This window comes from Phaseolus vulgaris, chromosome 6 (genome assembly GCF_051622355.1).
Source record: "Phaseolus vulgaris cultivar YP4 chromosome 6, ASM5162235v1, whole genome shotgun sequence".
Taxonomy (NCBI): Eukaryota; Viridiplantae; Streptophyta; class Magnoliopsida; order Fabales; family Fabaceae; genus Phaseolus; species Phaseolus vulgaris.
Genome location: NC_143503.1, coordinates 33166499 through 33229052, shown reverse-complemented (window position 1 = coordinate 33229052; position 62554 = coordinate 33166499). Strand labels below are relative to the sequence as shown.

The 62554-nt window shown below is 32.0% G+C and overlaps 6 protein-coding genes and 1 non-coding gene across 9 annotated transcripts; 4 read left to right on the top strand and 3 right to left on the bottom strand.

Annotated features, from left to right (window-relative positions):
• Window positions 1-22242: 22242 nt before the first annotated feature.
• LOC137832368 (large ribosomal subunit protein eL20z) lies at window positions 22243-26570 on the bottom strand. The gene is made up of 4 exons (XM_068640505.2): window positions 26384-26570; window positions 26045-26120; window positions 24522-24636; window positions 22243-22389 (listed from the first exon to the last, which is right to left on the bottom strand). Exons 1-4 carry the CDS (start codon window positions 26568-26570, stop codon window positions 22324-22326), a joined length of 444 nt encoding a protein of 147 aa, XP_068496606.2. The 3' UTR covers window positions 22243-22323.
• A 968-nt stretch (window positions 26571-27538) lies between these two features.
• Window positions 27539-29223, top strand: LOC137832367 (small ribosomal subunit protein uS11). Its single transcript, XM_068640504.2, has 6 exons — window positions 27539-27666; window positions 27786-27905; window positions 27989-28034; window positions 28384-28469; window positions 28616-28745; window positions 28958-29223. Exons 1-6 carry the CDS (start codon window positions 27664-27666, stop codon window positions 29023-29025), a joined length of 453 nt encoding a protein of 150 aa, XP_068496605.1. The 5' UTR covers window positions 27539-27663; the 3' UTR covers window positions 29026-29223.
• A 1676-nt stretch (window positions 29224-30899) lies between these two features.
• Window positions 30900-33008, bottom strand: LOC137832366 (small ribosomal subunit protein uS11). The gene is made up of 6 exons (XM_068640503.2): window positions 32805-33008; window positions 32546-32665; window positions 32417-32462; window positions 31749-31834; window positions 31440-31569; window positions 30900-31252 (listed from the first exon to the last, which is right to left on the bottom strand). Exons 1-6 carry the CDS (start codon window positions 32805-32807, stop codon window positions 31185-31187), a joined length of 453 nt encoding a protein of 150 aa, XP_068496604.1. The 5' UTR covers window positions 32808-33008; the 3' UTR covers window positions 30900-31184.
• Window positions 33009-34594: 1586 nt separating this feature from the next.
• LOC137832365 (large ribosomal subunit protein eL20) lies at window positions 34595-36725 on the top strand. Its single transcript, XM_068640502.1, has 4 exons — window positions 34595-34754; window positions 34843-34958; window positions 35093-35156; window positions 36216-36725. Exons 1-4 carry the CDS (start codon window positions 34740-34742, stop codon window positions 36555-36557), a joined length of 537 nt encoding a protein of 178 aa, XP_068496603.1. The 5' UTR covers window positions 34595-34739; the 3' UTR covers window positions 36558-36725.
• A 2333-nt stretch (window positions 36726-39058) lies between these two features.
• Window positions 39059-39131, top strand: TRNAF-GAA (transfer RNA phenylalanine (anticodon GAA)). Its single transcript has one exon. It is a non-coding gene; the product is annotated as a tRNA-Phe (tRNA).
• A 5253-nt stretch (window positions 39132-44384) lies between these two features.
• Window positions 44385-55229, top strand: LOC137832359 (zinc finger CCCH domain-containing protein 58). Of its 3 annotated transcripts, XR_016521524.1 has the most exons (8): window positions 44428-44800; window positions 44952-45097; window positions 45309-45371; window positions 45537-45656; window positions 45775-46089; window positions 46175-46492; window positions 47931-48019; window positions 54181-55229. XR_016521524.1 is itself a non-coding variant. In XM_068640497.1 (7 exons), the coding sequence occupies exons 1-7, from the start codon at window positions 44713-44715 to the stop codon at window positions 54580-54582; spliced, it is 1452 nt and encodes a 483-aa protein (XP_068496598.1). In that variant the 5' UTR covers window positions 44385-44712; the 3' UTR covers window positions 54583-55229. The 3 variants fall into 3 exon arrangements, 2 of the variants coding, with proteins under 2 accessions (XP_068496598.1, XP_090159570.1); XM_068640497.1 differs by lacking the exon at window positions 47931-48019 and having other exon boundaries at window positions 44385-44800; XM_090303444.1 differs by lacking the exons at window positions 47931-48019; window positions 54181-55229 and adding an exon at window positions 49194-49336 and having other exon boundaries at window positions 44429-44800.
• A 1749-nt stretch (window positions 55230-56978) lies between these two features.
• LOC137833163 (ethylene-responsive transcription factor FZP) lies at window positions 56979-58358 on the bottom strand. Its single transcript, XM_068641522.2, has one exon. The coding sequence runs from the start codon at window positions 58286-58288 to the stop codon at window positions 57338-57340; it is 951 nt and encodes a 316-aa protein (XP_068497623.2). The 5' UTR covers window positions 58289-58358; the 3' UTR covers window positions 56979-57337.
• Between the last annotated feature and the right edge of the window lie 4196 nt (window positions 58359-62554).

Genomic DNA, 62554 nt, shown 5'->3' with positions numbered 1-62554 from the left:
CATAATCGATTACTTGTTTAAGTGTGAGCCTATCTTTTAATGTGCATCATTAGTTGTTGAACTTGCATCTTCGTCTTCACACCAGCTCCACCGAAAAGCTTTGTTAACGTGAGTGGACATCCACCACCAACTTTTTTCAAAGACAACACCACTAAACTCAACTCTAATTAAAGATAACTCACACAAATGCACAAGCACCATAAACATAGAAGATAAATACAAAAGAAACTACTTTATTCATGTGTTTAATGGCATATTCAATGTATCAAACTACCATAGTCAATAAAGTAAAGGAATACATACTATGTAGCGTACATGTCCAAGAATCTTTGCATGGACACGAATCTTTATCATGCATAATGAAAAAAAGAGGAACACTTATGTAATTGAACATATGTCCAATTGACTTTCTTTACTGATAAAAAAAATGCCAATTAACTTTCTAGGCAATCCATTATTAAATTCACACTCTCAAATCATTGCACAATAATTTAAATAAACAACAACAAATACTCTATTTTTTCTTTTACATATGAAGAGTACTAGATCGGAAAAAAAACAACATAAGTAACTAACCCTACAAAAATAAAACATTTTTTCATGTTAAAAGTTCACTCTTTTTTTTATAAAAGTTTTAATGTTAAGCATGACTATGCAACTTGACATCTCAACTAGGCTGACACTTCAAGTAACAACAATCATCTGTCATCACATGAAAAAAGTATTAAAAGTTCACTCCTTACCGTAAATTAACTTTCATTTTTTTTTAAGTTTGGAAAACTAGTTCTCACATATTTAAATAAAAATAAAAATTATATATGGTTAATAGTATATTTTTTCATAATTGTTCATAAAAAAATTCTGTCATTCTATATAGAATTCTGGTTTTATCAAAAAAGTGATTTTAATCTCTCTATTAAACAATTTGTCTATTTAATTTGTATACTTTCAAATATTTTAGATAGTAGTTTTTACTGATAGATCTGTTAGTATTTGGTTTACACGATTAACACGTTTCACTCTAGACCTGTACATACACATGTTGAAAATAGAATATCATAAACAAATAACAACATCTTCATAAAAAAAATCTTATAATTATCTAAAAGTATATAGACGAAATAAATAAATTGTTTAACATAAAAATGGAAACTAATTTTTTTAACATCTTTTCCTGGTGTTTCTGTCTGTCTCTGAACCAGCATCTCCTACATAGAGATTGAAAAGTACTGCAGCAATGTGATGCAGTTCTAATCTAAACATTTTAACTTATTATGTAATATATGATGTAATTTAATTATTGAGTCTGTAGAGGTTAGTCACTGTATGTACACGTGTCTTTTGTTGTAAAACTTTCGGTTCTTCTTGTTTTTAATTGTCGTTGGACCATTCTTTTGTAACTACCCCTATTCAAATATACAATACAACAAACGACTTACACAAACTTTATTGTACTCATCACTCATATAATTTCTATTTTTTTTTATTTTCGAACTTTTCAAAAATAGATTTCTTTATACTGGAGATCAATTGTCAAAAGTAAAATTTAAACTTAAATTATTTTCAATAAAATAATATATAAATATTTTATTTTTTAATTTTTTAATTTTTTAATTTATAAATATAAAATTTTAATTATTTAAACTTTATTTTACAAAAATTAACTTATTTTAATAATATTTTTTTAATTTTTTAAATAATAATTTATTCTTACACGTATTTTAATTCAACTTAAATATTTAAGTGAGGAAGTATATCACTTATATATCAAAAGTCGTTTTTATTAAGTTTTTCTTTATTTTTTTTCTATTGTTAATTTTAAGGGGAAGGGTTGCATGTTTAAGGTAGGTTTTTTGCATTTATGATTTTTTGTATAAGATGAATTTCTCTTAATCTATCCAATATCATAATATTTTATACAGAAGTTTTAATTTTTTTTGTGAGAGAAGTAAAGTTTAGAAGTTAAATTTAATTAAACAACGTTTAAAAAATAAGGAAAGTTAGTTTAATTATGATAGAATATTATAATAAAATATTTTTATTGTTTAGATATAACCTGGTCCCTTTGATATTTTTGAAATAGAAATGTTATTTTGATGGGAATTGTTGAAATTGTAAAAACATTTGACTTTGTTGGTTTTGATTTATTAGCTATTTGTATTGTAAATTTGTTATAAATAGAATAACTATTAAATTATTGATAAAATTGGTTTTATTTGATTTGAAAACTATTTTGAAATTTAGTTTAATTTCTGATATATGTTGATTTGAAACGTATAATAAGTTTCAATGTAGATAAGTTTGATTTGATTAGATTGGATTGAAATTATTAGATAGAAATTTGTTTTCTTTTGAAACTTGTTTAACGTCTTGTCATATAAGTGAATGTGTTAATGTTTAGTTTGTGTTGAATTATAAGTCATTTAATTATAGTAAATGGTACATTTTTTTGGATGTTACTTAGTTGAGTTAATGTTGTTACCGTATGAAACACTTTTAAAGATATATTTAAATTTTTCTAAATGTTTTTAAAAAAAAATTGTCCTAAAATTCATTTTAAATCTAGATAAACGTTAAATCAACCCTGACTATAAAAAAACACTCTCTGTAAAACAGTGTTTAATACGTTGTAACATAGAAATAAAAAGAAAATTAATTAAAATAAAATGTATGTTTTAACGTTGCAGAAGTAACAATGCTAAGAATCACATTAAAAAGGGCAACTTCATTCGTTTTAACTTTTAAATCTGTCACCAAAAACTATAATATGTGTTGATATGAAATCTAATCAAGAAAATGAATATGATTTTAACAAAATAATATATTTGTCAACGTAATACAATGTTAAAAAAATAATTGTTGCAAAAAATCTTTTAAAAAAAACAAATTGTACTTGCCTGCCGCCTATAAATTGAAAATGGCCAATAAAACAGGTGATTATTTGACTTTTATCGGATTGTTACTCTTCATTTAATGATCCAGATGGTTTAATCAACGAGTTTTTTAAATAATGAGTGACTATTTATGAAACAATGAATAAGAGTTATATGATTAACCCAAATGACTCGTAATCCCGTTCTCTCAAAGAATACCACCTGATCAATCTATAAATATTAATTATCTAGGAATAAGTACAATCTATCTAATCTCATACTCTCAACTCTCATACTACTAAGAACGTGCTATTTTCGTGCTCCTACTAACTTAAGCATCAAATAGTCTTTTTTGGGTGGATCCTCCTTTTACATTAGAGACCAGCCTAGAGCTCACTCCCAAATAATATTCGATTTTAATTGAGTTACACTCCCAAACTCATTTTCATTAGGAACACGTATTAATAACGTATTTATAGAAAGGAGTATAAATGATATGCAATTCACATTTCATCTAAAATAACAAATTTTAACACTTTATTTCTAGAAAAAAATGTTTATAAAACATTTTAATTATATATATACATATATAAGTCGTTTTGGCCAAGTGAATAAAAAACTCAACATGAAATTTAATAAACAAGAGTATATGAAAATAAAAATCAAATAATTGAATATCATATATTTCTTTTTTATTTTAAAAGAATGCACGCAATTAACGATTGTTTAAAACAAGTGCTCCAATATCTTATTCAATTGTCCGATTCTTGTAACTTCATCTTCTTCATTAATTTTTTTTTCAATCAAATGTCATTTTAAAGTCTCTCTACTATTAATAATGAGCAAAGCCTGTTAAGCATGTCTTAGTTTTCAAGCTACATTTATTCAAATTTTCATAACTTTCAAGTCAAACTTTTAGTTAGATTGGTAGTTTGACAAGAATAAAGAATGATAAAAAAAACTCAATAAAGCTAGACATCAAAATCATGACAAGGTGATAAAAAAAAAAGACAAGAGAAGGTCAACATCCTGCTAAAGCAATTTAAGAGATTGAAAAATAACTTATTTAATTTAACGTATTTCCATATACACTAATTTCAATTAAAAGCATGTATTTAAAATAATTAAACTTAATATTTTTTAATTAATTGAATATATATATATATATATATATATATATCAATATAAAAAGGAGATCATATAAGATCACAGAAAAGAAAAGCGTATTTTACTTGTATTTTAAAAATATATAAATAAATTATACTCTATCCCAATAAAAGAGGACAATAATTAATAGATGCAGCAGCATTTAATTTATTATAACTTTACTTGTAAATAAAAAATTGTCGTTGATGTTTTATAACTATGAATTAGGTTTGAATGTGTGAAAGTTTAAAATTTTAAGTATGCTTATGACGTGCATTTATTTATCTTGTACGCATTAATTGGTTGAATCTCATTATAAACAGTTATGGGGTGTGTTTTGGTAATTACATCCACAACTTCAAATAATTATTCAAATAATCGAGTTCATGGTTCTTTATCCTATGTATTTCTCTCCTACTCAACTACGTTTACTCTTGAATTTTACATAAAACACAGTTTTAGAACGGTTGTAATTGTGAACCCTAAATGATAAAGATTATTCGATCTTTTTATATAGTGTATTACTTATAAGATCGATTTATAAAAAAATAGTTTATATTTATTTAAAAATTATATAAAATATTTTTATCTCTGATAGTGGAATGCTCTTTTAATATTGCTTCAGCCCACCATGATCGATTCCCATGTCTGAAATTTCCAAATTGAAACACCGTTTCATGTTCCACAAGTTTTAATGCCAAGTTAAAAAGCATCGGAGAAATTTTTTTCCTGCAATATTAATGATATAAGCTATACCTCATCTATCCCAAAACAGCTAATGCTTAAAGTTTTTTATATGAATAAAATAAATAATTATTGAAGAATTTTACACATCCAAACAGTCGACACATTATTCCAATAGTGTGAATTCAAATTCATTCCATTTTTATCATACAATATTTTTCAAATTCATTCCATTTTTATAATACAATATCATTAAAAAATTAATCCACAATATTCAAAATCCTATTTAACATAAAAAAAAAAACCTAAATATTAAATCATCAAAATTTAATATTTCTACAAGTTTAAATAATATATAAACAAATAACACAATATATAAACACACAATATCCCTACAATAGAAATTGAATATGGGGATCACGTCCCCTCCACATCCAGATCTTCTAACCTATGATGCTATTAAAAAAATAAATTTAGCTTCTCTTACTTTAATTGTTTGCTTTCCAAACAACTTCTAGAATTTTATTCCCACCGTCCGGATAAGCTTTAAGATTTACGAGTCTAATGCAACTGAGCAATAAGTTGAGAGGATTAATCTTCTCAATTGATCCCACCAAGATTGATGACTAAATTCTAAGAAAAAACAGATAACAAAATATTTTTAGAGCAAAAATGAACTTACTCTCTTTGAAAATATGATCGGGTAAAAATGTTCCTTAACTCGTCATGGTCCGATCAAATTCTAAAATAGATAAAAATTGGGAGAAAATTAAAAGAGAAGGAAGAATATGGAGAGAGAAGATAAAGAAAAACTGGGGTTCTGTGACTTTAATTTAATTAGTAATTTTTAGGGAAAAAATACACCAATTTTGCTAAAAAAAACTAATATTAAAAGTTATTTTCTTCAAGGTAAAAACTATATTGTGTAATTCCAAAGCCCAAGTTTTGATTGCCTGAAAAGTTTATTGATCATGATAGAGTATTTTGCTTTGTAAAGCTGCTCAGTATTTAAGTGTGTTTTAAATAAATATATCTTATAAATGTTAATAATATTTTATAAAATATTTTTAATGTGAAATTAAGTAAATTAATGATTATTTTAAATATATACAATTTTTAATTTTATTATATATTCAAATACACTGATTGTGATATTTTAAATATATTAATTTTGTAACATATTAAAATTAGTATGTTTTATTTGAAAAAAATCTAAACTCTAATTTCAGATAAAGGTTGTCCAACACCACAATACCAATGTGACTACTAAAAATGAAGGGAAATTGTATTTTTATTAGAATCATTGGGTAGAGGTTTTGCACATGTGGAATTAGTAAGACCATTTATGGGCCGGTCGTGTATACAGACTGGAATTGTGTGGCATGACATCCTATTCACACAAAACAAGAATTCAATTACTTAAATGCCAACATATATAAGGTTTTTTTCCCTATTCTTAACATGTTCATAATCAATAGTTATATAATCAATTCATAACTATCTGTTCAATTATTTATCAAATATCATGGATTAACGTAGATATTATTCCATAAATAACAAGACTTGGAGTAAAGATCTTAGATTATAAGAATAATTTGAAAGGTTAAAATAGTACAATTGAGATTAAAAGTTTTTTTTTATTTATAAAAACTCTCATGTTAAACATCACGAAACTTGACATCTCGGCTAACACTTTAAATAATAATAATCATCTGTCATCTCATAAAAAAAGTATTATTAAAAAAATATATATAAAAAAAAATATAAGAAGACTAAACCAAAATTCATATATTAACAAAAACGATACATAGGTAATTTATACCTATTAATAAAAAATTTAAGAAAATACTAGATGGAAGCCTATTAATGAAAGTAGTTTAGGGATTATGATTTAGGATTTAAGGTATAGGATTTAGGGTTTGTGATTTGTGGTTTAGGATTGTTTGATTGCATATATAACTCCATCAAACTCAGCAATCAGAACATTCTGAATACTAAGGAAAACAGAAAAATCACCAATAAACTCCCTCATACTCCCACGAAAAATACTACCATAAGTAGTAAGCTCATGAGAACCCCTAACAACACCATCAGTGTTTATTTTAACCTAATATGAAGAAAAAAAACTTTAAAAATGAGATAGAACTTTATCACTACTAGTATTAATAAAAAAAACTTTACCAAATTCTTCTATAAGCTATTTTTCTCAAAACAAACAGTATTCCATGTATGATACAAATGGAAGTAAAAGTGTAATTGAAATAAAAATTGTGTTATCTTGAAATTTAAAAATAAGAAATAAAAAAAAATGTTGAAAAACGATTACTATAGAGAAACCGAATGAGTAAGCAATATGATAGTGCATACATTCAAACAAGCAAAGAAACAAATATATATAATAACGTGTTTGGTGAACTTAAAATTTAATTTTCTAACTCGTGTTCAATTCGACCATTTAAAAAACATCATTATCAATCATCATTTTTAATAAATATAATTTAAGGTAATTTATCAATGGTGTTATTGTATGAAAACAAGGATATTAAATGAGTGTAACTATAATTAATGTGGAAATACTTAATTTTATTTTCAATTAAATATAAAATTGAAATAAATCTTAAATGGGTGAGACGTGATATCCAAAATTTACTTGACTTTATGACTATTTTTTAACAAAATTAATGGGAAAATAGTTAATATAATTAAGCACAAAATTGAAATTTCGTGAAAACCATTGATTTTTTATTCTTAAGATGTCAAACAGGTTTAGAGATGATTAAATTTTAACACTTGTTATCATTTACTTGATGATATTGTCCATTTATTTTGGTTAAAGCACAATGTTATCTATCTGTATAGAGATGACAGAATATACTAACCATATGACTTGTTAATAATTGTGATGATTTTTAATTGAGTTCATAATTGTTGTGGTTCTTAATTAAGTGAGGTGTGAGATAACTTTTCGATTGATTTCTAACAAAATTAAACAATAATAATAAAGTCTTATTTAATCCTTTAACCAATATTTAGAGAAAAATCAAAAGTTTTCTTTAAAAAAAACGTGATAATAAGTACTCTTAATATTTTTAAAACTAAATCAACTCATTCATAAACAAAGTCACATCTTTCAAAGAAGTTAATATACGACAACTTATCTCTTTAATAAAAGTTTACTGTATAAACTTACAATAATTTGTAAAATTATGTTATCTCGATTAGAGATTAAGAAATTTAATAATATGAAATATATATACGTTTTAAAGTTAAGTTAGGGTAACGTTAGTCATTTTATAAAGTTAAGTTAATTTTAAAGTTTATTTATTTTTAATAAATTATATTTATATAAATTTTTTAAATTATTATTTTTTAATTTATACATGAGTTAATTTTGATTTTTAAGAAAATTTTCTTCATTTTTTATTTTAAAAATCATTATGCAAAAGTTCGTCCAAATATATATACGTAGAAAAAGTTCTTTTATTTTTATTTTTTTCTATTTTTCGTTTTTAGAGGAATTTAGGAAAAGAGTTGGTCATTTAATTTGCCACCATCATTTTTACAATTCAAGTTACACGGTGAAGTTGATGAAACGTTAAAGCCTAATGGAAATAGTTGCAAGTAGTTTTATTTTTTTTCTTCAAAACTTGAAAGTATTGATTAAACAGTGAAGAAGCTGGACCTCATCGTGGGGGTCACTCTCGCTGTTTGTCAGACGTTATATGATATTCTACTAAATTTAAGAAAAGTAGGATTGGGGAAAAATGGATTCCAACAAAAACAAATATCGTTATCAGAACAAGCCCGCCAGACATGTACATCAGAACACAAATGCCTCATCATAAAACAGAAAAGAAAAAATAAAAATATGAGAGCAACGCGCACTTATCACGAACAAAAACAACAACACAAAAAAATATAATCATGAAGAATGTAGTCTGTCGAGGCAAACTACGGGTTCAGTTTCATCGGGTTCGGTTCAGTTCAGTTTGGTCCAGATCAATTTATTTTGATATGCTGGTTCAGTTTGATTCGGTCTGATTTGATTCTGTTCGTTTTGATCTGGTTCGATCTAGTTTGGTGTGTTTCGGTTTGATTTGGTTTGGTTTGATCTGGTTTGGTTCAACTCGGTCCAACTTGGTTTAGTCTGGTCCAATTTGATATGATTCAGTTTGGTATGATTTGCTCTGGTTCAGTCTAATATGATTTGGTTTGGTTTGGTTTAGCTTGGTTCGGTCTATCTTGGTCCGATTTGGTTTAATTTGGTTTGGTTCAATTCATTCCAGTTCGATTCGATCTAGTTCAAATCGGTTTGGTTTGGTTAGGTTCGGTTTGATCCATTCTGATTCGTTTTGGTCCGATTCAGTTTGGTTCGATTCAGTTTGGTCGGGTCTGGTTTGGTCTGATATGGTATGGTTTGATTTGATTTGCTCTAGTTTGGTTTAGTTTTGGTATGCTTCAATCTAGTTTAATCCAGTTTGTTTTAATTTGGTTTGGTCTGGTTCAGTTCGATCTGGTTCAGTTTGGTTTTGTCTAGTCTGGTTTTATTTGGTTCGGTTCAATTTGGTCCAGTCCAGTCCAGTTTAGTTTGATATGGTCTGGTCCAGTTTGGTTCGGTTTGGTATAGTTCGATTTAATTTGGTTAGGGTCAGATTGGTTTGGTTTAGTCTTGTTTGGTCTGGTCCGATTTAGTTTTGTCTGGTTCGATTTGGTTTGGTGCGGTTCAGTTTGGTTTGGTTCGATTTTGTCTAGTTCAGTTTGGTTCGATTTGATTTGATCTGGTGTGGTTTGGTCCGGTTCGATTTAATTTGGGTTGGTCCAATTCGATTTGGTCTTGTTCGGTTCGATTCGGTTTGGTTCAAACTAGTCCGATTTGGTATGGTCTAGTCTGGTTCGGTGTGGTCTAGTTCGGTTTGATCTGGTTCGATTCAGTTTGGTTTGCCCTGGTCCAGTTTGGTTTGGTTCGATTCGATCATATATGGTCTAGCTCGGTTTGGTTCAATTTAATCTAGTCTGGTTTGGTCTGATTTGATTCAGTTCGATCTTGTCTGGTCTGGTTCGATTCGATTTGATCTAATTTGGTTTAATCCATTCTTATTCAATTCGCTTTAATCTGTTCCAATTCGATTTTGTCTGGTCCAATTTGGTTCAGTCTAATCCAGTGGTTAGATCTGATCTGGTTCTGCTCGGTTTGATCTAATCTAGTCTAATTGATCCATGTTTAGTCTAATTTTAGTTAATGGGACGATCTGATTATTATTTTTGTCTTCTCATTTCTAAGTCAGTTATCAATTAATTTTTTTACTCTCCATTCTTCTTCAACTAACTATTGAAGAGAAAATAAGTAATTAATTGTAAATGAAAATAACAATAATTAAGTATATATTTTTATTGATTATAAAATTAAATAATATTATACTAGATTAAAATAAAATATATTTTGCATACTCTATAAAAAAAATATTAATAAGAATTTAATTGAAAATGATTAAATTTATAATATATTTAAAATTTAATTAAATAAAAAAGTGACCAATAATTAATACTTAATAGAAGTGTTTGGGTTGAGATAAATGAGTAATTTAAAATTAAAATAGGAAAAAAAAAACAAACATGTTTGGTAACTTGACTAGTTGCTAGATTGTCTTCGAGTAGTCACCACCATTTCTCACTAACTTATTCTTCTTTTAATAATGCTGTTGAAAATGAAGGAATTTGGTATAACAGAGATCATTAGTCATAAACCAAACTCTTTACTACTCAGTCACGAGGCTCAAATAATGTGCATGCAGTTTTTTTAAGAGCTACGATAAGCAATCCTTAATTTTATCTGAAAAAATAAAGTAATAATTAATTTTTAAATTATTGAGATTTATTTTAAAAGTTAACGTCTTGGAAATGTAGAACCACATCTGCCTCTTGTCTGAAAAAAAAAATCATTTAAAATTTTCTTTTACATTATAAAACTTATCATAGTGTGAACAAACTCCAGAATTACACAAAAAAATAAAACATTTTTATAATAATTATTTTCAAAACCGATCTGTGAATGTTATCTCATTGGTTGATTATATATATTTTTATAATAAAAGTATATAAAAAAATAAAGTTTTATTTTTTAAGCGACATGGTTAGTTAATGTTGGATGGGCACATTTTACACTTAGATTGTTTAATAATTCTGTGCAAAATATAAAATTAGCCAATTCAACCCTTGAATTATTTTATTTTTTTATTTTTTATTACATAATCAATTTCCTTTCACGTGTAATGAATAAGATACACACTTTGATCTCGTAAAGTTTTTCATAAACTTGAGCCTATTATTTTATTTTAAAATGAAAATAAAATTCACACAATTTCTTTTTATGTTATAAGAAAACTAATTCCTTTAACATGATTTATTTTGCTTAAAACTCTTATTGATAGATTTTATAATTTTTTAACATATAAGCATGGAGAATACTTAGTTTCTCTATTTTTAATTTTTAATTAAAAATATAACTTTATTTTAATATTTTTTAAAAAAATATTTATTTTTTCTGATACAAGTATTTAAAAATTAAAAAATGGAAACACAACATGGCAATTCTGTAATGAAAAATAAAATAAAAATCTCCAAAGCTTTGCAGAGACAAAAACAGTAACAGTACACCTTCAATGACTAACTAGATTAAAAATTAAATCAAATATGATTTTTAATTGGTTGAAAATATTAAAAAAAGTATTGATAATACATACTCATTAAACCCATTACAATTCATTAATCGTGATGAATTGGAGAAGATGTTCTTAATTGACTTAGTACATTATATATAATTTATATATGGATCAAATTTGTGGTCAAAGTTTTTCTCTATTCTTTTAGCTTACGTTTAAATGCTGTAATGAAAACTTTTTAAAAATGATAAACTTTAAACTAACTTTGTCTCTTCCTATTATATGAATCTTTAGACAATTTCGCGAGGGAAAGAGGATAGCTTACGCAAGGAAGTTTACAGTCAAACTTTTAAAATAAATATTATAAAATATATTCTTAATTGTATAATCTATGATTTAAAATAGTATAAAAAAACTATGTTATTAATGTATTCTGATCAATTTAAAATTAATTATAATTTTTTTCTACAGTACACAAAACAATGGAAATATGAGGTTGATTGAGTGATAAAAAGAGAAAAGAAAAAATATATTTATAAAAAAATTGCATTTACGGTTATAGTATAAAGGGAGAGTTTTTTTTAACAATTTTTTTTATCGGTAAATAATAAATAAAATAAAATAAAATATTTTAGAGTGTCCCAATTCTTATACAGACATTTTAGAAGTGTCACAATCATTATAAAAAAATTGGTTAAAGCCAACCTGCTCAGCACCTGACTAACCTACATTCTTCAGGTTCTACAAACCACCAAACCAAACCTCAATTAAAAGGAATGACAAACCACATCAAATAAAAATCCCTACTACCCTATCGAGTCCTTAAAACCAATCTTTAGTCTAAACAATACACACAAAACAAATCTTACTACATCCAAAAGTCTACAAGCACGGTTACAAATCACAATACAAATCAAAATCCCCCACCCACAGTCAGACTCATAAAACCATGTCAAAATGAACCCGCTCTCTTCAAAACCTAAAGGACCCTTACCCAATAGCCAAAAAAATTGTTCAAAACCCACCATAAGAAATAAAACAAAGATCGAAACTTACCTTCAATACACTAGAAGCTAACTCACAACCCGGAACCAACAACAAATCCCTTTGTTGGCCAAAGACCAACGTTAGTAGTACCCAAACCATGAACAAGAGATAATATAGTTATATGTGCTTACATATCGACCCACAAAAATGACCTCCCACCAGCACCGTCGGACTTTATCCTTACTTTTTAATTGACTTCAAATTGTGATCTCATTTCTTTCTTCAAATTCTTTTCTTAGTGCTAAAATCTTAGCTTTCGGTCTATCTAATATTCAAGTAAGTATTCGATATACTTATGCAATAAGTGATGTAATAATAATATATATTTATTTTGATTGTTGTGTCTATTTATATGATATTGATGAACTTTTTCATTGTTGGTTGAGATTATCATTTGTGATTAAAATTATATTATCTAGTTTTTCTTACGGATTTAATTTATATTAATATACTTTAATTTTAATAAAAAAATTATGAGATTGATCAATATCAGATACTGAATGAATATCAGATACCGTGTATCTAAGACCATTCTCCCCTAATAAATATTCCAAATGGCTATAAGGTTGAGGGTTGATATTAAGCTAGGTCAAACAAATTTAAAATACAAGTGTTAGGATATCATGATTTGTGTGATTGTTATATAATAAATAGTATGCTCTACATTTACTCTTAGTAATAAACGTACGTGATTGGTATGAAAGATTTCATATTTAATACACAATAATTGATACTTGATTTGGAACTTAATTATTTATAAGAAAGATAATTATATGATTCACATTTTTATTTAGATAAACTGGCATGGATGGACGTTGACCAATTCACAGGTTTTTATAAACAGTCGAAGTTGATGATTGGGGACTGAGTAATGTTGATCCACGTCGATACAAGGTGTCTTCTTCACTCTTGGTTGTCCTATTCTTCAAGTCTTCTTTCTCTTCGCGTGCTTCGGTCGGCCGGCGGGGGTACCTGCAATTGCACTCCGACGCTCAAGTCAGCGATGGTGCTCAAGTGAGAATTCTCTGATAGTATGGAAAACGTACCTTTCCCCCCTTTTCAGAAGTCCCTTTAGTAGGTTGACCTGGGCCTTGGCCATGTGGGCCAATCAGTTGATGGTTAGAGACATGCTTAGTGGTCTTTGGGTCGTGCCTGGTGGTTTCCTGAAAACCAGGGGAGTGGTCTAGAGGACGTGTTTTTACTTCGTCAATGGTTGTTATAACTGCTCTTTTCTACACGTGTAACCACGTTCTGGATTAAATTAGATTTATTCGACATAAACCACTCGTTCGTCCGGCTAGAGGTCATGGAAGGACGAAGAGTCGTATAAGACGCAGGGTTTTGTGATGATTTTACCATGAGTATCCTGCGGTCGTCCGGTGCGGACCGGTACACTTGCCCCCCAGGCTCGAGGTCATGGAAGGACGAAGAGTCGTATGAGACGCAGGGGTTTTCTACACGTGTAACCACGTTCTGGATTAAATTAGATTTATTCGACATAAACCACTGGTTCGTCCGGCTAGAGGTCATGGAAGGACGAAGAGTCGTATAAGACGCAGGGTTTTGTGATGATTTTACCATGAATATCCTGCGGTCGTCCGGTGCACGAAATCTATTCTATAATGCTGCTGGAGGCACAAAATTTCCATTCTATTGGACGGAGAATCCCACCTCTCTTGACCATCGGCTTTGGGAATCTTTGTCTCCCATCGACCAAGAAATTTTGATGGTCGTGAATCAACTACCGTGTAGGCTCCCTACGTGGGAACTGATAGCTCTTTATGGGTCGTCCAAGCAGTAGGCGGAACTAAAAGGTGAGCACCTTCTTCTTGCGGTCGTTCGGCTAATAGCGTATCTGTTTCTTACTTTCGTGTTTATGTTGCAGAGATTGTTGTGAGCATAGATCCGGGTTTTGAAGAAGTATATGATTCGGATAGCCGTAGTTATATAATCTCGACTGAATGAACGGTTAATTAATAAATAATTTCGATTTCTGACCAAGGTTGGTGAATAACGTTGAAGTTATAATTCGTTATATATTCTGGCCGAACGCACGGTTAATGAATTAATAGATAATTCGGATGCCGGATGAGGCATAAATAATTCGGATTACCTTAAAGTAATAAGATAATTCTGATGCCGGACGAGGCATAAATAATTCTGATTACATTAAAGTAATAAGATAATTCTGATGCCGGACGAGGCATAAATAATTCTGAATAATTCTGATGCCGAACGAGGCATAAATAATTTCGATTTCTGACCAAGGTTGGTGAATAACGTTTAAGTTATAATTCGGATAACTTTCGTTATGTATTCCGACCGAATGAACGGTGAATTAATTGAATTTCTGACCAAGATTGGTGAATAACGTTTAAGTTATAATTCGGATAACTTTCGTTATGTATTCCGACCGAATGAATGGTGAATTAACTGAATTTCTGACCAAGATTGGTGATTTAAAGTGCCTCGTTAAAACCTTCTCGGTAGAAAACCCTCCTTAGGGATAAAACTACCGAGCGAGGAAAGAGTGCACTAAGTTTATTCATCAACTGTAATAGAATTTGAGATGCGTGGCATTCCACGTTCTCGGTGCAGATTTTCCTGACAAATATTCTAAGTAATAAGCTCCTCCTGTTGCTGTGTCGGAGATGCGGAACGGACCTTCCCAATTGCTTGAAAACTTTCCTCCGTCCTTCCGGGCGTCGCTGCGCATGCGCCAAACTAGATCTCCTTTCTGATAGCTTCGTGGCTTCACTTTGGAGTTGTACCTTCGTGCTGCTCGTATCTTGCATGCTTCTTCCCTTATCTTGCATTTGTCCCTTAATTCATTGATGAGGTCGAGGCCGACTAGTAGACTTTCCTTGTTTAAGTCTAGGTCTAACGTCTGTCGGCGTAGTGAAGGCTCGCCGATTTCGACCGGAATCATGGCTTCTGTGCCGTACGTCAGGCTATAAGGTGTTTCTTGAGTTGTTGACTGGGGAGTACAACGATAAGCCCACAGAACCTCTAACAATTCTTCAGTCCAATTTCCCTTGGACGGGCCAAGTCTCTTCTTTAGCTCATTGAGAATAACTTTGTTGGCGGCTTCCGCCTGACCGTTGGTTTGAGGGTGTTCGACCGAACTCGTTATATGTTTGATGTGAAGTTTCTCATAGAATTCAGCTAGCCCACGGTCGGTGAACTGTCGACCGTTGTCTGTGATAATGATCTGAGGTAGGCCGAACCTGCAGACAATGTTTTTCCACACAAAGCTTTGTACGTTCCGGGCGGTGATGGCTGTTAGTGGTTCAGCCTCAATCCATTGGGTAAAGTAATCTATACCCACCAGTAGGAACTTGCATTGCCCTTTTCCGGGTGTGAAAGGTCCGATAATATCCATTCCCCATTTCACGAACGGCCAAGGGGATAGGATGTAGTGCAAATGCTCTGGTTTTTGGTGCAATAGGGTGCCGAACTCTTGACATTTCACGCACTTTTGAACGTATTCAGTGCAGTCTCCTTGCAAGGTCGGCCAGTAGTATCCTGCTCTCAGAATTTTGGCGGACATAGTCCGCGCTCCTGAATGGGTTCCGCATATCCCTTCGTGTAACTCGGTCAGTACATAAGTGACTTGTTCTGGACCAAGGCATTTTAGGAGGGGACGGGAATACCCTCTCCTGTAAAGATCTTCGCCAATCAGTATGTATCGGGCGGCTTGTAACTTCATCGTTTTCTCCAAATGTGGATCGCATACACCATCGGTAAGATATTGTTTTATGGGAGTCATCCAGTTAGGTTGGGTGTCAGTCGCCATGCATTCTTCGGTACCAACACTTGGTTTAGCCAGGGTCACGTGTATGGCCGACCGGTGGGCGCCTTTCTTTTTTAGGGTAGCCAATCTCGATAGAGCGTCCGCCCTAGTATTATTTTCCCTCCGTACGTGTTGGAAGGAGATTTCTTTGAACCTGTTTAGAAGATTTTTTACGAAATGAAAATACTGTTGGAGTAATGTTTCTCTTACCTCATACTCCCCTGTAAGCTGTCCGACGACTAGACGGGAGTCGCTTTTACAAGTTATATTTGTTACCTCCAATTCAATCGCCAGATGCAAACCTGCGATTATAGCTTCGTATTCGGCTTGATTATTGGAAGTTTTAAATTCAAATTTCATGGCTTGTTCGACAACAATCTCCCCTGGTCCTTCAAGTACAACTCCTGCTCCGGACGAACGACTGTTAGATGACCCATCTATGTATAGTGTCCATCGGGGAGTTCGTTCGGTCAGATAGGGAGTGAGTTCTGCTGTGAAGTCGGCGAGGGCTTGGGACTTGATGGCTCCCCTGGGTTGGTATTCGATGTGGAATTCTGACAGTTCGACTGCCCAACCTATCATTCGTCCGGCGAGGTCAGGTTTGGTGAGAATCTTCATAATGGGATAGTTAGTCCTAACAATGACCTTGTGATTTTGGAAATACATCCGCATCCGTCGTGCGGTGATGACCAAAGCGAAGGCAACTTTTTCGACCATTTGGTACCGGGTTTCTGCGTCATGTAAGACTCGACTTACAAAATATACCGGTCGTTCTTCCGCTTTAATTTCTTGTACCAGAACGGAACTCACCGCTTCATTGGAGACGGCGAGGTAGACCACAATGGGTTCCCGTGCGTTCGGTTTCTGGATGACCGGTGGAGATGCCAGAAATGCTTTTAACTGTTGGAAATTTTGTTCACATTCATCTGTCCATTCAAATTTACTTGTCTTCTTCAGAAGTTTTATGATGGGTCTCGTTCGTTCGGCAAGCTTAGGTACGAATCGAGACAACGAAGTGAGACGGCCGACTAGTCTCTGGATCTCTTTGAGTCCGTTGGGACTTCGCATTTCGGTGATTGCCTTGCATTTTTCTGGATTAGCCTCTATACCCCGATGTGTGAGCATGAAGCCTAAGAACTTCCCCCCTTCTACGCCGAACGCGCACTTCTCCGGGTTTAAACGCATGCGGTATTGACGCAAGGCTTGAAAAACCTCTTTTAAGTCAGAAACATGTTGTTCGCAAGAGTCTGATTTGACGACGATGTCGTCAACGTATACTTCTACATTCCGACCGATCATGTCGTGGAATACGTGATCCATGAGTCGTTGGTATGTGGCTCCTGCATTCTTGAGGCCGAACGGCATGACTTCATAGAAGAAATTATCAGAATCTGTTCTAAACGCGGTTTTTTCTCGATCACGGTGGTACATTTGTATTTGATTGTAACCTGAATAAGCATCAAGGAAACTTAGGATTTGATGACCGGCTGCACCGTCGACCAGCCGGTCGATAGTAGGTAGAGGATACGAGTCCTTTGGGCACGCTTTGTTAAGGTCTGTGTAGTCTACGCACATTCTCCATTTTCCATTCGTCTTTTTTACCATCACTACATTGGCTAGCCATGTCGTATAGTGGGCCTTTTGAATAAAACCAGCTTGAATTAGCTTGTCGGTTTCTTCTCGTGCGGCTTTCCGCCGTTCTTCACCTAGTTTCCTTTTCTTTTGAGCGATCGGCCTGGCCTCTGTATAAACAGACAATCGATGGGTAATCACATCTGATTTTACCCCTGGCATGTCTGCAGCCGTCCAGGCGAAAAGATCAGCGTTCTTTGTTAATGTTTTACCGATCGTCTCTCGGTCGTCTGGTTTGAGGGATGTTCCCATGTATGTTTTCCGGTCTTTGTCCCGAAGGAATATGGGTTGAAGATCTTCTCCTGCTTCCATTCGGGGATCATCCAGTCGAGGATCTAGATCGACTAAAGCGACCAAGTGTCTTCTAGATTCTCTTCCTCTGGAGCGTCTTTCTGTTGACCGACCTCTTCGCTCTGTGGTCCGTTCGGCTGACGTGGTATAAAGCCTTCGGGTCGGCTCCACCTTCAGGCTAGCTACATAACACTCTCGTGCTGTCTTCTGGTCTATATGTACGGTTGCTATGTCTCCATTGACCGAGGGGAACTTCATAGCTAAATGAGGAGTTGAGACAATGGCTTTCAATCTGTTGATAGATGGTCGACCGAGCAAAATATTGTACGATGTATTGGCATTAACGAGTAGATATCGTATGTTGATGGTCTTGCTGAGGTAATCATCCCCGAACGTGGTGTATAGATCGATAAATCCTTTCGTATCCACTCTTTCCCCTGAGAAACCAACTATCTGCTCGTTGTAGGGTTGTATCTCTGCTTCTGGAATCTTCATCTTCTTAAACGTTTCCCAATATAGGATGTCGACCGAGCTACCCTGATCTACCAAAACTTTTGCAATTGCAAATTTATCTATCTCCACAGTTATTACCATGGGGTCATCTTGAGATGGATCGATTGCTGTGAAGTCTTCGTCAGTGAAAGTGATTGGTGGTATATGCGGTCGGCGTTGTGTGGGAGTCGAATGAACGGATTGAATTGCTCTCAAATGTTTTTTCCTTGCCGAATTAGAGCATCCTCCACCCGCAAAGCCGCCTGCAATGTAATTAATTTCTTGAGGGGGCTGACCGAGCGACACCGGTCCAGCGATTGTATTGATGACTGTGCGAACTTTTTGTTTAGTTCGACTTCTACGTTCAGGGCTTTCGCTTTTAGGCCTCGTTCGTCTGATCGGACTTTCGCTTCTTTTTCTTCTGCTTGAACGATAGTGGTTGTCACGGGTCCGGTCGTCTCTTCGTCCCGAACGTTCGCGGGGATCATGATCACGCTGGGGTGACCTGGGTGCAGTGATGGTGGTTTTCACGAACTTGCGCAGATGACCGGCCTGGACGAGCTCTTCAATTTTATCTTTCAGTGCTTGGCATCCTTCGGTCGTGTGGCCATAGTTATGATGGTATTGGCAACGTTTACTGGTGTCGGCATTGGGAGGGGTTTGTGATGGCCTCAATGTCGGAATCAATTCAATCTGCAGTGCTTCGTCGAGAACCTTACCCCTTGGTACAATCAAGGGAGTGTAGTTGTGGAAACGGGGTCCCCTATTGGGGCGATGTCGTTCTCGGTCGGTCGGTATTGTGGGGGGACGAATTCCTTTGCTATTGTCCGTGTTCTCAGCATAAGTTTTTCGATGGTAGTCAATATGTTCTTCTATCTGCATGAACTTTGTTGCTCTTGTTCTTAATTCATCCATATTGCACGGAGGTCGTTTGATAAGGCTTTCAGTGAACCTTCCTGGTAGTATGGCCGAGACCAAATGATGCATGGCTATTTCTGGATTAAGATTACGAATGTTCATACACACTTTGCTAAATCTGTTCATGAATGTTCTCAATGATTCTCCCCTTTCTTGTTTGACATTTAGAAGAGACATGGAGGATGTCTGATGAGGTCTACTTGTGGCGTATTGCGTGGTGAACTTCAATTCCAAAGCGTCGAAGCTTGCAATGGAATTGGGTGGAAGGTCCGAAAACCATCCAAGGGGGCCTTCCCTGAGAGAGGTGGGGAAGACTTTACACCATACCGTTCGGTCGGTTGTGTAAAGGGTCATTTGAGTTCTAAATATATTCAGATGTTCGTCTGGGTCTGTGGAACCGTCATAAAGGTTTATCGTTAGGCCCCTCCACTTGTCAGGGAGAGGAGTGGCTATGATGTCATCAGTGAACGGATGGCCTTTCAGGTTTGCTACCTCGTTTGGGGTTACTGGCTTTGCACTCTGACGGGTGTGTTGAACGAGTGACGTGTGAGGTATAGCCTGGGCTATTGTTCTTGTTCCTGATTGGAACGGTGATGGAGAAGGTGCACGTGAATGCCCTTCGCGTTCAGATTGCTCAAGTCTATCCAACAATCTCTTGTTCTGTTCTTTCAATTGTGTTATCTCCTCTGCGTGTTGTTGGCGCTCTTCTTCTCGTCTTTTCCTTTCTTCATCCTGGCGAAGTTGATCGATGACTCATTTTTGGAGTAACTCCTGCATCTGAATCTGGAGGGTTTGGAGTATGGTCCTATGCTCTTCGGAGATATCATTGTTGTTGTTTGCCGTTGAGTCCATCTTCAAGCGTTGGGATCCTTGGGTCTGGGAATAATGATTACTCGGGCCCCACGGTGGGCGCCAATTGTACCTGTATGGATATTGGGGACTGAGTAATGTTGATCCACGTCGATACAAGGTGTCTTCTTCACTCTTGGTTGTCCTATTCTTCAAGTCTTCTTTCTCTTCGCGTGCTTCGGTCGGCCGGCGGGGGTACCTGCAATTGCACTCCGACGCTCAAGTCAGCGATGGTGCTCAAGTGAGAATTCTCTGATAGTATGGAAAACGTACCTTTCCCCCCTTTTCAGAAGTCCCTTTAGTAGGTTGACCTGGGCCTTGGCCATGTGGGCCAATCAGTTGATGGTTAGAGACATGCTTAGTGGTCTTTGGGTCGTGCCTGGTGGTTTCCTGAAAACCAGGGGAGTGGTCTAGAGGACGTGTTTTTACTTCGTCAATGGTTGTTATAACTGCTCTTTTCTACACGTGTAACCACGTTCTGGATTAAATTAGATTTATTCGACATAAACCACTCGTTCGTCCGGCTAGAGGTCATGGAAGGACGAAGAGTCGTATAAGACGCAGGGTTTTGTGATGATTTTACCATGAGTATCCTGCGGTCGTCCGGTGCGGACCGGTACAGATGATAAATTAAAAAATGGATTTGGACTTTTAGTAATGCTTCTATTATTGCTCCCATTATCACATTTAATTACTTTTGCTTTTAATTTTCTCATTTTTTGTGGACTTGTTTTGAAGTGTTGATATATATTTTTCCGTTTTTTTAAATTTCATTTTAAAAATTTAATATGTATATTATATTATCTAAAGACGAACAGACTTAAATCTAATTTGATTCTTATAATTTTATGATGCTTGCAGTTTCGATTTTTATAAAAAAATAATTACATAATTAACCATTTCATTTTCTAAAATTAATCAACTTTAGTTCATTATTAACATTTTTTAAATTTTTAACAGAAAATGTTTGCGTATTTTTCAATGATAACTATATTAGCTCCTTATTTACACGGAATATTAACATTAATATATGACTACAAGTTTTACCATTGCTATAACCAAAATTATGGTAGCATTGTTAGTAATTGAACAATATATTATATTAAACTAAAATTGTTTAATTTTGAAATCTTACATAATCAAATGCATTAATAATTCTTTGAGTAGATAATTTAGATTTATTTGGATTGAGTGTAACCCTTCTCTAGTTTCTCAAACTTTTGATTTACTTGATATTTTTCCTTGAAATCTGAGGGAGAGATAGAGAAAGTGTATGAAGATTTGTTAGAATATGGAGCTTTGAAAGCTTCTTATATCTTGAGATCATTACAAATTGATTTCTCTCCGTATTAATAATAAGTTAGGTTTTAAGTGAGTTAGTTATTTTTGTTTATGTATGAGTTTGGTTATTTTTTTAATAATTTTGTTTTTTTAATAATATTTTGTTTTATGAAATAATTTTTTAGTGTGTGCTAGATAATATTGTTGGAGATCCCACGTCAAGATATTTCATAATATAGAAATAAATACAAACCTTACTTTAAGTTAATTTTATAAAATTGAATTAGAATTAAAGTTTATCACTTAATACGATATCGGATATCAGAATCATTTTGAACTTATGAGTTTTGTTGAATTCATCGTAGTCTTAAATTTCCTACAAATATGTGAAAGATCATACTAATAATTGGCTTAAACATTCTTATATAACAAAATTACAGTATTAAGAGTATGGAAAAACATTTAGTCATTAAGAATATTTAAGACTAGTAAATACAATTAAAGCTAAAATATAAATATATAATTAAATCATTTACTATAATCAATAGTATATTTATATATACTTTCACACCAGAGTTAAAAGTGTATTACAATAGAAAAGTTTTATGGGTGTAAATTACAAATTTGTGATGTTAAAAGATAGAGTGAAAATTATGCTTCATATAAACTTTTGAAGATCTCCGTCTGTGAAACCAAGGGCAACCACTACCAAAGTAACGAACGACTGTAAATTAAAATAGATGAATTAAGTGAGCACATAAAAAATAAAACCATCTAAATCTAAATAATTGATATAAATAAAGTAATATTCTAAAAACTCCTAAATTCACCATCTAAATACTATTTTGTCATTATACTAATTTTTCCCATATTCATTTTCACTAAATTAATATTTCAAACGAATAGTAACATCACAAGATTCGTCCTCTTGTGAATTTTTTTAAAAAATTGGGAGACTATTAAGGGTTTTTCGTAATTATCATTACATCTAAAGAATGACAAAACAACTAATATTAATTTTATCATTTTTTTTTCTTACCTTGAGTAATGTTCTCAGTTTCCCATCCCATTTGCCACACAAAAACAAACATTACTTTGTAAGATATTGGACATGTATTTTTTTATAATAAAGAATATTAAGCAAGTTTTACTAAACATATAATTGAATTTCTCTTGTAAGTTAGATGCATTGTTCATATATATTGTTACAATGTATGAATCAAGTAGCATTATAAGACAACAAAATGAATAGTTGGATTTACCAATAAATAAAATATATAATGTAAATAACTTATATGAAACTTAAATAATGTAAATATATAGCAACTTTAATATTTTTCTTTATTTCTTTTGTTTCTCTCTTTCTCCATAATGAAGGATTCAAAGAAAGAAAAAAAGTCCTTTTAAACAAAGCATTTTTTTTCTCTCTCTCTCTCTTTTGTTTTTTTCTATATTAAATAAACTAAGTCTAGCATCATAATCCTTACATCAAAAATATATATTAACATTAATTTATTAATTAAATCAAACAAAACAACAAAGACACGTCACATGTCTTATTGTCATTGTTGTTAAAAAAATCAACCAATAAATGATAAAAAGTGTGTATACTTATATATATTGAGTGTAAATTTGCCTCTCTTGTTTTTCATCATTACTCATAATATATGTCATATTCAACATATATATTGAAAGATTTTGAACGTCTAAAATATATATTTTCAAAAGTGAGGTGACTAATTAAGAATATACGAATAAACAAATTATCAGAAAAAGAAGAAAAAATATTACTGTAACTACAAACACAGATCAATTGTTTATGAAAATGATGGTTGATGAGAAAACCCTTAATTTGATCTTTTGCAGAAAAACATTTATTTTGTATATATTATAGTCCATCGTAATTATAACAAATATGTTATTATTATATTTTTTTTATTATCAGCAAGACATAAAAAATAAATATTTTTTTATCACTGGATAACCTAATTTTTATACAGAAAATAAGAAAAAAATATGATTTGAGTTCTCATTTTAATCCAAATTTTCAACAAAAGTTACCTACAAATCTTGAACTAAAGATGTTTGTTCTTAGCAACTAGGTATATCATCACATCAAGTTTCAACATACATATACAAACATAATCAACTCATCAAACATTAACCTTCAAAAATAAAGAACATTTTTTTATAATTCTCTTTATAAAATACACAACACCTTAACAAACCATAAATACAACGAAGAGAAAAAAAATACAAACCTTTTTCGCGAGATAATTACTTATCCAGGAATTTATAATATTGATAAAACAACCTTAATATTGATAAAACAATCTTAACTTTTTTTTAAATTATGAGGTTATTGTTTTCACCAATTTAGACAACAATCCAATGTATATAACATAACTCTTTGTACAATTTATTTTCTTTTTTATGGTTACCTATGTGCATATAATCCTGGTTGAACGTCTCAAGCATCCAATTCTAAAGATTAAAACAAAATATACCTATACATAACTATGTTGTCCAGGTCCCTTTAATAATAAATGAATAAAATTCTAAGACTCTTTTAACTTAATTTAACTTGCCATGCAACCACATAAACACCCAATAGATGAACAGATTTAATTTTGGCAGGCAAAGATTTTATAAATTTTTCGTATTACAAATAGACAATGAAAGGAAAATGTGATAGATATCTAAAAAATTACTAATGTATGAAACATATTTGTATTCTAAGTTTTTTTAGCCCACCACCAGCGTCTATAATTTAAACGTAACTTATAATTTGTTATGATTGATGCATTAAAGAAACCTATTGCAGTTGTAAATGTAATAATGTGCAATAAAACTTACCGCCACTGCACATGCAATAAGTCCTGGTTTCTCTCGACAATCCATTTGCACAAATACTAAAACGAAAGTTCCAATGTACCAAGGAACACCACCAAGAAACCAACCAATTATAAACCTTGCAATACAAAAATAAAAAAAGTTATATCACTAACATGATAAAAAGAAGAAAATACTTGTAAAAAAGAAAGGTCCTCAACTTTCCACACCAGACTCATAAACTTTGTTCTTGAGTTTACAAAACCATATTCTTTTGTTAATAACATTGGTTTCATGCAATCTGTCTCTTATTTAGGCGATATTATATCTGTTGGATGTCCATTTCTGATACTAAATATGTTACTTAGTATTTGGACAAAGCTTTCAAGGTTAAAGATATGGGTAGTTTAAAGTATTTTTTTGTCTTGAAATCGCTTGAACAAGTGAAGGAATTCATGTGTATCGGGAATGATGTGTTTGATAGTCTTATTGATACGGATATTTTTGATACCAAACAATGCTCCACTCTTGTGGCTAAAGACTAGAGACACCAAAGTATTGTTCAAATAAGGAACACCATTAGAAGATGTTTTTTCTTTGCAACATCTCATTAGAATATTGTTATATCATACGAATACTAGATCGGATATCGATTATACTGTACAATTATTGAGTCGATTTCTTTGTGCTCCTACCTTGAATTATCATGGTGCATCTCAATAGATTGTATGATATATTAAAAATGTTTTGAGACAAGCCTTTACTTTTCAAGCAAATACAATATGCATCTAAAAGGTTTTAGTGATTCGGATTAGGCACCTTGCCTACAAACAAGACAATGCACTATCAATTGTGATGTGTTTCTTGGATCTTCTTTCATATACTAAAAATAAATAAATAAATATATAGTTTCGTGTCCACTTAAACGTAATATCAAGTACTAGATGTTGTTACATGTAAAATCTAATGATTAAAAAATCTATTGGATGACTATAAGATTAGAGTTTTTTCAATCTGCAAGACACATAACTTCCAATACTAGTTTTCATGAACGGATGAAATACATTGAGTTGGATTGCTACATTATATTTGAGAAGCTTCAAGCCAAACTTTTTTATTTGCTTCTCATAGCCGTTGCTCATCAAACTGTTAATGTCTTTACTAAACTGCTTGAATAAGGAAGCTTTATGGTGGAGCTTCAGGAGCTTGTTGTGATTCTCATTTTTGTTAGAAGTTTTTTTTTTTTTTTTGTTTGCATGCCTATATATAAAGGGCATATTTTCTTCTTTTTTTTTTTTTAACAAAAAAAGTTTTTTATCCTTTTTGTGTGTAGTTTTTGTCTTTCTTCTTTATGCAAATGAATAATATTCTACATGCATGATTTATTTTTGTGACAACAAAAAATGCATTATCCTTTGCATGAATAAAATCTTCTCCTTTTGCATACGATCTTAATTTAAGTAGAGTTAATGACAAAATCATAATAGAGATAATTTAATTGAAAAATCAAATACCACGAAAGTATATCAAGAAGGAAAATAACTCACAAAAACCAGCCTAAACCAAGTCCACAACAGGGAAGACGATGTTCTCTCAAAGGCCTTCTTTCAGCAACCGCATAAACTTGCACAACATAAAAATAAATTGTAAAAACAATGTACAGACAAATTCCATAAACATGCTTTTGCATCAAAAGAAGACGAGAAAGTTGTAAATTGTGAGTGTGTCTTTGTGTCAATTTGACAAATGTCATCTATTTTTTAATACCCTAACATTGTAACATGTAAAGATCAAAACTTATGAATCGCTGCACATACTATTAAACTAACACAAACATCAAGTAATTTATAAGAATGCATGTATATGGTGCAATTGTATTATTATACCTGGAAGAACATGACAACCTTGTTGTTGGTAATAAGTGCAGGGATAAGACGAAGGAGAAGAGGGGTATAAATGATTTTGAGGAGAATAATAATTGGTAACGCCTTGAAAGGTACCGTAATAAGGGTTGTCGGTGACAATTCCCCTATTTTCCCCCTTCTCATTCATTGTACAAACATTACAATTCATCCCAGTACTATTTGCTTAATTTTATTGCATTTCTTTCCTCTCTCTTGTCAATATTTCTCTAAATTCAATATTTCACCCTAATTATATGCGTATTTTTATAATATTTTAAAATAAACTAATTTTGTAGTACCATTAGATTGTAACCAATTAGAAGTGTTGTATGAAATACACAAATTGATAGGTAGACACTTTATTAAACAATAATAACTACAATTGAAAAATAAAGAAATTTATCTCGATAAATTACGCATTACGTTCCATGAAACTAAAATGCTTAAATCTAAATTCAGATCTCATAATTTTGTAGAAATTAAGTTTTGGTTTTTGTAAAAAAGATATTAACATTTTTGTAATTCCGTTTTCAAAAATTAAATAATCTTTTTTCTGTTAATAATGCTTTCTCCGTTAATGATAACAATTTTAGATACGTACTTACATAAAATGCTAACATCAGTGTTTAATTATAAGTTTTACTACTGTGAAAATGTAAATTATGTTAGTATTTTTTTTTGTTAGTAAGTAGATTATATATTCTGTTGAACTAAAATTATTTAATTTTGAAATTCTAAAGAATCAAATGCGTTATTGTATTTTTACACGGTCTACACATTAAAAGAATATAAGAATAAAAAATTATTTCAGGTAAAAAAATTTGGATGAGAAATATATTTTATATAATCTAAATTGCATTGACATCTCGAATTTTTCATCAAATTTATTTAGATATATTTTTTTTATCAATGCAATAGTTTTTTTAAATCTTTAAAAAATACTACGCAAATAATATTTGAGAATATTTTACTGTCACCTATTAATTTTATTATACCTCGTCTAAAAAAAAATTGGAGGAATGTGAGAATAATTAACCATTGAAAATATTAAAAGGGTGAATGAAGAGTTTGATAAATAGGTATAAACAGAGTCTACTAATAAACGGGCCCAATTTTCTTAATGGCATTATAGGCCCAAGCAGCCCAAGTCCAAGGGCAAAATAAAACAGGTTGAGGGTTATCACCCAAACCCTAACGCTGCCACCATTTTCGTTTTAGCAGAAGCAGCGTGAAACTTGCGAAAACTTGTGAAGCTCTTCATCATGGTACGTAGATCGGAAAGTCTCATGCAGTTGAACAATAAATTGAGGACTCTGTGATTTTTTTGGGAATGTAAAGTTGCAATTCTGATAGGGTTTTTGCTTTTATTTTTATTGTTGTGTAGTCGAGGAGAAAAGTTAGAGAGCCAAAGGAGGAAAACGTGACTCTGGGTCCAGCTGTTAGAGACGGTGAACACGTCTTTGGTGTCGCTCGCATATTTGCCTCTTTCAATGACACCTTCATTGTCAGTGCATTCAATTTTCTTTTGCTTCAATTTTTCAACTGCTGAACTATGATTGCTAATTTCTTGAGATTTTGTAATTGCAGCATGTCACTGATTTGTCTGGGAGGGAAACCCTTGTCCGCATCACGGGTATATATCTTTCTCTCCACATTCATGAACTACTAAAATTATTGGCACTTATTTCATAAATCAAATGTTAGCTACCATTTAGCTGTTTTTTTTGTTTCCATATTTTTAGTGAATTTTCCATATATAGGTTCAGTATATTTTGCTATGCTAGTGTAAACATTTTTTTTTGTTATTTTTATAGCTTTTCGTTTCATCTTATTTATCCTCTTCTTACATCCATGGCATTTGTATCTCACAAGAATAACAAAACAACATTCGTTGCCTATAATTGAATTTGGCTTAGTCAAAACTGCTTTGTGGATATTGTACAATTGTTTGATTTCCTTATGTGTTTGATTTTTAATTTCAGGTGGAATGAAGGTTAAAGCTGACAGAGATGAATCATCTCCATATGCTGCCATGCTTGCAGCACAGGATGTTGCTGCCAGATGCAAGGTATGTTGGCATCTCTTTTACTTTTATTAACTGTCCTAGCTTACATGATCATCTTGTTAGGCAGCCCGTATCTCCAGTCTATTGTTATGGTCATGGAAAGTGAAATAAAATTATTTTGATGCGCCTTTTCAAATTTTTTGGAGCAGGAACTGGGCATAACTGCACTCCATATCAGGCTCCGTGCAACTGGTGGAAACAAGACCAAAACACCTGGTCCTGGTGCCCAATCAGCCCTTAGGGCCCTTGCTCGTTCAGGAATGAAAATTGGTCGTATAGGTAATTTGCGTTTTTAGGAAAACCATTGATTTGCTTCTTACTCCAAATGTATTATCTCCTATTTTTCGTTGTTTATGTTCACAATAGTCTGCTGATAACTGGGGCAGCTTCACTTGGAATGGCTTCTATGTTCTTTGTATCCTTATCTTTGTTTTCTAATTTTCTAATGGCTTCTATTGTTTTCTGCTAATTATTGTTCTTGCTTTTTTCAGAGGATGTTACCCCCATTCCTTCGGACAGCACTCGTAGAAAGAGTGGTAGAAGAGGTAGGAGGCTCTAGATACAGGGGATGCTATATTTTACTTTCCCTGCCAAACTGAACTATGGCATTTTGAAATTTTGCTATCAGAACATCGGATGTATTTGTTTAGGCATATTGAAAAGAGTTTTAGTTTATTACAGACATTTTCATTTTTGTTGAAAGTTCTGCTTGGTGCTTTGTCTTTCAGTGCTGCCTAATCATTACTCTTTTTATAAACTCTATCCTACGTTTGTTTCATTCTGTTTCGATACTTTAGCATGGAAATAAAAAAGGATTGAAAAACAATTTATTGTACGGAAATGGGTTATATATCATTGCAGTATTTGCCCTGCAATTAAACTGACTTCTAAAATCACTTGCATTGCATCTTTTGTATGCATTATTTATCTTTATTTCCTTAATTCATTATGTATTTTGGCAAAATGCATTATCCCAACTAGTTGTCAATTGTCTCACCGATTATGTTAGAAGTCTAGTTTGCTGGTAGTGAAGTAAATTATTAAATTTTAAAATGATAAGAATATTCCTTTTAGTGAATAAATTTCATTAACCCTTTTGAAGAGGTCTTTAGGTGTTAATGTTTTTCAAAGAAAGTTCTTTTCTGGAAAGGGATGCGGTTTGGAATTGGTGATGCGATAAACACACCTTACATTAGTGCTAATATGATAGAAGTTTATAATTTTATTATTTTTGAAACTGTAATGAAAAAATAAAATTAAAAGCTCAATCACTTTAAAGGAAGCTAATCTCTAAAATTAAGTTCTTGGTGTAAGTTTTTTTAAAATGCTTGAAAACTTTATGGACGGCCGTGGTCCAATATTCAAATGGTTGTATTTAATGTTTTATACACTAACCAATGTTGTATACACTAGTGAGTGAGTCGGAATCGGATCGTAATTGAATGTTTAGAACTTAGTGTGGTTAAATGTTGGATGAGTCATGGACAATTTCTATTGGAGTGATGGTGAAACACACTGAAAGGGGGGAGGTAGTAGGGATCTCCCTGCCCTGCATCACATCCTTTCCTCATTTTCTGGAATTTTAAAAATAGAACTATTGTGAAGAATATGAACAAGTGAGTTCTATCCAAGATACAAATTATGTTGATATTCTCTTAGCCACATTAACTCTTTACGGTTAATTAACAACACTAATAAATAAAAATGCCATACTACACTATAAAATTTTAGAATTAAAGCCAAACAAGCAAATATCTTGCTGCAACTGAATACCAGTAAAAGTTGAAGTGTACCAATGTCGTTATTGCGAGAATTAAGAGAAAATAATGCAAAGAGGAGAAATATGAATTTTGGAAGAGAAAGATATAAATTTGAGATATAAGAATAAATTTCAAATCTAAACTTCCTAATTTATTTCAATTTGTTTTTTTATAAACTATCTGTAAAAAGGATTTAAGTATCATAAAACAAAATAAAAATATTAAAAATATGAAATACATCCAAAAATTCTGTGTATACATTATACATTCAACCCTACTAACTTGCACTAAAATAAAATTACTAATTAATTTCAACAAATAATACTTCTGCTTATTTAGATTTTTGTTTAGGGTTTGATAATTAAAACAATATCCTAGGTATAAAACTATTTAAATCATAATTGATTTATAGAAAACGTTCACAAAACAAACAAAGATACTAAACTTTAAAACTTTTAGGATTACAAATATTTGGATTTTAACTTCCAAATCTCTAGTTTACGTAATTGGACTATTCAATTATGTTAACTATCCCTTTCCAGAAAATAATTTTCATTGGAAAAATATGGTTACAAAGAACATAAATGAGAATCACGGAACAACTGAACCTTATAAGGCGAATGTACTATAAATAGAACTCAAGACAAATAATGCACTTAATAGATACTAGAGCTTCTAAAAGTGAAGACAATTGCAGGGCAAATAGTACAATCACGAATAACCCATTTCCGTACAATAATCAATCAAACGTAAGAAATATTTTAGCAAAAGAAGACGATTCGGCACCATTGCAAGCTAAGCAGAAACAAGCAGAACTTTCAAGAAAAAAAAAAAAAATGTCTGCTAACCATTAAAACAGTGTTCAAACTAAAGATAAACATTAGAAGTTCTGATTGCAAAATTTCAAAATGCCACATTTCAGTTTCGGATGGAAAATAAAATATAGCAACTCCAATATTTAGAGCCTTCTACCTCTTCTACCACTCTTTCTACGAGTGCTATCCGAAGGAATGGGTGTCACGTCCTCTGAAAAAACCAAGAAGATTAATTACCATTTAATTTAATCAAATGAAACCAATGAAAATTAAAAAAAAAAAACAGCTCTTCCAAGTGAAGTTGTCCCATTATCAACACACTATTAGAATCATTGCGCAAAATAAGAGACTACATTTAAGTAAGAAGCAAATCAAGGGTTCATAAAAAGGCAAATTACCTATACGACCGATTTTCATTCCTGAACGAGCAAGAGCCCTAAGAGCGGATTGAGCACCAGGACCAGGTGTTTTGGTCTTGTTTCCACCAGTTGCACGGAGCCTGATATGAAGGGCAGTTATGCCCAGTTCCTGTTCCAAAATAATATGAACAAGGGCATCAAGCTTGACGGCTTAACAGAAATAATACTACTCTTAATACAAAGATTTCATTTTTCACGACCATAATGTAATATATTAATGACAATGGATGACTAAGATGATCAAGTAAGCAAAGACAGTTAATATAGGTAAAACAGACGCCCACGTACCTTGCATCTGGCAGCAACATCCTGTGCTGCAAGCATGGCAGCATAGGGAGATGATTCATCTCTGTCAGCTTTAACCTTCATTCCACCTTAAAATAAAAAACAAACACATAAGGAATGTTCAATATCCACAAAGCGGTTTAGACTAAGCCAAATTTAATTATAGGCAACGAATGTTGTTTTGTTATTCTTTGTGAGATACAAATGGATACCGAGCTTCTCCTATAGCCCAAAAGAGTCAAGATTGAAATAAAATTCAATTAATGACAAATAATGTTAGCTTGTTGAAATACAAATGTATCCAGAGTTCCGAGAATAGAAAAAACTAAAAAACCATTAAGCGTGATGTAAAGCAAAAAAATTTGAGAAGGGGCAGGCCCTATCACTACCCTCACTCCAAATCTTGGAGTGTGGGGATACCACCTAAGTGCCATGGATCTCACGAAGAGGATATCGAAGATGAAACGAAAAGCTAAAAGGAATAAAAAAAAACACACATGTTTACACTGTCTAGGAAAATATACTGAACCTATTTCCGCAATAATTCATCTTCAGTATCATAAAAATGATAAAATTTACTAAAAAAATGAAACAAAGGCATATCAAACATTGATTTATGAGGGCCAACAATTTCAGTAGTTCATCGAGAATGTGAAGAGAAAGATAGATACCCGTGATGCGGACAAGGGTTTCCCTCCCAGACAGATCAGTGACATGCTGCAATTACAAAATCTCAAGAAATTAACAATCAGAGTTCAGCAGTTGACAATTTGAAGCAAAAGAAAACTGAATGCACTGACAATGAAGGTGTCATTGAATGAGGCAAATATGCGAGCCACACCAAAGACGTGTTCACCGTCTCTGACAGCTGGACCCAGAGTCACGTTTTCCTCCTTTGGCTCTCTGACCTTTCTCCTCGACTGCACAGCAACAAAAATAAAAGCAAAAAACCCTATCAGAATTGCAATCTTGCATTCCCAAACAAATCATAGAGTACTTAATATTTTTCTCAAGAAAACTCTATGGTTAAGCTACTTGAGACTTTTCCGATCTACGTACCATGATGAAGAGCTTCGCAGGTTTCGCAGGTGCTTCTACACAAACGAAAAAGATAGAAGCGCTAGGGTTTTGGATGATAACCTTCAACCTGTTTTATTTTGCTCTTGGACTTGGGCATCTTGGGCCTATAATGCCGCTAAGAAAATAGGGTCCGTTTATCAGACTCTGTTTAGGCGGCTTCTTGCTGTAACCCCATAAGTTCTCGCGGCACCCTATAAATTTTGTAATTCCCAATATAGCCCTATGTGAAAAAGTTTAAAAAGTGTGAAGTGTTTCTTTTCTTATTTTTGTAACTTTCGGATAATTTGAAAATCTTTTCCGATCATTTAGTTTTAAAAATTATATGATCTATAATATATTTTTCAATATTTTTAGATTATATAATTTAAAAATTAATTTTTAAAATAATATATCATTGATTGATCTTAAAGTCTTTTTTAGATTTGGATATTATAGATAAATAATATATTCCTCCAAGTTTTTTTAAGATGAGATATAATAAAATTAGAAGGTGGAAACAGTATAATATTTTCAAATATTTGCGTTTTTTTAAAGATTTTAAAAAACTAATACAGTGATGTACATCTAAATAAATTTGATGAAATATTTGATAGGTCAATATAATTTAGTATTGTTAAAGTATATTTCTCATCCAAATTTTTTGCTTCAATTAATTTTTTATTCTTATAGTTTTTTAATGCGCAAACCGTGTAAAAATATAATAACGTATTTGATTCTTTAGTATTTCAAAGAAATAATTTTAGTTCAACATAATATATGATATACTTACTAAAAAATACTAGCCCAATTTACTTGATCACAGTTGTAAAACTTATAATCAGACATTGGTGTTAATATTTTATGTAAATAATTATCTAAAAAAGTTATTATTGACGGTGAAAATATTATTAACACTAAAAAATTATTTAATTTTGAGAAAGTGAATTATAAATATGGTAATTTTATTTTGTTTTGTTATATACACTGTTGAAACTTCCACTTAAGTATTATAATATTTTTCTTTCAATCTGTGCATCTACTTAAAAGGTTGAAAAATTATATAGTCATACGTTTTTAGTTTTTTATGAAGTTATTCTATTACATTCTTAATATTATTTAACTGTTGTCATTGTTTTACTAGTACTGGTCTAATGTTTAGCATTGACTACAATTGTTGACATAACTCAGTTAAAATATTGATTTAACATTGATTCAAACTTGTATATATTTATTTTTTTCATATAAATTAAAAGTGGAAACACAAGAATGTTAATACATATTTTTTGTTTATTTTGATATTCATTTAAGTAAAATACATAATTGTTGAACTTATTTAGAATATGTTTACCAATTTCATTTTAAATATTTATCATAATTCATTTGCTTTTTTTCATCTTTTAAGTTATAGAACACAAAACTAATTTAACAAGTTTTTTTTTTCAAAATTATAATTAAAAAAAATAGTAGCATCTTAAAAAAATAAACACATAAATTTTACAATTAAAAATAATATTAAAATACAAAAAATAATTAAAAGGTGAGTAACTATTATAATTAAAATAAAATAAAATATAGATTAATAGAATTTACACAACAAGCATGTAAACTTATATTTTTAATATTAATTTATATTCACAGATAATTCAAGCTTTAAGTTTATCAAAAAATTAAAGTAAATTAAGTAATTCAATTACATTTCTCAAATTTTTATTCAGTAATGCTAAAAATATTGTCATGAAAAAGATAAAGTATTTGGGCCTTATAGTAGTAAACCCAAAATGGATTAGCCCGAACCCGAGCCCAGTGTTCCAAATTAAAAGTTAGGGTTTCGAGCCTCTTTATATACAAAAAAAACCCTACTTTGCTCCTCTTCATCGTAGCGCCAGGCCGAGCAGGAGAGTGTGTGTGAGCTTCGTTTGCTGTCTTCTCTCAGAAATGGTTACCTTCAGGGTGCGTATAATCCACACTCTTTGGCGTTCCATTTTCGTTGATCTATGGTATTGATTTTCACTGTGTAATGTTTGTTTGTGTTTTGCAGTTTCACCAGTACCAGGTCGTTGGGAGGGCTCTCCCAACAGAGGCAGATCAGCACCCAAAGATTTACCGCATGAAGCTTTGGGCCACCAACGAGGTTCGCGCAAAATCGAAGTTCTGGTAAGATCATTTGTGATATCTTTCTTTCAATGTACGGATTATGTTAGATTATGGCATTCGGATTTAGATGTATTGGTTTCTGAATTTTGTAGATTATTTCTTTTTAATGTTTAAATGTTTTTGCTTGTGATTAGGTATTTTTTGAGGAAGCTGAAGAAGGTCAAGAAGAGCAACGGTCAAATGCTCGCTATCAATGAGGTACTCTACCTTTTAGACGTTCGTTCTTTTAGTTTTTAGTTTTTGCATCTTAGTTAATGATGGTATGATCTGGTAGCTTGAGTCGTGGTTAATGGTATGAAGCTAACTTGTTTTGTGAGTAATGTTTTTATACTTGTGATTGTTCAGTGTGTTTGCTGGAATATGTTGATATATCTAATTGGGTTCATAATTTTGATAGTTGTTTTAAATATTTATGTCCCTCATATTGTTCGTGTGTCTCTTCTTCATCTTCCATTACTATTCTTAAAATTGTGAAAGAGGCAGTTTATTATGATGCTTAGTTCCTCTTCCACTATGAAATATGGTTTTTGGTTGCCGATGGATTTATTCCATTAAATTTGGGCTAAATGGTAAAATTGGTTGCCTCAAATCTAAATTGTTTGCTGAAGGTTATACTCAGATTTATGACCTTGATTGGTGTGATACATTTTCTCCTATAATGCTTTAGATCAAGATTTCTTTAATGATACATAACTTCGTTTCAAGTATTCTTTTGTACAAATTTTCTCTCTGTCGTGAATAACTAATTTTTTAGAACCTAAAATTAGCTTTCAAAATAAATCTGAAATTTTTTAGTTATGAAATCTTACTGTTTGAAATATTTTCAGCGATTATAGTTTTTTGTGTGAAATACTATGTTTGATGTCCATATACCGCATCGATAGAAGTTTGCTTATGCACTCAATTTTTCTTTCGGTTTAGTTTGCGTTATGTTTTTAGTACGTGAATTGCTTTTCAACGTATCTGGTCAGGAAGTGATTTTCAATTGAAATGTGTGGTGTTTATCTTTGATATTTGTAATCTTTTAAATTAAATTAGTTTGTCAATAATGTTATATTTATGCAGAATTTTCTTGATGTTTACAGTGTGTAATTTTTTTATTCATTTTGTCATTTGATTTTTTATGGCGTCCTTGTGTTTTGTATTTACATTTTATTTCTTATACTCTGGATGACACACGTTTCCTGTTTGTCATTAGCTTTCTGTTCGCATACTATTTTTTGTCTTTATTAACAATCTGACTATTTTTTTTTTCAGATTTTTGAGAAGAACCCAACCAAGATTAACAACTATGGGATATGGTTGAGGTATCAGAGTAGGACCGGATATCACAACATGTATAAGGAGTTCCGTGACACCACTCTAAATGGTGCTGTTGAGCATATGTACAATGAGATGGCTTCTCGTCACAGGGTCAGGTTCCCTTGCATCCAGATTATCAAGACTGCCACCATCCCAGCCAAACTTTGCAAGAGGGAGAGCACCAAACAGTTCCTCAACTCCAAAATCAAGTTCCCATTGGTCTTCAAGAAAATTAGGCCACCATCTAGGAAGCTGAAGACCACATACAAGGCCAAGAAGCCCAACTTGTTCATGTAATGTGGTTGATGATTGAGTTATGTACCTGTTAGTTGTTTACTGCCACATTGTTTTTAAGGAATTTTGGACTAATGTTTTTTTGGTTAATCTGTCTTTATGTTGGATGTTTTTTGGTGAGCTTTTTGATATTTGAGTAGAATGAAACAAATTTATGTCTTTGTATTCAAATATTATTACTGCTAAATATAGTCTAGAAATCCATATTAATAGTTACCCGATATTAGTATACACCGTTTTTCACCGAATAATTTCAAAATCACGTACAGTAGTTAATATTGATAATTTGTTTCTATTTAACTTTTTGAATTTTGAGTACTCTTAATGTTTCCCAACATTTTACTGGTGGGATGGGACCTGAAATCTCTATATATTTAGTACTCAAGGTAATGATCTTTATGCGTTTCAATATTGAGAACTTCAAGCATACGGTGATTCTTGAAATCAGTACATGGTGTTTATTACTGGTAAGTTGTTAGCTTCTTGAACAATTTTTCATTTTTCTTTTCTCACGTTTTATTTAAATTTTTAAAATTTCATTGTTCTTTTATTTTTGTTTTATTTATACTCTATAAACAAATAATATTAATCTTATGGTTCATTATTAATTTTACATGGGTAGTAGTCGAGTAGCAATTTAGTGATAACTTTTGAAATAAAGTATTTTCAAAATATGGTCAAATATCTTCCACCATATATTTTTTGGAATGGTGCTAAAATATATTCCAAAATATATATTCTAAATTTATGTAAAGTTTGCATAATTTTTATAATTTTGGATATGGTATTTTTGCTAAAAATATACATTTCAAAACGTATAGTAATATAATGATATCACTATTATAAATGGTAAAAAAATAAGGAAAATTTTCATATACCTTTTTTTGCTGGTGACAGATAAAAATAAAAAAAATAGAAAATGAAAATTCCACTTCACATATTTAGGTGTCTTCTATTCTTAAACAAATTAAAGATAATAAAATATAGATCAACTTTCTAAGTTACAGAATGAAGAATACAAAGACATTCATACACTGTAATGAATGACGAAAAAATCATTTAGTAATGTTATATAAATTTATTTCATAGGCATATATTAAGTATATATGACTTTTAATTTGCATGAATTTGTAAGGGTGGAAATATTGGAGTATAATCTTGCTTTGGGTGCCTCGGATAATTGCAACAAATATCTCTATCCAGTGAAGATAGTTGCCATCCATAAGTTTTTCCGAGCACTTAAACGACTTCGTTATGCTTAGCTAGCCACTTAGAAGTATGATATTGGATCAGTTTTGTCCATTTTTTGAAAAGGGTTTAAATCCAAAATTAAAAAAAACCTTAAAATTTAAATTGTGTTAATGAAATTAATTTTAAATTTATCCATATATAGATAAATATAATTTACAATACTGTTTTAAAAAATTAATATTCGGGGATTGAGGTCAGAAAACAAAAAAAAAATAACTGATTATATAACTAAGTTAGAGAAAACAAAAGAAGGCTTAATAACCATATAACTGAGCCCAATAACTAAACTCAGCCCAGTAGTCTTTCTCCATGCCCAACCCATTATTTGGAGGAGAAACTTATTTCAGGGACTATGTAGCACGAACACTTAGATGGACACTGATTCAATACGGATACAAACACGAAGATACGTATAATTTATAAAATATAGGATACAGACACACGAATCTATATTTATATAATTATGAATTATATAAATTAACAATAAAGATTTATGTGGACAAATATGTTTTTTTTAGCAGAAAAATATTTTTCATGACTGGTTCAAAAAGATTTGTTTCTTATTTTTATAATTTTACTAAAAAAAAAATTTACAATAAATTTGAGTTTTAAGAAAATTAATATATTTTTTCTTTTTAAAATTGTGTTATAATTGTCAAAAATCCAACAAATATTTTTTAAATTTGACACTTCACTAATGTATATCTTATGAGTGCCATACGAGTATCGGTGTTCGGACACAATATTTAAGAGAAGTGTCCGAGTATTATAATTGTCTTTTTTTTTATATACTTCTATCATTTTCTTTTATAATTAGAAATCCCTTTTCTCTTATTCAAATTTCTTTCATTGCATTGCATCGGTGTAGCTTTTGTAAGAAAATTTGAATCTAGGAGTTAAGTGAGTCAAATGTGTACTTGGCACTCTATTCAAGATATTCTTCAGTGACAAAATCAGAAGCCTAACTTCCTCATTGGAAAGAGAATAGTCACATGCATTGTGTGCCCAATTTGTGTCTCCCTCTTCAGTTTTGTTTGGACTACTGCTCTTCTTTCGTTACAAGTATTCAGTCCTTTTCAACTTTTGTTTCCTTTTCACATTGCATATGAAAAAGGGATTTTATGAAACGTAACACAATGTATTCAACCAAAAAAAAATGAAGTTTGATTGGTGTACCTCAACCTCGAGTAACTTTCTAAATGTATTACATTTAAATAGTTAAGATAGTTATTGTTTAAAAGAGTTATCAGGTTGCGGGGATAGCTCAGTTGGGAGAGCGTCAGACTGAAGATCTGAAGGTCGCGTGTTCGATCCACGCTCACCGCAATTCACTTTTGATTTTTGTGATGTTTTTTGTTGTTTTGGTGTTACCATAAACTATATTTGTTGTTCTTCGACCAATAAATATTCTTGATACGTACTCAAAGAGGTTCAGGTTTTGTAGTTTCCATCAAGTTGCAAATAATATTGCTTTCAATTTCACTTTCCTACTTCCATTGCGAATGACAATTTTAATCAGACATAAGATGAATGTCACCTTAAAAAAAATGTAAAAGGACAAGGGAATAGGTTGGTGGGGATGGTTTAGTGTTCCAATAATAAAGCAAAAACAGAAGAAGAAAATTGCAGTGGAAGTGTGGGAAAAGGAGAAGCTTCGTAGGCCATTGAATGGACAGAAAATGGGGCATTTAGGTCTCAATGTGATCCTCTGAAACGGCATCATATGCATCATAATGGATGTCTAGTAAGTAGCAGCAAAACAAAGGTGTGAAGTTCTAGCTTTACTCTCATATTTGGTCAAACCCCACCTTTTATAGCCCATTTTCCCTTTCTTCCCATGTGCTATTGCTCTCTCTATCTGCTTACACAAATGCTCATTCTTCCTTCAGGTAGTCAATTTAAAAAAAAAACAATTTTAAAAAATTATTAAAATGGATAAATGATGTTGGGTTGAGACGAATATTACAATGAAGTTTAACTCAATCCCATAAAACCGGTTCATGATGTGAAGTTTGCATTCACTTATATACAATGCATTGTGAGATCTCCAACAACGACTTCATTTAAAGATTCATATCAAACTAACATCACTTTTATCTTAAGGTGTTACAATTTCAAGTGAGATTTTTAACACATTTCTTTAGGTCGAGACTCAACTTTAAACAATATCTCTAACACATCTTTTTGCATTAAAATTCTTTAATTTATGGATGATTTGATAACAAATAACCTAATAAGTCCAATAATATATTCGTTAGAATAGGCTGAAGTTAACTTTAAACTTAAATCAATTTTATAATTATTAATAAAAAATGTTAAAAACCTAGACATGATTATGCTAGGTGGAGAACGATTAAGGATAAACTGGTTTCAAAGTTCATGCGATGCCTAAATTTGAGGCAATGATATGAAAGAATATATACCCAATTATACGTGAAACCGGCTGCAGTCTCTACTTATGTGTGAAACAAACGATGAACAGATAAAATCACCGACATTTTTCTCTCTGACGTCACTGCGTGAAAATATCACAAAGTTTAGACACTCGCATGGGACCCACTCTCTACCTGGGCACCACTTCACCCGGTTTTCAACCCCAGTCAACCACGCTTCTCCACCGGCAGCATCCGGTCATTGATCCCGTGGTCTTTGCACCGTATCCACCATCTCACATCGAGAAAGGAGGTGAAAAATAAGTTTAATTATAAAATAAAAAAATTAAATATTTAACAAAAAGTTGTGTAGTCACATCTACCAATTGTACGGACGCAGAGATCTTTCACTCCGTTAATTCACACATCTCATCTAGCCGTTGGAATTCTTAACTTTCTATACTTCTACGCCAACAAAATTTCTCACGCGCTTCGCCTCCGCGTGTGGTCCACATGCATGCAAACAAGCTATGAAAAAACAAGTTCCAGAGTTTTTTGCGCTATGTCGTTAAAATTAAATTAAATAGGCTTTGTTAATCACCCTATATAATATAACTTATACTACAAAAATTCTAAACTATTATATTAAAAATAAAATTAATTAATAAATATAAATAACTTTAATTTAAGAATATTGTAATGAAAGTGTTCCATAACTTAGATAAATTAAAAGTATCATCAAATTATGCCAATTATATAAACTTATAAGTTTAAATTTTAGTTTTTTGATAAAAATATGTATACAAAAAATATTTTAATTTATATTTATTATTAATAATTTTTTTAATGTAATCATATAAACTCAATAAATATTATTAAGATAAACTTATATATGATATTAAAGAGTAGGCTTTTAAGTGTTTAATTTGACGAAACTTATATAACATGTAAATGAAATTTACTAAAATTTGTCTTTATTTTAAACCCGGGAACTCTAACCAATAATAATATTTAGATGTATTTAAATTATTAATATTGATTATTAATATTAATAATTTTCAAATTCTTAAATATATTATTATCACAAATTTTTAATATTTTATCTTGAAATTCATTGTATATTGAGAAAAATTAACAGTATTAATTTTATAAATAAAAGCTTTTTATATTGTTCTAAAGTATTTTAATACAATTATTAACTAAGTAAAAAAATATAATTTTCAAAATATTTATTTCAATACTACTACTTTTAGTTTTAACTAAGTGTGTCTCAGAATGAAATAATACTCATTTTTACATCGTAATATTAGTTTTAGAAAAAAACTCAATTTGATTCTGAATGTAATATTTATAACAGATGAACCAATATATATATAAATACAGTATAAATCTTTTTTTTATCATTTATCTTCTTAAATTACAAATTATATGTTATTTAATTGTGATTAATATAAAAAGTGACTTTTGCAAAATATTATTTTTATCATATTTGAAGTTGCGTTTGAATTTTCTCATTGTAATATCTTTAAAAAAAATATAGTTTATAGTGTCTGTTAAGAAAATTTGTCATCTAATTGCATATCATTAAACAATATATTATGAAAATTTTAAAAATAAAATGAAAACACAATATAATTTCTTTTTTTATATATTTTGATCTATTTTTCATTGCAATACCTTTTTTTGTGTGGACTCTTTATGCATATATAATTGCATGACATTTAAGATTTTGCTTTGAAAATTACACGATATGTGGATTCATAAACCCTAAAATTTGTCACCTTCTACTCTAATTACATGTTTATGGGGATTGACCAGAATTATGCTTATTAAAAACTAATAACATTTTGACCAATTTTACTTCATGATTATTTTATTCCAAGGATTTCACCACTTTGGGTAAGATTATTAAATGTTTTCTCATAATGTTATATTATGGTATTTTTATTCCACAGCAAAATTTTAATTTTAGATTTTAAATTTCTACTTATAATATAAAGTCTGAGAGTTAGAAGTAACATTTTTTAGCGTGTATGGAAATTTTTCAAATTGAGTGAGTTGGAAAAAAATGCATGATAATAAATATAAATAACATAATATACCTTGAATTTAGAGAAATCTCTTGTATTGAACATTACAACTGGAGTTTTAGTTTGTTTAGATTTTGCTTTGAAAATTAAACAATATGTGGATTCAATTGGTAAAACATTAGAATATAATTTATTTAACCAAATTTTAAATGGTTTTAAAATCTATGATGGATTGAAATGTGAAGGTGTGACTTTGTAATTATATATTGACAATAACTGATAATTCATTCAAGCTAACTTTTTTGAAATCAATTTTATTTTCTTCCCCAAAATATAACGGTTTAGTTTGATTTGGAGTTTGTGATTTCACACTTCAATATGATTCAAAGAAACTGAAACAAATTATTTAAAGTACAGGGCATCTGAATTTTTTAAATATTAATTATAAAATTATATTATAATATTATAACCCGTTTAAAAAACGTAAAGAAGATATAATAATTGGAATAAGACTCGGAAACAAACTGAACTTAGATTCAAGTAAAGAAATAATTTTTGAAGAGATTAATTAAAATATAGAAAAAGAAAGATAAATGAAGATGAGAGTGTGTTAAACAGGAATACAAGGAGAATTAAAGTTTGAAGAATACAAAATTTTGTTATTTAAAAAGAGAGAACATGAATAACATATAAAAAGAAAAGACTTATTATGTTAGTTCAAGTTAAAAGTGATATAGTAAATAAATTATTATGATTATGTTATTTCTAATTTTAACTGACGTAATAAATTTTATGATTATTACATAAATATCACCGTCATTTATTTTTTATTACATGTAGACTGTATCCATGATAATAAGTCAATTTTCTATTTTTTTTGCTAATGATGAAAAGAGAAAAAAAAACGGAGATAAAAGTGTATGTTTTCAGAAAAGAAAAAACAAGAGAATAAAAAAAAAAGCATGGACTTTAAAATACGTTATTTACAAAATATTGTAACTGATTATTTAAAAAGAAAAAAATTATTAAATTCATAAAAGAAATTATTAAATTCATAAGAAGTTATTAAATTCATAAGAAGTTATTAAATTGATAACTGAACTATTTTTTTAGTTTTTTTCCTTGATAATCAATCCGGTATTGTTAATTTATTCTCACATTATGAAGCACTTGTAGTTTTTTTTTCTCGAATAATTATTTTAAAAAAATGCAAAGAATAACTTTAACTTCATTAAAAATTATACATATTTTTTCTATAAACATGTGACATAAAAGTAACGGTGTAAATTTAATACATAAATAAAAATGAATAAATAACTTTATGTCATACAAATACTTATGAAAAAAAACAAAAACTAGTTATACATATAAAAAAAGACAAATTACACAATTACAATATAATATCTAAACCAAATAGTGGAAAATTGATTTGGTCTAATTGAATTTGTTCATATTAGAATGAAAGTGAAGTCACGCATAATTTATTTTAGATTTAATTCAAATATATATATTTTTAACAAAAAAAAAGAAACTTTATGATGAAGATATTGCAATGTGAAAGAAAGTAAAATCCCTTTGACATGAAAGAGAGAAAGGAAGAAGGTATGGAGGAATTAGCTGTTGGAAAAAATTGTGCAAGGGAAAGTATCCCCTATTGGTGGTCACATAGTAAAACCATGCAACCTTTTACCCTTTTAAGGAAGATCCTCCTTTTATGCCACGTGGGCCCAATAGCATCTATCTTCTGCTCTTTTCTGCATATGTTGTCATCACCGGTCAGCCATAGCCCACAGACACAACACAACACTCATTTAATTTAAGTAATTAATTATTATTTATTTAATTAACCTTTCTGCATTAGTCTAATACGAAAGGACAACCCTGTCATATCCCATATTCAATTGACTCCTACTATTCCACATGCTGAAATTCAAGGTCATTTATGTCTTTTTCTCTCACTACCTTACAATTCATCGCTCTAATAAAACTCCACCTGCTCCAACCTCACTTCCAAATCAGCTTCACTCAATTCTCTCTCTAGAAATAAAATAAAATAAAATAAATAATAAATATTATTATTATTATTATTATTATTTTCTTTAGACAGTAATAGTATTAAGGCGAATAAAAACAAGAATGAAAGAAGATTATATATTTGGTAATTTTTTGTGGGATGTGCTGGCGGGTGCATATAAATAAAACCAACCAACAAACTCACACAGACCAATAAAAGAAGCCCCTCCCAGTAAGAGAGAGAGAGATAAAAAATCAGAACACGCTTTGAAACTGAAAGAGAGAGTGAGAGTGTGTGTTTGAGAGAGAGAAAGAGAGAGAGGAAAACAGAAACAAACGTTGTCTGTGAGTAAGAGAGAGAGAGAGAAACCCAGAAAATCAGAAAATCCAACCCCATTTTCTCTCTCTTTACTTTCCATTTGATCGGAGCCTCTCATTGTGCTTTTCCGATTACCGTCAAATCAGCTCCGTTCTCCGGTTCGGGTCGGTGCAATGGAGCAGTACGGCCGGTCCAGTGAAGGTTCGCGGTCTGATCCGTCCCCGGAATGGGCCGGGCCCGGAGCCCAAACCGGCCTCGAAGGTCTCTCTCTTTCTCTTTCTCTATATATATATATATTTGCCTTTTGTGTTATTTGCGGTTCGTTTTGTTAGGTTCGGGGATTGTGATTTGTGGTTTTGGGGGAATGTGGGGGTTTCTGAACCGGGTTCGATCTTGATTGTGGAAAATGCAGAGCCTATGTGGCAATTGGGAATGGGTGCTGCGGAGGAATCGTATCCGCAACGCCCCGATGAGACTGATTGCACTTACTACTTGAGGACTGGCTTCTGTGGCTTTGGTTCGCGGTGTCGGTTCAATCACCCTCGTGACCGTGGCACGGTAATTTTGTTGTTGTTCTTGTTGTTGCTTAATTTCATTTCACCTGTGAAGGGTTTCTTAGTGTGATCGTGTGCTTCTGTGTTTGCAATTTCGTTTGATCTTGCTGAATATAGCATTTGTTTCACTGAGGTTAAGATGCTGTGTTTGCATTGTGCACTGTGATTTGGACTTTTGGTGCTTTGTAATTTGATGATGTTTGTGTGTTGTTTAGGTTGTTGGAGCTGAGAGGACTGCTGGGGAGTATCCGGAACGAGTTGGCCAGCCTGTCTGCCAGGTGCTTTTTATTGCTATACTGAACGATTGCATTTGACTGTTCTGTAATTCATTGTTTCTGTATAAAATGTTGATGATGATGGGTGGAGTGTGGTTATGTTTTTTGTTTTGGTTGTTTGTGATCATACTTTGAGCTGATTTGTATCTGCTGATGGTTATAATGCAGTATTACATGAGGACAAGAACGTGCAAGTTTGGTTCGTCATGCAAGTACCACCACCCGAGGCTAGCGGGAGGTGCTGCTGCCCCTGTGACGCTAAACTATTATGGATATCCATTGCGTCCGGTGTGTTATTTTTGTGTTTGCTGCATAAGACTAACCATATTTTGTGAATTTTCAGTTTAGTTTTCTGATTGTGTAAATTTATGTGAATTTGATTGTTGTAAATAATAACAATTAACAGGGTGAGAAGGAGTGTTCGTATTATGTGAAAACGGGACAATGCAAGTTTGGTGCAACTTGTAAATTCCATCATCCAGTTCCTGCTGGCGTCCAAATTCCAGCACCATCACCAGTTGCTCCAGTTTCTCCTTTGCCTGTACCAGTGCCTTCACCGTTATATTCAACCATGCAGCCCCCACCTGGTCCTTCATCACAGCAAATTGGTGTGCTGGTTGCAAGGCCTCCTATGCTGCCTGGCTCATTAGTCCAGAGTCCCTATGGACCTGTGGTACTTTCACCTGCCATGGTACCTATTTCTGGCTGGGGTCCTTATCAAGTAGGTCAATAATTTATTTTTGATTGCTCAGTCAATATGTTATGTGCATTTAGTGAAGCCGTTAACATTAGCTCTCTTGGTGCAGGCTTCTGGAACAGGTGCTATACTTCCTTCCGGTACTCCTAATGTTGGTTCAGCACAGCTTTACGGGATTACACAACTACCTTCATCAGCGGCCGGCTATCCTGGACTATATCAACTTCCTGGTTCCTTAGTTGGTCCATCAAGCAGTAATCAGAAGGAGCAGGCATTTCCAGAAAGGTCTAATCAACCAGATTATCAGTATTATCCAAAAACAGGGGAGGTTAAAGTTGGTCCATCCTATAGGTATCACCCTCCAACAGAAATGACTGCACCAAAAGCAAATGTGACTCTTAGTCCTGCAGGTCTTCCTTTGCGCCCGGTAATGGTTGCTTCTCAACTTTGTTATCATGTCGTGTCTCTTATTGTGCTGTGAATTACATATGCATTGTTGTTGTTCCATCATCCCTCTCCAACAGCTTCTAGAGATCAAAATAGCTATTTGTGAACTATAACCAAATTTATTTCTTATCATTTTGTTTTCAATAGCTTTTTGGAAAATTTGAAACATGTATGCTGAAACTCGAGCTTACTTTGAAAATCATCATTTAGAACAAAACAGCCATCGTTCCTTTGTTCCTGTGTTTTGATTTTTTTTAAGATGCACTTTTCTGGGGTTGTTTGAGGGTATGGAGTTGAAACTGTTGGTTTAATATTGTCACCTTGGGCTTGATTGGACCTTTATGAGAGTGGAATTCCCACTTTGTCATACATTCTTCTTAGTGGGACATCCTGTTCCTTTCTTTTGATGTATTATGTTAAAACTTTTGTGTGATCACTATAACTGCACCATGGGTAAGTTCAGTCTAAAAGATATTTAAAATCTTTAAGTGTGGATATGTTCTCTCTGCATAGCAAGGAACTATACCATAAACATCTAAAACTCATTATGACTTCTTTTAAAGTTTTTAAGCTAATACTGAAATATCATAACTTATTGTGATTTGTTTTATCGTTTTCTGTCGCATTTGATTGGTGTTACCAGGGAATTCTCACATTAATGTAACAATCATTAAGTTTTTTTTGTTTCTAATGTATTCCTTGAGGCAATTTTCCGAGTCCTGCATGTTGTAGTTACATATGTTACCAATGCTGTATATGGATGGCATGTTTTTGTTACATGGAAGTTATTTGTTTCATTTTTTATCCTTTTATGGGCATACACACACATGTATATCTTTCCCACTCCCACATATTTGGAATTTTTCATGTCATTGGTATATGGAAGTTTTATAATTGCTCTTTTGTAGCTTGCTTGTGGTTTCTAATTTTTTTTACTCCTGTATGTTAACATTATATTGATTACTGGGTAATGATCTTGTGATACCTATTGTACCTGTTACGGTGGTATCATCAAGATGTACTCTGTTGAATCAGAACATTACTAAGTCACTAACCCCTTTTTTCCAAATGTCAAGCTTTAGCAATTGATAGGATAATAGGAACAAGGTTGAGAATCTGTGCCTTGTTGCAGTCCATGACCATATTCATACCTTAGATTTCACTATCAAAAACTAAGTTCATTTGGTACTCAGAGATCTTGTAAATGAATATACCTCTTTAAGATTCTTAAGCCAATAATTAGTCCTTCATACATCTGTCTCAGTATTCTGAGATCTTCACTCCCCACTGGGGAGAGGGTGGGGTGAGAGTGGGCAAGTTTGTTAATGGCTGTATAGGTGAAATTGGCACATGTTACTTAAAATACACATTTGAAAATCGTTGCTCATAGACTTAAGAATGGTTATCATGAATGGCAGGGACTAAAACTGAAGTCCGTGGAAGAATCAAATTAGGGATAAATCAGCCATTGTCTCCTAACATTTTCTCGAGTAGCCAACATCATTAGGTTAGGAATCATATCCCTATATGTAGATCAGCTTGGCATATTAGCAAATTTCTTACTTGAAAATTGATCTATTCAATTCTTGTTGAGTTTAGGAAATGTGTCTAACATTGTTTTGATTTTGATGGTCATTTTTGTCCAAAATTTTTTTTTTTTTTATCTTTGTTATAAATTGCTGCTCTTGTCATGGTTTATGCTAGGGATTAGTATGAGTTTTTAGGTTCTTCTGAGATTGATGTTTTGCTTAATATAATCAAAACTTTTTAAATTTATGGACTGTCAATACTTGATAGTCTTAAATTTATAGGATTTAAGGATATGGATCTTGTCATGAAGTTTCCTAAATAAATGAGCAGAATAATAATAATAATAATAATAATAATAATAATAATAATAATTAATACACTCACTTGTGAAGGAAAGTTTAGATGCTCACTATTGAGGTTCAGTGACCAGGGTGTACTTATTTTGATCTATATGGGATTCTGGTAAATGCTCATCTGTCATAAAACATCTTGGATTGATGATTTGAAGAATTTATTGATTTTTAGCATAGGATGTGGTATAAGCACTATGGAAGATATGCTAGAATGTCTGGTTTTAGGCGTTCCAAGTTTCCTTGCAGACTGGTAGAGTCTTAAGATAATTTGGTGTCAGTAGTTTGAGCATTTTTCTTCTTTTTGCTCCAGTGTTATCAATTGTGGATTGCAGAAAGCTGATACTATATCATACATCAGATAGTTTTTTGCGTAATGGCTGAAATATGAGATATATAAATTATTTATGTATAAAATTTTAAATTGCATGCAAATTAAGTAAAATGAATAAAAATTGGCATAATATTTACTCAAATTTGTTTGGCTGGAGACTTGACGGAGATAACAAGAGGATGTAGGATGGATGCTGCAATCACCACCCATATTGGCTGCAATAGTAAACAGAGTTGCAATCATGGATCCAAGGAATTTCGCAATGCAATATGCAATAGTGGGCATAGCACTATAGTGCTCCTATAGAGGCTATTTAACAACACTGTCTTGTTCATTGCTGTGATTTTAAATTTAGCCCTGATAGTAAAATATTCTAAGGATCAAAGTTTCTCTTTTACCCTTTTTGTTGTTCTGTTACAACAATTTCAATAATCACTAATATCTCATAACATCATTATTGAATCCAGGGTTTTAAATAGCATGCTGCATTGCCGGTATAGCAGCGGGACAACCCCTTCCCACTACAGGGGTTGCCATAGTGGAGCGGCTGTATTGGACCAAATAGTGGGCTGAATAGCAGCCTTAGCAACATTGTGTCTTGATTCAAAAAACCCTCCAAACAGAAACATTAGGGCTTTATCGGAGGGTTATTTTTGAGATTTCAATTTCAAAAACTGATAAAGAAGACTTGGATTTAGAAGATGATGCTTGATGAATATTATCTAGGGAACTTGTATTTAGCTTTTGTTGGTATTTACTTGTATGTTTCGTCTAAGACACTTATACCTTTTTATTGTTAATTGTGGATGTGATTAATTTGGGGTTACTTTTACCATTTTTTAGAGTTTATATGCATATAATATGCATTATATGACTATATAAAGTATTCCAAAATGGTACCTATACCACTATCAACAATCTTGCTATACCGTTTTTGGGTGTGGCACGTTTTTGGGTTTGGCTCGTATGCGCCACTATTCGAAATTTAAAACATTTGATTGAATCAAACTACTTTTTATAGAATATCTTAGATGATCTCTTTGAAATGGTTTTTATCTTTCCTTTTTTCTTATTTAATTAGGATTATGGTGTCTACTCGGTCTGGTAAGAAATATTATTTATAGTATTTCTCTTTTCCTCCTTCTCTACCATAATCCCTATATTCTCTACAAGGATCAAGTATCCCAAAGTTTTAAATAAGAAGAGAATGTGAATGATTTAATCAAATATTGAACACAACCATTTGCCCTTTAAGCAAAATCCCTATTATGGTCTTGGGATTGGGAATAAACAAAGGCCTACGAGTTATGCCACCCGGAATTGTGGTAAATTTCTAATATAATTGAGAGTTGATGGCGAAGATCCAACTTTAGTCGAAGAATTTAGTTGAAGAGTCTCAGGTCAGCAAGTTAACATCCATCCCCATACTAGCCAATCTGAATTCGAGGAAGTTTTTACCATATTTTCTACATGTTAAAACCCTACAAAAGTCTTATCTCATGGGGTGAAGTTTACTAGCACGTGGTGTGCTTATTTCTCTACAAAATTGTGCTCAATTTCATAAGCGATAATTTCATTATGATCTTATTAGTTGAGGAAAAGTCCACATGAATTAGATCTTTTGAGGAACATGTCAAGAGAGAATTATATTTGGTTAGACAATTTATGGTTGGTAAACAAGGGTAATTGTTTTGGAAAGTATGAAATGTATCATCAAATATTCAATATGATTCCACGAGATATCTTTCATTCAAGTAATTAGTTCTAACCAATTGAAAGGATCTTCTGATCAATCCAAGGATATTTGATTTCGTCACGAACCAATATTCAATATATTACATATTGATCAATCAAAGGGAGATTCAACAATTGAAAGAAAAATTGGTTCTTTGCTAGGATCAATCCTTTATTCGTACAAAACAAACAAAGATAGAGTCATAGCGATTCCTTAAAATCCTTTTTGGATATTCCTTAATGTGCCAACTATTCATGGAGCATGAGATCCACTTGTTCTTTTTTCTCTGATAGATGGTCAAAACTTAATTTGGGTTAAAATCCTATTGATAAGTCTAATAAAGATAAAAGTTTGTTGAAAAAAGAACAAAAGAAACATCTTGTTCTTTGTAGGAGGATCTAAAAGGAAAAAAATTAATGAATTTATTCAAGATAATTATGAATCAATCAATACTATTAGGTTATGTCCAAAGCCAAAATTTTAGTAAACCATTTAACACTTTTCCCGATTAACAATTTTATGACATTTAGATACTTGGTTCTTGCGAAAAAAGTGTGGAGGGGACCTGATAACAAACCTAAGACAACAGGGTTTACATACACATGACCTATATGTACGTAACTTCCATTATGCCAGTCTGCCCCAGAGTTCAAGTGTGAAAAAAGAAGTATCATTAACCTAGCTTCTTTTAATCTCGAGCATCGACATTGGATTCAATAGTAATAGCAAGGGATTCTAGTGTAGCCTTTTGTTCTAACAACTTATTCTTTCACTTTCAAAGGATAAACTCGCATATTATGAGTGGAAATCCCTAGTGATAAACTTTCTTAGAGAAGAAAGAGTGTTCATCTGGGAAGCATTAATTCATAAATTTGTTTCTCGTATTTGTATTTGATACTTATATGATATAGATACTCTTGGCTACTTCCTCGTTTCATATACATAAAATATCCAAACTTATGAAGCACCGATACTTCTATTTATTTCTTGTACCTAATATCAATGCTTTTCGATACTTCACTAATGCGTGTCAGTGTTCGTGAAGTATCTAAGCCCTTAAAACATTTATATCCAATAAAACTACATGAAAACAAACATATGTAGTGTATAAAACATTGTCTCTTGATAAACCAAAGATGTAATTTGTTCTCTTTATGAATTATTTTAAGGAATGAGATATGGTGCTATTCCTTCATGTAAATTACAGGAAGAAATTTCTGATGACAATGGTTTATAGTTATATTTTTAGTTTGGCAATATTATTACTTGTTGGTACTTCACCACTACATCTTGGTGTTGGTGAAGTATCTACTCACATTTATATCCAATAAAACTGCATGAAAACTTAAAAGAATGTGTAGCATAAAAACATTGTCTCTCCATAAACCAAAGATGTAAATTGTTCTCTTTATGAATTAATTTAAGTAAGGGATGAGATTGATAGTTCTATTCCTATATGTAAATTAAATTTATTATGACAATGGTTTATAATGTTATTTTTATATGAATACCTTTTGATACTTGACCAATACGTGTTGGTGTTGGTGAAGTGTCTGCGCACACTTATATCCAATAAAGCTACATAAAAACATACGAGTATGTGTAGTATAGAAACATTGTCTCTCCATAAGCCAAAGATGCAAATTGCTCTCTTTATGAATTATTTTAAGTAAGGAATGAGATTGATAGTTCTATTCCGATATGTAAGTTATAGGAAGAATTTATGATGACAATGATTTATAATTTTGTTTTTAGTTTGGCAATATCAATAACTTTTGATACTTTCACCATTACGTGTTGGTGTTGGTGAAGTGTCTATGCCCTTAAAACATTTATATCTAATAAAACTACATGAAAACATACATTATGTGTAGTATAGAAACATTGTCTTTCCATAAACCAAAGATGTAAATTGCTCTCTTTATGAATTATTTTAATTAAGGAATGAGATTTATTGTGCTCTTCCTATTATGTAAATTATAGGAGGAAATTTATGATGACAATGATTTATAATTTTATTTTTAGTTTGGCAATATCAATACTTTTTTGATACTTCACCAATACGTGTTGGTGTTGATGAAGTGTCTACGTCCTCAAAACATTTATATCCAATAAAACTTCATGAAAACATAGTATGTGTAGTATATAAAATTCTCTCCATAAACCGAAGATGTAAATTGTCCTCTTTTTTCTAAGTAAGGAATGAGATTGATAGTTCTATTCCTATATGTAAGTTATAAGAAGAAATTTATGATGACAATGGTTTATAATTTTATTATTATTTTGGCAATGTCTAAGAAATATGTTTTTTATTTGGATTTGTAGAATTCTAGTTATATATTTATTATTATGTTTTATGAATTTATATATATTTTTAGTTCATACCATCCTGAATCACAAAAGCACAGTGAGAGCAAAACTTCATTTAAGGAAGCAAGACCTGTCAATCAATACTATTTGACTATGTCAAAAGCCAAAATTTCAGTAAAACCATTTAGCTTTGTTTCCAGGTTGACGGATTTCGGACAACCAGTTACCTGATTTTTGTGTAATAGTTTTTTGTGGTTTGTTTTGATACATTTTTTTAGTCATTTTTTATAGCTCCTTGATTTATTTCACCTTATGCATCATCTTCCACAACTTCAGTGTTTTCCTTATTTTATCTAGAATTGGTCTTGATAGGCACCCAAACACTTGGAGAACCTATCCTTTAAAAGCTAGTTGTCAAGGGGGCGAACCAAACGCTCAAATATTCCACTGAACATCCCATACTAAAATTAGACACCATATGTAATACCCAGAACACTATTAGGCCCCAACTTAATTTCCATGTAGGATCTGTTCAGACAAACGTCTTCATAAGGAGTTTTAGGTGAAAAAAAAATTCAAATTGACTTGTTCAAGCTAAAATTAACTTATGTATGAGTTAAAAATAAAATTTTTAGCAAAGCTATATGACTAAACTTCTACAAATTAGTTTGTATATAAGATAATTTTAAGTTATGTAGAAACTAATTTCCAATTTTCTTTCCTAAAAGTACTTATTGGAGAACCTTGTTTAGTTAGATTAGATCTTTATTTCTTTTGATTTGTTATGTGTTAAAATTAAGATTTTGGCTATTTGAACTTTGCTTTTTATGCCTGAATATTACTTCTGTCATGGAATGCCTTTTACGTCACGTATAACCTTTTTATGAAAGAACTATACATAATATTGGCGTTTGTGCTGATATATTGCCCCCATTAGTTGCATTTGCTTGAAATCTTTGAGAATGCTAGGAACATCTTGTTCTGCATGTTTCTTTGTAGAACGTAGGTGCCTGTGCTCTGTCATCTATTTGGTCTCAATCTATGTTCTGTACTAGCTTGAGTTGTTCAACTTTGTTTCATGGATAATTTCCGTCATGTGATTTTATATTAGGACTACTTTTCTACATGTTTGGAGTACTTGATTTTCTTCAATGTGACTTCTGAAATATGATAAACTAGTCTTTAATATTTCATTCAGCTGTAATTGTTCTCTCCTCTTCTTGCATCAGTGTTCCTCTAAGGAGTTTTGCTCAAGAAAAGTATCATAATATTTTATAATTTTGTTTCCTGATAGGTTTAAAAAGTACCGCATGACAATGATAAGTTTGTCTATCAATTGAATTGCTATTGAAAAATATCTATTGACGGCCTTGTTAATCATCAATCTAATGATTGTGTCTGATAATCAGGGCGCATCACCTTGCACTCATTATGCACAACATGGAGTATGTAAGTTTGGTTCTGCATGCAAATTCGATCATTCTATGGGATCACTGAGTTATAGTCCATCTGCTTCTTCCCTGGCTGACATGCCTGTTGCACCCTATCCTGTGGGTTCAACAATTGGTACTCTTGCTCCATCATCTTCATCGTCAGAGTTGCGGCTCGAACTTTCCTCTGGATCCAGCAAGGAGTCTGTTCCATCCAGAATGTCTTCATCATCAGGAATGTTGACCGGGTCAATTGGATTGACTTTGTCAACTGGTGGACCCATTTCTCAATCAAATAGTCAGCCATCTGCTCCAAGTTTGGATCCATCAGCCACTGCCACTAGTACCACAAGTAGCAATGTCTCTCACACCTCAAGCTAAGCAATGTGAATGCATACCTCATCATTACTCCTTTTTTCCATCTCAATTCTTCCACTGGACATAATTATTCAAGGAGGTCCTCCAATAGGTTTTCTTTTCAGTTATCCCAGTTCCACTTTCAAGTCTAGCACACTTCACACCAAATTATCTTTGTGTTTATATAATCTTTTTATGGCCATCTCTTTGATCTTGAATAAATCATGGCCATCCTTGAGAATTTTAGCAATCCATACGACCACCTTGCTTTTGAATAACTCTCAAAGAATCTGCAAGCCCATTGTGCACATGCCCTTTCACATCTCCACATTTCGGAGCTTGTAATGCTTATCTGTGCTCCAATCTTTTTTATACTAGAACATTCTGTCCAGACTTCCGTATACCACGTCTTTATGTCTCTTCACCTGAACCCTTTTCTAATTTGGGACAATTTTCCATTTCTGTTTTGTAAGTGCTGTTTAATACGTTTCCCAACAACTTGTATTTAGGGTTTATCGTGAAGAGAAGTAACCAGGAGACTACAATGAGGCTTCACATTGCTATCTTATATGGTTTTAGATACACGGTGATGTTGTGAAATGAAAAGCTTGACTTGCTACTTAAATTTATTACAAAATACATATATGAAGAAACAAATCTAAATTACCACATTTGAATGCGTAATAACCTTTATTACCTTTTTCGTTAGTTCATACCTGATCAAGGTTCATTCTGAGATCATTTATTTTTCAGGTGTTTCTTTAATTATATATATCTCACCTTCCCCTCTGATGAATATGTTTTGGGCCAATTCTCTCCACCAGATCAAAAAATCCCAAATTACCCTTCTCATCTTTTCTGGATTTTTATATTCGGAATGAAAAAAAAGCTTTTGGATTTTAGCAGCGGGAAGATATTACTGTGTTACATATTGTTATATCTGGAAAGCACATTTCAGTTCTGAATTTGTATATCAAGAACTGTGTCTGTTTTTTGTATTGCGGATTGGAAAAATAAGGATAAGGATAAAACATATATATTTTTTTTAGTGTTGGGTGTAGGTCATAATTGATCATCTGGTGCAGGAAGAATTAGTGTATGTTTTGTTGCAAGATGCTTGCACTTGGCACGGAACATCCAGTGATGCTCACTATGCAGTGTGTAGTGCACTCGGCCAACAAAAACGATGGCATAAAAAAAAGAAAGTCCAATTGCGCCATTAGACTTCTGAAGTGAAATTCCAAGTTGGTGGATGATAATGCACGTAAAATAATTCTTCAGTTTCATATCCCACTGGGCTTTCAAAATTGTTTTGGCATGATACAAAATTATGCTCTGAAGACAAGAAAATCTAGTTTTTCAGGATAGATTTCGTACTAGAAGTACTCTAGATTTTTTATTAAGCTTGGTTTCATCTTGTTAAGTTTTTAAAATTAATTCAGATACTGATTTGTGCTTAAAAATGTATATTTTAAAACTACTTTTAATCATTATCTTAGTTAGGTTAGAACAAAGAAAAAAAACTGCTATAAATATTAAAGAAAATTATGATGAAAATGGATAAGGTTGGAAAAGAAACATAATCTCATTTCCTGAAGACAAGTATTTCTAAAATTTTAAGGGCTACCAAATTACAGATATTTATGGCTAATTGATAAAGCTTTTTGTTTCATTTTTTTAATATGGTCTAAAAGGTGGCAGTTAAGTTATTCGACATAGATCAGTGAATACTTTCTACCATATGATTGTAAAAAATATCATTGAAATTTTCAAGTTAAAAAATACCACATTATTATACTGACTGCGATCAAGTTAAATACATGACCGTTTCAAATTCCCAAAGTTAAAAATGTCCGTATAATTAATTACAATAGCCGTGAATTAAAGACGCCACGGTTTTAAAGATTTTCTCGTACCTAGCTCAGAAAAGAAACGTCTGAGTACAGTAAAGAAAAGAAAAATGTGTAATGTGATAAATATTTGTCATGTTTGATCTTTAAAAAGGAAAAACTAGTAATAATGCTATGACTAAAATCATCACTCCGATCAGCATATTTTCAACCAGCCCAAAATTTATCCAAATAAAATAACAATTTTTGAACTCATATTCTATCAGTGTCAAATAGAAATAAAAAAAACAACGACACTGTAAAAGTGCCTCACTCTAAGCGTTTCTTTCAGTAATTTATAGTTTATGAGTGATAATATAAGTGTATCAATTAGTTTTATCTTAATAACTAGCTAGCCTGAAAGCTAGTATATTTCTTGAACACGTTTAACAATTCTTGCGTCAATGCTACGTTGAAAAAAATGCGTAGTATTCATCAGACACTGAAAATTACATGTCACGAATTGGTCTTAAGTAACAATAAATAATATTACTATATTATAATAACAATATGATCAAAGACATCACATAAATGAGTTTTCATGGAACGAGAGAGAGAGAAGAAGTGATCTGGTAGAGGTACTAAAGATTTTTTCAACATCTTGGAACCAAAATGAGCTCACCCGTGTGTGAATTTAGTAACCACCTTCGAAGAAATCAAAGAACTAATTCAAAACCAAAATTACCTTACAGACGTACCGCGACTGCATGCAAGTAGCACGTGACCATGTGCTGGTCAATCTTCTCACAGAACACAGAATCGAATATTTAAGTTTAGGAAGAAGAGTCAATAAAATTTAGTTATGTAACACGTACCATGATGTTCTAACACTATAATAATCTCTTATAAAACACCCTTTGATAAAGGTCCCTTATCTCAACTGATCGAGCTCAGAAGGGTGAGTATCCCGAGCCAACATTGCCAAAGGGAGGAACTGATGGAGAATATGTTGTTGAAGAAACCACCTGACTCATTAGCCCGTAGTTTGAGCTATCAGTGAAGGGATGCAATGCATCCATGCACCCTTCCTCAACAATCCTTGATGGATTTTTAAACATAGCTGCTAGTTCATTGGAACTGCAATCCCATGATTGATGATTATCCCATAATCCTTTACCAAGATCACTTGGGCAAGAAGTATCTGCATAGCTAAGGGCCACTGTTGCTTGCATGTTCAAGGCTTCTTCAGAGGTGTCAAAATGTGGCTGAACCTGCATGGAGTTTGAGTTAACGTGACCTGAAGCACTGGCATTGCCCTTCTTGAAACAGTTACCGGGAACTATGCATTCAAGATAGCCAGAGTTAGAGTCACTGGAGAAGAAGAAATTATCATCCTGAGGTGACCCAAGAGCAGTGTTAGCATATAAGTCAGAAGGGTTTTGAATGTGGGAAGTGAAAGTAGCAAGGTGAGATAGGCTACTTTGATTGGTTAGTTGTATGTTGTTGTGAGTGTTATGTGAAGGTGGCAAGAGAGGTTGAGCATTGAAAGGAGTTAGAGCATTGTGGAAAATGTTGGTATCTTTAGAGTATACAAAGTTGGTTCTTGCTTGGCATCCTTTCATGGACAGAGCAGCTCTGTCATAAGCAAGAGCTGCTTCTTCAGCAGTGTCAAATGTTCCAAGCCAATGTCTTTCTTTAGTTAAAGGGTTTCTGATTTCAGCAGCATATCTACCCCAAGGCCTTCTTCTCACCCCGAGAAACCTTCCTGGTTCTGCTTGCTTTCCTCGCCCTCTTCTCTCACCACAAGTTGAGGTGTTACGTTGAAGAAGAGACAAATTCATTTGGGTTGGGTTTGACTCATATCCTTTGAGGGAAACATCTGAGGTTCTAGAGGTGGACATGGCTTGGAAAATGGAAAGAAATATGTGTTTGATTAGGGGAAGGGAATTTAAATAGTGTCACCTCAAGGGAGCAAACAAGAGAATGTGAATGAAAAGGGTGAAGTAGTGCCAAGTCTTTTAAAGACAGTGACTTCATCATGGGAGAAGGAAAAGGAGATTTTGCATATGTCATTTTTATGCAAACCGTTTTCCCCTTTTCACCTACCTATAAAATCTTGTTATTATCTCAGTATATCATAAATCTGTCCAATTTTCTGTCACATGTCAATTTTTAATCAACCTTTTTCCTTTTATACCAATGACATTTTGGTTTTTATCATAAATGTTGCCTTTCTCTTTTCCTGTGGTTTTGCACGGGACTGATGCTAGTTTCTCTCCATCCCATCATCTAGTAGTATACTTCATGGTGAAAATAAAGATTCCCTTTACTTGCCAAATACTTTTAGTGGGGCTCTACAAACTGCAATTTGGGTTTTTTCCCCTTTGCAACAATCATTTTCTTCATTGTTCCAATGATATTTAAAATGGATTTGCTGTATCTTAGTAATAAGCATAATAATTGATTTACCGTGGTAAGTTAAAAAATAGATCTACCTTAGTTTTTGAACTCGGTGAAAATGTAAAGTTTAGTGAGCCAATTATTGCATTTGGTCCATGCAAGGTATTGGCATTTGATTAGCATTGGCAAAATTGAATCCTTATGTGTATCAGTTCATGTGTAAAGGCCAGGCCAATCATGAAACTCTTCCAGCTAAAATCTATTATGTTGAATAAATCACCACTTCTCCCAAAGGTATTATTCTCTCCTAAGTAGTCTTTAAAGTATTGAAACTATCTCTGAAGTATGGAATATTCATCATTTTATGTTCCTAAGTTGAAGTATTTCTGTACAGTTCAAGGACCCATGTGGAGGACTCTTATTACTTAGAGGATTACTTGACATGAATTTTATTACTTTGATAACTAATTATGTGGTGCCTTTTACTTTAGGAGGATCATTAAAGAGAAAATGTAATAGTTTAAGAATGAAATTGATGATTTACTCCTATTTTGTTCTTTTCAGCAGAAGAGACAATATTGAAAAACTAATACTCACACATCTCAGAAGAAAAAGGCTTGACCCTATAACTTTTATGTTATTTGATATGTATGTATAAATTACAAAGAAATCTATCATAAGATCATAAACTATATGTTTCAGCTAGTGCCATTTATAGAGAACTTCACTGGATGACTGATATATTCCGGGGCAGAACAGGAAATGAGAGCAACTGCATTATTTTTCTGCATTCTCCTTGACTGTCTCCAATCTTTGAATTTGGAATCACTATATCTTAGCAAACTGTTCACCAGCTTCAGGCAATATACACATGAAACCTTTTTATGCTAAATAATCAAAATTACATACTAAACTCTTGTTTGCTTCATAGTTTTCAAAAAGGAGCAGTTAAAATTATCTGACCAGGATGAACATTATTTAATAATTTGATATTTTGTTAAGTCTTCCCTGTACTGTGTCAATGAACCAACACCACACTAGAATACACAAATATAAAAGGTTGCCTTATGAAAGGCCCACATATTGAATTCTTAATTGTGTTTGTTAGTTCGTCTTTCAATGGTAGAATTTTCAGTACTGATGTGTCATGAATGGTTTATTAGGCAGAAGTGATGGTAGTAGTTCACATGCCTCAATAATGAAGTTAAGTTTAGCAAAGGAATGAGTGTCAAATTACCGAAACCACTCAATATAAAATATCAGATTTTCTTGTAAATACTTCTTTCATGCCAAAAACATATGTAGTTTCTAGCAGAGTTCCCTTTCAATCAAAACTTTATTCCTGTGTTTGTGTCTTAGATCTTTCAAGTACAATTCTAGAATGTTCATTATCAGTTTTCGCTTAAACCCCACCATTTTGATTTGTGAAAGTACATAGTAATGTCATATTAGTCATTCAAAATAAGAAAACTTCAAATAAAAATATATGAAATTTTAAGTTGTTTCATCTATGTCCCTAATTTTCACCAGTTACTGTCCTGATTCTCAATACATATCAATATTACAACATGGTAAGTAATGTGATTAATAAGTTGCACTTTCGTGGACTTATCTCAAATTTTATTAGTTTCAGGGACTAGTTTAACAGTGTTTGACACTTTCAAATAGCAAAATGGTATTTTACTCATAGTGTTCTTATAATAAATATTTTAATCAAATTTACGTGTAAGGTTTTAAAAAATGTCTGTGAGCACAATTTCAGTCACACTGTCAAGGCTTTTGCAGTCTCTTTTGTCTATAATTTTTCAACATGTCAAGAATTGTGACAAAACATTAACCACAATTTTAACTTTGGATATGTATAATTTGACAGCAGCATAAATGTACCAGCAGAGTGTTTAAGGGCTAGTGTATAAATTTAAGAAAGGCTTATCAATGGCACAAAATAGATACTGATAAAACATTGCATAGAGATGTACTATGCAAATTTCCATTGATCAATTTTCAATAAAGTCTGATAATGAGAGACATGAGTACTGATCTCCAAAAGGCAATAGAAAAAAGAGTAGTCAAAAAGGGCAACGAAAAGCTTAAACGAAGCCTGCAAATTGAAGTTGACTAAACCGCCCCACAAGACAAAAGTTATAGTGGGCCACCATTTTATTGATTCACAGACAGCTCTTGTTGTAGTATAATTTTACTCTCTTTAATTAATTAAGCCTGCAAAATCATTGTATGTGGCATTGGAAATAGCATGCCACTAATCATATCAAAAGGGTCAAGCCGTTTTGTTGTTTTTAACATTTTTCCCAGTGCCACACAATGCTTTGTCATCAGTAACACCATGTTGGCTCGATTAAACTTGCAGTGATCCCACTAAATTTTTGTAAACAGTGCAAGTGAAAAGTATTCAAACAGGAGACCAATATGAAAGAGATCACAAACGGCTCAATTACAGTTGTTTGATTAAGAAATCATTTGGGTTTTGACTCTAAGAACCCTTGACTCTTCCACTAAAGATTTCAAACAGCCGAAAGATACAGATATGTTAGCTTCATTTGGGTCCCCAGTGTTGAAGGCAAGATATTATTGGTATTAATGCTCTTCCTGTACCAACACAAACCAAAAATATTGACATACATAAACTCAAATATAAAGAAAAAGCATGAAGTTTCTTTTAGCCATAGCCATAGCTTTAGCTGTTTTATAATTCAATGCATGGGAAGAGAAAAAGGAGTTTAATTATGAGTGACATGATTACACAATACATACTATTACACACAGACACAACACATATGAGGTGTTAATTTGGTAAGAGCATAAACATATAAACTATGATTATCACAGATTAATAGTCAAGATGACCATCACCTTTCTTTTCCCAATATATATATAAATAATATGATGATTGGATTAATAGTGTTGGAACTTACCATTTGGTAAGAAGAAAGTTTAGTCAGGGCACATCTCAAAAGATGTGTTTCAATAAGGTACTCTACATATCCCTAAAATAGATTGGTTTTTTTCACAATAGTAAAAGTAAGCACAAAAGAGAGCTTTCCCCCTCTATTTTTCTCATCACTTTTTTGTTTGTCTATTGTATTTCAAGAGGTTTTGGAGTTACAATATTTTCCTCGTTTAGGATAATTTAATGTGTGTTACTTCACTTACTTAGGTTACTGTTGTCTCTTGTGTTTTATAGTGTGTTGATATTATAAGCAGAGAAATAGATGTTCACTGTTAGAAGAGAATTTTGCACATTCTCCAAAACTATTTACTCATACTTTTTGTTGTTGTTGTTAAAGGTGATCCGGCATTTAGGGATAAAGATAACTATGTTTAGTTGGACTTTGACGAAAAATAGAGAAATGGAGTTTAAGTGAGAAATGTTGTAGTAAGCAACTTTTGGTTCAAACCTGTCTCATGTTTGCTTTAGCAGCTGCAGCTTCAGTTTCTATCTGTTCATACACACACTTGTGTTGCGTCCTTCCCACTTTGCAACCAAAGTTCAGGACAAAAATCTGGTCTTTTTTGCTTTTTAAACTCTTGCTTTTTGTAGCTTTATTTAGTTAATTATGTGCCGCGGTGTGTTGTTCCTTCCGCGTTCGTGAATCGTGACCACCACAAAATACGTTCAAATGACATCATATTAAATATGTACCTTTGCTGATGCTAAGCTAATTAAACAGAATTAAAGGACAAGACAAGAGAACGTGAAACAACTCAAATTTAGTGTTTGTCGCTTTTGTTTTTCAATAATTTTACCA

Excerpts from the sequence above, each read along its gene's own strand:
- LOC137832368 (XM_068640505.2), bottom strand. The coding sequence starts at position 26,570 with ATGAATTGTAATGTTTGTACAATGAATGAGAAGGGGGAAAATAGGGGA. Across the intron at positions 24,637-26,044 it reads CTTGGTTTAGGCTGGTTTTT|GTTTATAATTGGTTGGTTTC; the intron begins GTGAGTTATTTT and ends TTGTATTGCAAG. Across the intron at positions 22,390-24,521 it reads TTATTGCATGTGCAGTGGCG|TCGTTCGTTACTTTGGTAGT; the intron begins GTAAGTTTTATT and ends TTTAATTTACAG.
- LOC137832367 (XM_068640504.2), top strand. Across the intron at positions 28,035-28,383 it reads AACCCTTGTCCGCATCACGG|GTGGAATGAAGGTTAAAGCT; the intron begins GTATATATCTTT and ends TTTTAATTTCAG. Across the intron at positions 28,470-28,615 it reads ATGTTGCTGCCAGATGCAAG|GAACTGGGCATAACTGCACT; the intron begins GTATGTTGGCAT and ends TTTTTGGAGCAG.
- LOC137832366 (XM_068640503.2), bottom strand. Across the intron at positions 31,570-31,748 it reads ATGTTGCTGCCAGATGCAAG|GAACTGGGCATAACTGCCCT; the intron begins GTACGTGGGCGT and ends ATTTTGGAACAG. Across the intron at positions 31,253-31,439 it reads AATGAAAATCGGTCGTATAG|AGGACGTGACACCCATTCCT; the intron begins GTAATTTGCCTT and ends TGGTTTTTTCAG.
- LOC137832365 (XM_068640502.1), top strand. Across the intron at positions 34,959-35,092 it reads CGCGCAAAATCGAAGTTCTG|GTATTTTTTGAGGAAGCTGA; the intron begins GTAAGATCATTT and ends GCTTGTGATTAG. Across the intron at positions 35,157-36,215 it reads AAATGCTCGCTATCAATGAG|ATTTTTGAGAAGAACCCAAC; the intron begins GTACTCTACCTT and ends TTTTTTTTTCAG.
- LOC137832359 (XM_068640497.1), top strand. The coding sequence starts at position 44,713 with ATGGAGCAGTACGGCCGGTCCAGTGAAGGTTCGCGGTCTGATCCGTCC. Across the intron at positions 46,090-46,174 it reads CTGGCTGGGGTCCTTATCAA|GCTTCTGGAACAGGTGCTAT; the intron begins GTAGGTCAATAA and ends CTCTTGGTGCAG. Across the intron at positions 46,493-54,180 it reads CAGGTCTTCCTTTGCGCCCG|GGCGCATCACCTTGCACTCA; the intron begins GTAATGGTTGCT and ends TCTGATAATCAG.
- LOC137833163 (XM_068641522.2), bottom strand. The coding sequence starts at position 58,288 with ATGTCCACCTCTAGAACCTCAGATGTTTCCCTCAAAGGATATGAGTCA.